Source organism: Phacochoerus africanus, chromosome X (assembly GCF_016906955.1).
Source record: "Phacochoerus africanus isolate WHEZ1 chromosome X, ROS_Pafr_v1, whole genome shotgun sequence".
Taxonomy (NCBI): domain Eukaryota; kingdom Metazoa; phylum Chordata; class Mammalia; order Artiodactyla; family Suidae; genus Phacochoerus; species Phacochoerus africanus.
The window spans coordinates 44,400,428-44,471,453 of NC_062560.1; the positions used below are offsets into that span (position 1 = coordinate 44,400,428).

Genomic DNA, 71,026 nt, shown 5'->3' on the forward strand with positions numbered 1-71,026 from the left:
TAACCACTGAGCCACGACGGGAGCTCCTCAGGCCATCCTTTTCTCATATACACCAAGGATCAGTGATTTACAGCCACTGCTAGTCTCTCCAGAAGCTGCTCACGCACACAGAAATGACTCTCTCCCACCTCTTCACACTCAATCCTGTTTCACACACCCCAAGTCCCTGAGTATGCTAAGTGTGTCACACACATACACAACCAGTGTCTTTCTTAGATGCTTAGTCCCCTTGCCTCTTATTTCTTCCCAAGCAGCTTCCAGTACGCTTGGTCCTTGCTTTACACATACCCTCTAATAAAGTCTCACCATACTCATGTGGTCACTAATTCACAGTCACTACTAGGCTCCCACACACTCAGTCTCTCACGGCCCATCTTAGTGGCTTCGCCATCATTTGCTGGATGCAGGCAGCACATCATGTACTCACAAACACAACTGCAGCCTCGCCAGCTTCCTCGCACGATCTCTCTGTGTCTCATCCACTCAGTTTCGTTTTCTCTGTTTTTCACCAGCATGTAGTTTCTGGTTTCGGTCTCTCGTAAATTGGTTTGCAGACCCACACATTCGCACACGCTGCTTGGTAGCTGATTTTCTCTCACTCCGCACTTGTTTTTAGTTTAACTTCTTTAATCATCATACAGTAAGACTGACCTTTTTGGTGTCCACTTCTATGATATTTCGGGGCAGGGCAGGGGGAGGCATAGCGTGTGGTGGCTTCATGTGGGCTCTCAGTTCCCAGACCAGGGATGGAACCCAGGGCACAGCAGTCAAAGTGCTGAGTCCTCATTACTTAGACCACCAGGGAACTCCCTAGGCTATCTTCTCTGTAGTCACTGACTCGTACTCCCAGTGAGGTGAGGTCTCGCACGGTCACACCATCCGATCAAACACGTTCATGATCCCTGAACCTATGGGCTAAGACTGGAGTTGTGCCTGCAAATCAATTTGCCACTAGGCTCAGGTATGTACACCCACACCCACACAATATTACCACCTCTCCCTCCCCTAGTTGCAACCATCTTTTCTGTTTCTCATACAGGCTTTGATAACTGGGCATGAACCGTTTCCATACACGTGACCATGCATTCTGGTATCTCAAGTCTCAGGCACCCATCTGGCCTTGCAGCCACTTTCTGTCACACAATCAACCTCTCACACATCCGCTGCCGTATTCCTTCAGTTGATCCAACAGCCTCGAGGGAACGGTGGCACACACAACCCAGCTCCCAAACACTGAGTCACCTGCTTGCTTCCTGGGAAGTTTCTCACCTACGCACGGTCCCCGACAATCTCCACCACACTTTCGTGCCCATACGGGCTCTCGCACGTTGTTTGGGTTACTCAGCCTGCCTTGCTCACCATCGGCCTGTCAAAACAGTGGCTGACATGCAGTCCCCACTTCCTTCTCAGCGACACACCCCGCCAGGTTTCTGCTACGGTCCCTTCCTCGCTTATTCGGTCTTACGGTGGTTTTCTGCCGCTCGGCCGCAGTTTCTCACACAGGCGCGGTGTCAGGTTTGTGGTTACATCTTGCACTCTCTCAATGCGTGGCATCACCTTGGTGACCACTCTGCAGCCTCTACTACTGTTTCTGACACACACCACCCTGTGCACGCGCTCGCTCTCTCTCTCGCAAGATCAGCCTCACACCCTCACTGCTTTACACGCAAAGTCATGCCTTTGCACCTGGATCCCCCCCGACAGCTTCGAGGGGGGGAAAAAATGCCAGCAGCCTCCGGCGTCACCTTTAAAAATATATATTTACAGGAACAATTCCCCATTCTCTGGGACACTTAGAAAAAAAAAAGATCCATTTTTTGGGGAAGTAAAACAAACAGCGGAGACAGGTGTAGCACCGTCCCCCAAATCACCCCAGGTCCCCAGGCCCCGGGCTGGGCCGGTGCTGTCGGGAGGTGAACCCAGGAGTCCTTGGAACTCACCCTTCTCCAGCCTGGAATTCTGATAGGACAGGCTTTATGTTCCTCGGTCCTCCCTCCCAACTCCAGGGACGCTTAAAGGGTCCTTTGTACCCGCCCGCAGGAAATTGGGGGGCTGGGAGGGAGGGAGCTGAAAATACACGTTTGGTATCAAAAATAAACACTTGGGGGCGGAGGGAAGATTCCCCCTCCCCCGCCCCCAAATCCCTTCCTTCCCACCCACCCCATCTCAGATAATAGGAAGCGTTGCCTCCTTCTCCCCTATTGAAAAGCCCTGTTTAAAAATAGATTATACTATCAAAATGGCAGGGGGTGGGGGACAGGGAGACCTGGAGTACTGGCTGGGGGGGCCCCCCAGACGGGGACCGCTCCCCCCGAAAAAAACAACCCTCCATTGGGAGGTAACAGGCCGGACCCCAGGAGTTTGGCAGACACAGGAATGGCTTCTCAGGGGGGAGTAGAACGAAAACAGCATCCCGCCCTGGCTGAAAAAGGTGTTTGGAAGAGGACCAGCTGTCTGAGAAAGGCTGGGGAGGTGGAAAGTCCCATTTCCAAGGGTGTGAGCCTTGCTTGGCCAAGACTCCCAGACCGTTACACGGCATGCTCTCTTCCTGGACCCTGGGGTCGGGCCGGGAATAATAAACTACCACAAGCGAGCGCTTCTACCCATACCTCCAAACGGAGACGGGGCTCCCCTCCGCTCCCCAGGGGGCAGGCTGAGAAATAAATAAAGAAAGGTCCTTCTCTAGCCAGACCCCGATTGTCTCATCTTGGGGGGGGGGGAAAAATAAATGTGGAGATGGAGGAGATGCCCTCACCACCCCCCCCTCCCGCCCCCAACCCGAAAAGAGTTGGGCCAGGCTCCTCCCAGTGGCCTTCAAAAAATAAATAAATAAACCGCCCCTACCACTGCAGTAGGTGACGTGTGAGGGCGGCCACTGGGGGACTGACCAAGAAGAGAGAAGTTGAATGTTTTTTTTCTGTTGTTTTTTTTTTCCTATGTGTGTTTTTTTTGTGTTTTTTTGTTTTTTTTTTTGTTTTTTTTTTTTGGTGGATGGGTTATTGAGAGATCCTTTTTCCTAAGAATCGCCCACCCAACCACGACTAGAGCACGAGTCTGTCAGCTGAACTGCTTCTCCTTGAGACGGCTGGCTGGAGAGAAGTTCAGAGCATGGATGGAGTGACCCCAGAAAGGGGGTGGGGTGGGGGTGGGGGTGGTGACAGTCATGGCTTCTGGGGCCCTGGGGAGAGCACCACGGGGGTTGAGAGGCCATCCACGCTGATGGAAGGGATGTGCACCTGGGCGCTGCCACTGGACGGAAACTGGGGACAGAAACAGGGAGAGGTCACGGGTGGGGGCCGTGCTAGGGCCTCTCACCCTTTCCGATCGGGAGTGGGGGTGGGGTAGCCGATCCTACCTGGAAGGAGAGCTTGGCCGGGCTACGGGGTGCAATGGGACTCAGGGTGCTCCAGAAGTGAATGCTGGGGGGCAGCGAGCTGGGCGTCAGCAGCACCGGGGTCTGCGGGGAAGGGGTGGTAGGAGGGCAAGTGAGAGAAAACGAAAGGTACTTGGTTCCAGCCCCATCAGATTTCCCACTCATACTTCCGATGTCACTCCTCGAAAGCGCACAGGCCCAGATCCCAAGTACTAAGGCCAAGCCTGTGACAGCTCTTCAACTTTACACAGACAACCCCCTCGTATGGCCTGAGGGCCCACCCCCAGCCGCACGGGGCAAGATCATCCACATGCCGCTTTTACACTTCACCATCCCACTAGCCCAGGGTTAATCTCCAACTCTATGGCCCGCCTGGATGTCTACTTTCCAGGAAACCCGCTAGGCAAATCCCAGACCAAAAAGCCCCACTCAGGTTCCTCAAGCCATGCCCCAACTCAGAAAGACCCAGAACCAGTTTCTGCAGAAAGCCTCTGGGGCGGGGGGGAGGGGGGGGCGCGGGTTCTCGGTCCCTGCCCACAAAACTCCCCACACCTCATTCCGGTACCGGATCCCTCAGCATTGTAGACTCGCTTGCAACAAACAAGCCCCGTCCCTCCCCGTAGCCAATCCCACTCGAGGCTCCACCCTCCCGTTCACTCAGAGGTAACCGCATTGGCCATCGCAGTCAGCCTAGCCCCTCCCTCCACAGGTTCTCACCAATGTGTGCGTAGGTAGCAGGGACGGCGTCAGCGCTGGGCCTGGCGCCTGCAGCCCGGAGCCGGTTCCCGATCCTGGAGTCCGTTCGGGTCCCGGCCCACCCAGCAGGCTCGGGCTGAGTGGAAGCTCCAGGTCCCGGGGCTTCCGGCCCTTCTGAGGCTGGGCGATCTCTGTGCTGGAAGTGGTGGAAGCCGCAAGGCCGCCCACCTGCGCTGCGGTTTCCATAAGGACCGCAGGCAGCCGGGCTGGCACGCCCTCTGCGGGCGGGATTTCTGGCTCTGCCTTGGGCTCAAAGGGCTCGGCCTTGACGGCTTCCAGCACAAATCCTGCATCCCCACTGGCTGCAGCTTCTAACTCTTCCTTGGGCTCTTCCACTTTCACTTCAGGGGGCAGTGGCCGGCCCAACCCAGGCTCCATATTTGGCTCTTCGGATTTAAGGTTTGGGGCCTCGGGCGGGGTCAGGATGACCTGGGAGAGCAACAAGTACAGAAGGGGTGTGTAAGGACTACTGTTGGGATGTCAACTATTTCCCTTGGAAAGCAGGACTTGGTTGTGGGGCCAAGTCTTCCAACAGGAATGGGGGACTTTGCCAAGGAAGTGGGGCTTCTGGAGTAGGTCGTCCTATCTGGGGGTAAGAGACCTGGGGTGAGACACTTGACGGTGACAGAGCTGCGTTTAGGGGTGGGACCCCAGGGGATACCACCCCCATTCAGGAAAGCAGTGGTTCTCAAAAATCTGCTTTATGGGGAGTTCCCTGGTGGCTCAGCGGTTAAGGACCTAGTGTCACTGCTGTGGCTCAGGTTCGACCCCTGGCCCTGGGAACTTCCGCGGACCACAGGTGTGGCCAAAAAAAAAATTTTGTATTGTTTTATGGACCAATGGCATATGCCCCATCTGGAAAACTAGTTAAAAATGCACACTCTCAGGCCCCTCCTCAGACCCGCATAATCAGAAACTCTGGGGGTGCCCCCTCCGGCAATCTGGGGTTTCAAAAGCCCTTCAGGTGCTTTCTGATGCATGCTCAAAGTGTGAGAACCAGTGCATTAAGCAAATACTCAGGGCACCTATTACATGCTGGGTGTACCGCTACTTGTAAGCACACTTAATTTCTTCCTTCCTTCCCAGGATCTGCATAGCTTTCCTCCCCATGCCTTTCTCCAAGGAGCCTTTTCCTTCCACCACATCTCTTGTTTTTTTTTTTTTTTTGGTCTTTCAGGGCTGCACCCGCGGCATATGGAGGTTCCCAGTCCAGGGGTTGAATTGGAGCTGTAGCTGCCGGCCTACACCACAGCCACAGCAACGGGGGATCTGAGCTGTATCGGCGACCTACACCACAGCTCACGGCAATGCCGGATCCTTAACCCACTGAACGAGGCCAGGGATCGAACCCATGTCCTCGTGGATGCTAGTCGGGTTTGTTAACCGCTGAGCCACGACAGGAACTAACTCCCACATCTCCTTTAATAGGACGTTTATGTCCCTTCTTCTCCCGACCCCCACCCCCCTGCCCCAGCCTCATTTGGGAAGTGTACATCCCTCCTCTTACTGAATTTCCATGTGCCAGCCCTTACCTGCAGAGGCAGGCTGGCCTCCTCAGCCTCCAGACAGGCCTCCAAGGGGCTTGGACTGGTGCTCCTGCTCCCTGAGGGGGGCACTGCTGCTCCCGCTGGGGTGGCGTTGGGGAGCACGGTGGAAGGCCGCGGGTGAGAGGCTGGCGGCTGTGGCTGCGGCTGCAGGGACTGGATGGTGAAGGTGGAGTAGAGGCCTGAGCGCATGTAGTCGTTCCGGCTGCTGCGTGCCAAGCCGCCCGGGCCTGCCATTCCGGCACCCTTGGGTGTGCCTGGCTTTCCGGAGGCAGTGTCCCCGGGAACGGCGTGGACAGCGGCGGGGCCTGCACTTGCCACCGCGGAGGTGACAGCCACCTCGGGCTGGGCTGGGCAGTCCTCCGCGGAGCACCCTGCGACCTCGGGGTAGGACACGAACTTGTAGACAAACTTCTGGCCGCTCACTTTGCGGATGATGTTCTGGGAAGGGGGAGACAGGACAGAGGGTCTTAGAAGAAAGGGCCAGGGAGGGTGTGGCTGGTGAGAGGGTGAAGGCATGTCTCCAGGGTCTTTCTTGCCTTGTGCGTTTCACATATAACTCCTGTCCTTTTTCATGTAACTGTCCTGCCTCAGTGTCTGCTGCCCCACGGGTCCCCCTCCCACCCCAGCCCCACCATCCCAGCTCCTTTCACGTCTCGCCCATCTCTCAATCTGAGGGCTCCTTTCTCCTCCAGTTTCTACCTCTCTTCCCCCACCTGATCCCCCTCTCTGCGTTCTCCCCCAGCTTCTCCCCCTCCACGTCTCCTTCCCATCCGTCCCCCTCCAAGTCTCTCTCTGCCACACTCTCTTCATCTCTGTCTGATCCCCCCCACCCCCCCATGCCTCCACCCCAGATACATACAGCCACACCCACTGGCTCCTCTCCACACTGGGGCCCACCTAGGGATGGAGGACCAGGAGCAGGCTCTCCTCCTGGTTTCAGGGACCAGGGGTGTCTGTGGGCTAGGGCCAGGCCATAGAGGCGGGGCGGGGGGGGGGGGGGGGGCTGCCAGGACATGGTTTTGGAGTCTAGCAAATGCAGCAAGACAGGGAAGCGAAGCCACTGATGTAAAGGTTGGAAGAGACTGAATGTAGACGAATGTGATGATGATTTTTTTTTTGTCTTTTTGCCTTTTCTTGAGTTGCTCCTGCGGCATATGGAGGTTCCCAGCCTAGGGGTTGAATCGGAGCCATAGCCACTGGCCTACGCCACAGCCACAGCAACTCGGGATCCGAGCCGCATCTGCGACTCACACCACAGCTCACGGCAACGCCGGATCCGTAACCCACTGAGCGAGGCCAGGGATCGAACCCGCAACCTCATGGTTCCCAGTTGGATTCGTTAACCACTGCACCATGACGGGAACTCCGATGAATTGTTAATAAAAGAGTTATTAGAGGATTATTTAAAGCTCCTGAGGCAGACGTGGAAAAGGGCAAGGTCACCAGGGAGGACAGGATGAAGAGCCTCAGTCTTGCTATGGTTGTGGAGGTTTGGGCTGAGGCAATTGGAAAATAAAGTAACTAATAGCAACTAGTGAGCATTTAAAATACTGGTAGAGGGAGTTCCTGTTGTGGTGCAGCAGAAACGAATCCGACCAGCATCCATGATTCGGGTTCTATCCCTGGCCTTGCTCAGTGGGTTGGGGATCTGGTGTTGCCATGAGCTGTGGCTGTGGTGTAGGCCACAGCCTGGGAACTTCCATATCCTGCGAGTGAGGCCCTAAAAAGCAAAATGAAATAAAATACTGGAGGCTTCCAGGATAGGGGTCGAATCAGAGCTACAGCTGCTGGCCTACACCACAGCCACAGTAACATGGGATCTGAGCTGCGTCTGTGACCTACACCACAGCCCATGGCAACGCTGGATCCTTAACCCACGGAGCAAGGCCAGGGACCGAACCTGCAACCTCATGGTTCCTAGTGGGATTTGTTTCCGCTGCGCCACGATGGGAACTCCCTAATATCGGGGAATCTTAAGGCTGGCTTAGGTGGGTCACATGGCATGTTTAGGGTACTTGAGGATATGTCTGGAGGGTCTCAGGGACATTCTGGTGGTCTCAGAGCAGAGTGAGGCAGCCTTGTTACTAGTATTGTTTAGGAGGTTTGAGCTAAAGGATTAAAATATAAAAATGGAAGAAATGCTACACGTGATTCAGGCTGTGCGATTCAGGCTGTGCAGTACAGGTCCAGGGCTGTTCTGGAGGATAAGAGGCGTCGGGGGTGGGGGTGGGGGGGACTAGGGCACCCTGGGGACGTGGTTTCCATGTTCTTTTTTGGCCGCCCCGTGGCATATGGAGTTCCCAGGCCAGGGATCAGATCTGAGCGGAAGGTGTGAGCTACTCTGCGGCAATGACGGATCCTTAAGCCACTGTGCCGGGCTGGGGGACTGAACCTGCGTCCTGGGGCTGCAGACACTGCCGATCCTGTTGCGCTACCGCAGGAGCTCCCCCTGGGCACGTCTTAGTGTTGGTCATGTGTGCCATGGGATGGCTGTATGTTTCTCAGAAAAGGACTGAAAAGGGATGTTCGTTAACACTGTTGGGGACGTTTCAGCACGGGGTGAGAGAAAGAGGACCCGAGCCAAGGCAAAAGGGACACATTTCCCATGATAAGATAAGGAAGTGCTAGACAGGTAACATCCAACACAATAAATACAATTAACGCTGCTGTATGTTACACGTGAAAGTTGTTACAAGAATAAATCCTGAGAGTTCTCAGCACCAGGAAAGAGTTTTTTCCTTTTTCTTTCCTTTCGCATCTATATGAAGACGATGGATGCTCACCAAACTTACTGGGGTAACCATTTCTTGATGTCTGTGAGTCAAATCATTCTGCCGTCACCTTAACCTTGCACCAGTGCTGTGTGGCAACTGTATCTCAATAGAATTGGAAGAAGAAAAATGGCTTTTGGAAGTTTCGGGTAAAGAAATAAGAAAATGAAATAACTGAAATAAACAGGCGGGAGGGGAGATCCCGTCGTGGCTCAGTGGTTAACGAATCTGACTAGGAACCATGAGGTTGCGGGTTCGATCCCTGGCCTTGCGCAGTGGGTGAAGGATCCAGCGTTGCCATGAGCTGTGGTGTAGGTCGAAGATGCAGCTCGGATCCTGCATTGCTGTGGCTGTGGCGTAGGCCGGCGGCGACAGCTCCGGTTCGACCCCTAGCCTGGGCACCTTCATGTGCTGCGGCTGTGGCCCTAAAAAGACAAAATAAATAAATAAATAGGCAGGAAGGATATCTAGCACTGGTTTGGAAGCCTGAGAGGATAAGGAAAATTTATAGTTTTAGGAGTTCTTGTTGTGGTTCAGCGGTAACGAACCCAGCTAGTATCCGTGCAGACGCAGGTTCGATCCCCGGCCGAACTCGGTGGGTTAAGGATCTGGTGTTGCCGTGAGCTGCGGTGTAGGTTGCAGACGCAGCTCAGACGTTACGCATGCTATTTTGGAGGCTGTAGCTAATGGAGTTAAGAGATGAAGAGAAGAGTTCCCACTGTGGATCAGGCACTGCCGCGGCTGTGGTGGAGATTCGAGCTGCAACTTGGATTAGATCCCTGGCCCAGGAACTTCCATATGCTGTGGGTGTGGCCAAAGGAAAAAAGAGAGATGAAAAGATTTGGTAAAAAATGTTGAGAGTCTTGGAGGACGAGGTAAGGAAAGGTTAGTATGAAACTGACATGGAGGCTTTGCTTCTGAGAAGGATATTCTAGAATTCTCATTTGGGGATGAAAACAGATTATGAAATAACTGCGGGAGCCCAGGATTGGTCCAGGTTGAGGAAGAATCATGAGTAATGGTGTTTTCAAGTACTGGCTAGAGGAGTAAGGCAAGAAAAGGAAATGCTGGAGCTCCCGTCGTGGCGCAGTGGAAACGAATCTGACTAGTAACCATGAGGATGCAGGTTCAAACCCTGGCCTCGCTCAGGGGGTTAAGGATCCGGCATTGCGGTGAGCTGTGGTGTAGGTGGCAGATGCGGCTCAGATCTGGCATGGCTGTGGCTGTGGTGTAGGCCGGCGGCTACAGCTCTGATTCAACACCTAGGCTGGGAACCTCCATATGCCGCAGGTGTGGCCCTAAGGAAAAAAAAAAAAAAGAAAAAGGAATGTTGTATGGGGCCTGGTGGGACATCAGCACTTTGGGGATCTCGGAGAGTGGAGTGAGTAGGGATCAATATTGATGCAGCTATGAAGCTTTTAGCCAAAGCGAAAGTAAAATAACTGAGATAAGTGGTTGGGGTCCCAACATGGGTCTGAGAGTACTGGAGGATGGGGTAAGAAATGGTATATTTTTCTTTTTAGGGCCGCACCCGAGGCACATGGAGGTTCCCAGGCTAGGGGTCGAATGGGAGCTGTAGCTGCCAGCCTACACCACAGCCACAGCCATGCCAGATCCGAGCCGCATCTGCCACCTACACCACAGCTCACCACAATGCCGGATCCTTAACCCACTGAGAGAGGCCAGGGTTTGAACCTGTGTCCTCAGGGATGCTAGTCAGATTCGTTTCCGCCGAGCCACGATGAGAACTCCTAAATGGTACATTTTAACACTGTTTTCAAAGTTAGAGCTATTATCACTTAAGACGACGAAATATATAAATGTTGGGGGTGGGGTGGTTCCCAGCCCTGGTCTCAGACACCTTACCTTGTCATAGTAGTACCGCAAGGCCCGGCTGAGCTTGTCATAATTCATGTTGGTCTTATTCTTGCGCAGCCCCCACAGCCGGGCCACCTCCTCGGCATCCACCAGCTTGAACTCACCGCCATCCCGTGAGGTCCAGGAGATGATGTGGCCGTTGCCTTGCTCTCTCAGCAGCTGCAGCAGAAACTGCCACAGCGTCACAGAAGGGTCCATCGCGGGGGCGGGGGGGGGGGGCGGGCGCTCACGCCATCCCAGGGGTACCTGGAAGGCAGACGGCGGCAGTGGAGAGCTGAGAGGGTGAGGGCACAGGAAGGAGGTAGTGGTGGTGGTGGGGGATCAGCAGCAGGAGGAGGAGTCCTCTCTTGCCTCCACCTCTGTCCCCCAGCCCCGGCATCATTCCCCGAAGGCCCTCAGACTAAAGCTCCTCGGCCTGGCTTTGGATGAGCCCTGTAATGGGACGAGGCTGTGGGGGATGTGTTCTGCATAGGGGACAAAAGTGAACCTCTGGGGGCCGGGGTTTGGGGGGGGGGCGCAGACTGCGAGAGGCAGAATAACGCCCACCACCCAAAGATGCCCACATCCTCATTTCTGGAACCTGTATGTGGCTGTATGTTCTATGACACGGCAAAAGGATCTTTGTAGCTGAATTTCAGGTTATGGACCTTAACCTAGGGAGGCTATCTGGCTGAGTGCAATCTAATCACATGAACCTTTTTTTTTTTTTTTTTGGTATAATATATTCTTGTTGTTTTATCTTATTTTTATTGTCTTTTCGTCCTTTGTTAAGGGCCGCAACCGCGGCACATGGAGGTTCCCAGGCTAGGGGTCTAATCGGAGCTGTTGCCGCCAGCCTACATACACCACAGCCACAGCAAGGCCGGATCCTTAACCTGCTGAGCGGGGCCAGGGATCGATCCCACAATCTGACTGTTCCTAGTCGGATTTGTTTCTGCTGCACCACGACAGGAACTTCCTTATTATCATTTTCTTTATTAATTTTTTTTCTTTCTAGGGCTGCACCCATGGCACATGGAAGTTCCTGGGCTAGGGATTAAACTGGAGCTGCAGCTGCCAGCCTACACCACAGCCACAGCAATGTGGGATCTGAGCCCTACCTGCAACCTACACCACAGCTCATGGCAACGGTGGATCCTTAACCCACTGAACGAGGCCAGGGACTGAACCCACATCCTCGAGGATACTACATCAGGTCCTTAACCCATTGAGCTACAGTGGGAACTCTGCTTATTTATTTTATACAAATCATACAACCTCAGGGAATTGAATTCTGTCAGCCACCTACATAAGCAGGAAACGGATCATCCCCTGGAGCTTCTAGAAAGGAATGCAGCCCGGCTGACACCTGGATTTCAGCCTGGTAAGACCTGTGCTGGCTATCTGACCTCCGGAACTCCAAGAGCATGATGTGTTGGTTTAAGCAGTTAAAAGTTTGCCATGATTTGTTACAGCCTGAATTGAAAACTGGTATAATGCCCGTCACCTGAACATTTTCATGTGCATCTTCTACCACATTAAATATCAAGTTTTCCAGGCGGTTCCTTCTGCCGGCTCCTTGGTAAGGTTGTTCACTCCATGCTGGGTTCCCCTTCCTCTGCCTGGAAGTCTGCCTTACTGCTCAAGTCTCAGCCCCAAGGGGACCTGCCTTTGTGAAAATCTCTGAATCTGAATGTCTGCTCTCTTCTGTCTGTCTGCCTCTCTCTCTCTATCTTTTTTTTTTTTTTTTTTTTGGCTATGGCATGCAGTCACTTCATGTGAGCTCTCACTTCCCAGACCCGGGAAATGAGACTGAACCGAGGCTGCAGTGGTGAAAGCACCAAGCCCCTTACCACTAGACCACCAGGGAACTCGCTGTGTTCTCCTTCTGGGGGACAGCAATGATTTTGTGTCTGTGTCTTTTTAAGGCCATACCCGCGGCATATGGAAGTTCCCAGGCTAGGGGTTGAACCGGAGCTACAGCTGCCGGCCTACACCAGAGCCACAGCAATACGGGATCCGAGCTGCGTCTGTGACCTACACCACAGCTCACGGCAACACCAGATCCTTAACCCACTGAGCGAGGCCAGGGATCAAACGCTCGTCCTCGTGGATCCTAGTAGGGTTTGTTAACCACTGGGCCACGAGAGGAACTCCAGCAATGATTAACATTTATTGAGCACTAAATACGTGCCAGGCAGTGTTACCAATCAGAGGCAGTATGGCCTCCCACTGGTCGATCACCCAGGCTCTAGAGCTAGATGCCCAGGGCTGGAATTCTGCTTCTGCTACTTCTTAGAAGTGTGACCTTGGGCATATTCTTCAACCTCTTTGTACCTCAACTTTCTCATCCATAAAATAGGGAGAGAATAATACCAGCTAGTTCAGAGAGTTATGGTACTGAGGTATGATGAGCTCTTATAAAATATTAGTTTCTCATCTGTTCATGATTTCTTTCTTTTTTTTTTTTTATTTTATGGCCGCACCCATGGCATACGGAAGTTCCTGGACCAGGGACTGAATCTGAACCGCAGCCGTGGCAACTCCAGATCCTTTAACCCACTGCGCCGGGCCGGGGATTGCACCCATAGCTCGGCAGCAAATCTGAGCTGCTGCAGTCGGATGCTTAACCCACTGCGCCACCATGGGAACTCCCGTAATTTCTTAGCCACTGCTCGCAAACCTGATCTGAAACAAAATTAAGCCCTGCCTGGTCTTTATCGATCCCCACCGGCTGCGGCTGTTCATCCCTCTTGCTGCAGAAATCTCAACCGTGGCTGATGACAGAGCCCATTATGTAACATCGTGTCTATCTACCTTGTTACCTCTCGGGGAAAATCGGGAAAATTGGAAAAATGCAACATTGTGAAACACGTCTGGCCCCAAGGGTTTTAGATAAGGGCATGCAGACCTGCCCTGCTGTTTTTGTAGCTATTGATTCATGCCTCCCCTCATCACGGCTCTGGGCAACAGGTAGTCTTATTATCTCTAACTTACAGAGGAGGATGCTGAGGCACAAAAGGTCTAAATGACACGGACCACACAGCTCCAAATGGCAGAGCCAGGATTCGGACCCAGGCAGTCAAGGTCCAGGTGGCGAAGCTCCTCAACCGCGAGACTCAACTGCCCCTCACAGGGACTGGGCCCTCAGCAGGTCCCGTGGAAAAGGACCTCCCCCTGCCCCCCAACCCTGCTCCGTATCTACGCTCCTTGCCGAGTGCAAACTGGAAATGGACACAGGCTGCCTGCGCCTTACGGAATGAACTTTCTCTGTCGACCGGTCGACCGTTCCCCTGGCTGGGGTGGCTGGGTTAAGTGAGAATGAGACCTTCCGAAGTTTGCAAAGTTTCAAAGACCCTCCCTCTGTTATTTGATTGACAGCTTGATTCCTCAAGCTGCCCTGAGATACGGTCTGATCCTCTTAAGGCCAGAGCTGTTTTGAAGTGCCTTCAGCAGATGCAATTTTTACGCCATTCTTTTAAGTCACGAGGCCACTCGGAGGGTCCGGATTAGAGTGTGTTGTCAGAGACCCTTGCTGGATTTCTGTGGAAGGCCTGTGTGTGTCAGAGGCACACGGAGGCCAGTGTGACTCCTGGTGGCGACGACAGGCAATTCTACCAGCTCCACTTTCAGCTGCAACAGCAGCTACCCCGTCAAGGTGAAATCGGATGGCTGGCTGGCTTCAAGCCTCTGGGGGCAGACGGGGGTTTTTGGGTTTTATTGTCACATCGCCCGTGTGTGTTGACCCCCTAATAAGAGCTCTCATCACAAGTGTCTCCTGCTCTTTATTTCGTTCGTTGAGCCCGCGTTTATGGGGTGCCTGCTGCGGGCCAGGTGCTGGGGTTACGGCAGTGAAGAAAACTAAGATCCCTGCTCTGGCGGAATTTATGCTCTGGGGGTGGGGGGGGAGACAGACAAGAAACACGATAAACCAGAACGTGTCCGACGGTGACAAGGGTGCTGGGGGCAAAAAATGAAGCAGGGAAGAGGTTGTTATTTTTGAAAGGGTTGTCCCTGAGGAGGTGCTATAAGGGAGGTGACGGGGTCGGGTGGGGGACGACCCCAGGGAGTAGCCACCCGGGCAGAGGGGATAGGCAGGGTGAAAGGCCCCGAGGCCGGGGCATGGCTGGAGGGAAGGCCACGAGGGGAAAGTGGTAGGAGATGAGTGAGACTTGAGGGGGCAACGGGGGGGGGGGTGGGAGGGTGGCGGGGGGGGGGGCAGGCAGACTGAGTTGAGGCTTTTTCGGACCCTGAAAGGGCTTTTGGCTTTGACTCGGAGGGAGAAGGGAGTCAGGAGAGGGCTGTGAATACAGAAGTGATGACAGGCTGCGACTTGGATTCTAACAGGGTCCCTCTGGCTGCCGTGAGGAAGACTGTCCGGAGGGGCTCAAGAGTACCCATCAGAGATGGTGGTGGTAGCAGCAGAGCTGGGGAGAAGTGGCCGAGTTCTGGAGAAAATCTGAAGACCGATAGGATGGCGGGGGGGGGGGGCGGCTGCAGGAAAGCAGGTGTTGAAGGGAGATGGGGAGGTCACTTTCGGAGATGGTCCGTCTCCGAGGCCTGTGACACACCTACATGCATGCTATGCATAATCCTACCAGTTAAACAAATAGGGACCAGTCATCCGGCCCTTACTGTGTCCTGCAGACCACGGCTGTCACTTAATGCACTCAATCCTCAAACCAACACTGCGGGGCGGGCATTATTAATACCCTTCCGTTTCCCAGAGGAGGCCAATGGAGGCACAGAGAAGTGAAGAAACGCGCTCGAGGGTGCACAGCGGGAAGTTAGCAGAGGCTGGGGTGGGTCAAACCCAGGCGGTTTGGCCCTAGGCACCTTACTCCGCCAGCTCTCCAACGAGGAACACAGAAGGGCGAGATCCCAGAGGGTGAGCGGGGAGGGCGTCCCTGAGGAAGTGACATTTGAGCCGGAGACCTGGAGGAGGCGAGGTGGCAAGCTGGGCTGACATCCGCGGGAAGGGCGCGGCCAGCACGATGGCTCTGAGGGGGGGCCCAAGCTTGGCCTGCTACCTCACGGGCACCCTGAGCTCACCTGGTTCCCATCTCGGGAGGACATGGCGGTGCTGTTCTCCCTGCCAGGGGTGCCCTGCCCGCTTCCTGCCCCTTATTACACACACGGGCAAGTGCCGGTATCTCCCAGGAAGAATGACCTCTTCCTCGGTGTGATCCCCGCGTGTGCCCAACAACCTGTCCGCCCTTGCAGATCCGCCCGGGGTCTCCGGCCTCATACTCCTCGGTGCTGTTCTAGCTGTGTGACCTCGAGCAAGTGACTCAACCTCTCTAGGTCTGTTTCTGTATCTGTAACACGGGGGCTGTGGCACTCTCAATGAAAAGCATCAAGATACACCTCCTCTCAAAGGCTCTGGGGAGGGCTCAATGGCTGGGGACTGTACGTACCTCTGGGCCACGGGAGACCCTCAATGAGTGTTACCCTTTCGGGTTGTGACACCCTTTTCTCTCTGCCAACTCCGCCCCTCAACCTTGGGTGTCAGCCTGGCCTCACCATCTGGTGCCCCCCCCCCCCCCCGCCCTAGCATCTTTCTGACCTTGGCTCCCCTCTCTCCCTCCACTCTGCTCCAGCCACACTGGCCTCCTTCATGGCCCTTGAACTCGCCAGGCACAATCCTACCTCAGGGCCTTTGCACTGACTGTTCCTTCCACCCAGTACACTCTTCCCCTAGACATTAAGGCTCCCTTCCTCAACTCCTTGGAGCCTTAATTCAAGAGTCACCTTCGAAGTGAGGCCTGCCCTGTGCCTAAGATTTCGATCATCGCGAGACTCCACTCTGACCTTCCCTACTTCCCTTGTCTAACAGACAATCTAATCTGACTTCTTTATTTATATAGTCTGTCGCCCCCACTCTGAGCAAACGTCTGCTCCCCAAAGGCACGAATTTCTGCCTAGTCTGTTCCCTCCCATATCCCCGGCGTCTAGAAGGGTCCCTGGTACTCAGTACATGCTCAGTCAGTGTTGGCCGAATGAACTTAACTAGGTCCCTTATGCCCTTTTCATCTTCATCTGCTCCCTCCCCCCACCCGAATTTGTCTGAAATTATATTCTTTTCCTCGTGCATGTGTGCCATAACATCTTAGTGAGTACCTGCTACATAGGAGGCGTATTTCTGGGTGCTGGAGACTTGGGGGTAAATCCGCAGATAAAAAAACACTCCCTCAGGGAGACTCCCATTTTAATGGGCAAAGACAATAAATGTGATAAAGTGGGAAACTCTACAGCGTGTCTGGCAGAGACGGGGCCTGGGTTCTGCTCGATGTGCAGGTTCAGACAGTCAGGGACGGGCTGACATTTGAACAAAGCCCTGAAAAGAACCACGCAGAGACGGGGATAGAGTGTTCCTGGCAGAAAAAAAATAGCCAACGCAAAGGCTGGATCTCACCTGGCATGTGTGAGGATGAGTGAGGAGGTCAGTGTGACTGGAACGGAATGGGGGGGGGCTGTGTGGGTGGGTAGGAGGTAAGGCCAGAGAGCTTACTGGCAGGCATGCAAAACGCTGGAGGGGGTTCTAGCTCTGAGTCCCCCATTTTACAAATGAGGGAACAAGTGAGGACAGACCGTGGTTAAACCATTTAAGGTCGTGTAGCTGCTAGGATTGGGGGTGGATGGGTTTTGAGACAAGGTGTGGGGTGGAGACAGCTCGGCAAGCCAAGGGCACAGCAAAAACCAAAGGCTTGGAGATGGGAGTGATTTAGCTTTTAAGGAGAGGGGCCTTGGGGGGGCGGGGGTAGGATGAAGTGTGAGAGGAAAGTCTCAAAAATGCTCTGAGGGGCAACCTAACCTGGTACCTATGGCATCACCTTTGAGTAAGGAATTAAACCTCCCTGTGCCAAACGTTCCTCGGTCCCTATCTCACGGGGTGGATGAAATGAGCTAACATTAAGCATTCAGCCTGGTACCCAGTAGGAGGTCAATAACCGGTAGCGTCTATTGGCATTATCGCTACTGCTAGTGTATTCATTTCCTGGAGTGAGGCGGGATGTTTTAGTGGTTAACAGTGTGTAAGAGGGGGGTGTGTTCTAGAGTAAAAAAAGACCTCGGTTCAACAAGCACACAGGCTGATCCACTATTAAGAAGGAGGGAGAGTGGCAGGGAAGGCCACAGACTGACCCACCCCAAGGGCCAACCCTCCTGGAGGGACTGCATAGCACTGGACTCACACGAGGGTGTACCCAACGGGTGTAAAGGCAAGCACATGGGTGGCAGGAAGTCCAATAAACAGATCCACTGCAAAGGGGTGGGTGGGTGGGTGTGTGTAAAGGCTCATCTTATTTACTAGGGGCAAGGAGAGCAGAGAAACACACTGATTCCTGCACGATAATGGAAGGGAGAAAAACCATCACACAGACTGATTATAAGGAGAAGGGGACAAGGCCAGGGACTGGGCTACTGAAATGGGGAGATATAAAGGTCTAAACTAACCCATTATTCAAAGCAAGGGAGAAGCCCAGGCACTGGAGTGACAGTCTACAAAAAAGGGAGGATAGGGTGATGGGATGATATGCAGGGGGACATGAATACAAGCATGTAGACTGATCCACTGTAAAAATGGGGTGTGTGTGTGTGTGTGTGTGTATTAAAGCCATGGATTGATGCACTGGGGGACTGGAGGCAGGAATACAAATTCACAGGTTAACTCCCTGTTAAGGGGGGGGGGGTACAACGCCACGGAGTGACTCACAAGGAAGAGTAGGGATGGGAAAAACAAGGCCACAGACGGGGGCCGCTGAAACTTGAGGACCTGAGAAATACAAACACTCAGACGGACCTACTGTCAAAGAGTTAGACGCTGCCAGAGAACGGCACCCTCCAAGCCGGGGTTGGGGGTCAAGACCACGGACGAGTCTACTGTAAGGGGGGGGTGGGTGGGGAGAAATACAAGCACTAAGACCGATCCATTTTAAAACAGGAAGGGGGGATTAGGCCACGGTCAGATCCACTACAAGGGGCGAAGGGACGGGACGATGCCACAGGCAGGTCCACCAGCCGTGGCGGTGGCAGTGAGGAGCCGAACACCAGAAGGCCATGGGCCAAGCCACATCCCCCGGCGCGGGGGCGAGAAGGATACGTGGGGTCATGGACCGGGCCCTCAACCCTCCAGGCCCCGGGCTCACCTGTGCGTAGCGCTGTGGTGGTGTTGGCAGCTCCGGGGGGCGGGGGCTCCATGCGCGGCCCCACCGCCCCCCAGGCCCGGGATCCGAGGCGGCGGTGGTGGCGGCGGTGACGGCGGCAGCGGCGGCGGCGGCAGCACCTAGAAGCCGCCCCTGCGTTTCCCCACCGCTCACGTGGGCCCGTGAAGGAGGAGCTGAGCTTTCAGCCGCTCGCTGATTGGTCAAAGCGCCACGGATCGACCGCGCGGCTTCCAGGGTTGGGGAGGCGGGCCCTGCCCCATAGGGCCTTCCTGGGATTGGCCCTAGGGGAACTGACGGAACGCAGCCGGCCTCCTGGGTTCCGAGGGGGCGTGCTCGGCCCCGCCGGCGCTCACCGCTGATTGGCTCAGGAGAGACTGCTAGGCCGTGGGCGATTGACAAGGTTCCGGGGGCGCCTGCCTCGCAGTGATTGGCCTATATGAGATTGATGGAAGACGGCCAGCCTCCGAGGATAGAAGTGGTTAGGCTCTGCTTCCTGCTGATTGGCGGGCGATGGACGCCTAGACAGCTGCCAAAACACCAATGGGCGGTGCCGAACTCCACGCAGCTCAGCGGAAGCAGGACTTGTATAGAAGTACACAGGCTAGCAGCCCCGCTGGGAGGAGGTCTGACCAGGGATCTGCGGAGGCGGGCAGGCTAACTCTGTGGCGATTGGCTAGAAAAGACGAATTTAGAACGAAGCAGAGGAAGGACGGCAGGACAGCTGCCAGACGTGCGAAGGAGTGTTGAGTGGTGGAAACGAAATGCCTACAAGGGCAGGGTCGAGCTGCAGCCAGTAATAAAGGGGTGGAACCTGGCTCTGTATCGATTGGCGGAAGCTGGATTCAGCCTAGAATGAGGACCGGACCAGGGAGGGCAGGCGAGATCGGCCCTGCGCCCATTGCTGGAGCTGTAACTATTTAGAAGCTGGGACAAGGCCAAAGTTGGGCCTAGACGGGCGTGGGTGTAATTTAAGTCACCTGAGGAACGATTGGAGTGTGGGAGAAGGGTAAACTTTAGGGCCAGGAGTGAAAGGTTGATTGCCTTAGGGAACAAACCGCCACCCTGAATCGGCCGTTCTCTATGGTTAATTCAAGGAGTAGTGCACAGGAAAGGAAATAGAAAGAAGGGTCAGGTGGGGGCCCAGGTTGCCAAGGCGACGGTAGAGGGGGCAGAGCGGAAAGTCAAGTGGCACATTCTGCCAGGAAACAGGCTGGAGGCGGCACTTCAGTGGTGCTTTAAAGATTCTACACAGACTGGATCTCTGGGCCTCCCAGTAACAGTGCTTTAGAAACGGCACTTTAGCCAACAGCAGAGGTTAATGGGGGAAAGAAGGGCCACGTGACTCAAAGACATTCAGGCTCTTTAATGTCAAGGGAGGTAGGAAGAAGTCAATGGCGAGGCTCGGGGAAATTCTGCAGACCTTGTAGTTCTCTAAGCCCCTGAAAAAGAGAACAGAAGAGATTGAACGGAGACTGGGTCCAGGCCCCACCTCAGGCTTGCTTGGAACTCCCTTCCCTCAGAGCCAGCCTGGTTCCTGTCTGACTCGTTTGGAGGGAAAGATGGCCCTTCCCATCTCTGGCTCTCTCCCTTCCTCAGGACACCACCCTAAATATTTGGAGATAGAGTCTGGGAGTGGGGTGAGCTGCTCTCACCTCTAGCAACATGTGGATATGGGCCTTGATATTCATGGAGTCCTTGGTGAGGCTGTCGCTGAGCCTGGAGAAAAGAAAGGAGAAAGGGCGAGGTGGGCCCCACTTAGGATCCGTGAGGATGATGTGCCCTCACCGCTTCAAGAACCGCCTAAGTCCTGGATGACTTCCACACGGCAGGTGGTGGGACCCCTACTACCTGGCCTGCTCCTAGGCAGACATGCCTGGCCGCCATCTGCACTACACTGATTCCAAGACCTTTACTGAATGCCTACTCTATGCCAGGTTGTTTTAGGTACTGGGGAGATAGCAGCAGACATAGCAAACGAAAATCTCGGCCTCTTGGAGCTCAGATTCTCATTAAGGGGGATAGATGATGGAGTAAAATATGGAGTATGTCAGATGGTTAAAATTGTAATGAAAAAAAATTAAATGAGAGAGGATATGGGAGTACAGGAGTGGGGGCTGGAATTCGAATTAGGGTGCTTAGGGATGGCCTCACTGAGAAGCATTTGAGTGGAGACTTAAAACAAAGAAGCGAGTCGTGTGAACATATGGAGGATGTGTGTTCCAGGCACAAGGGGTGGAGAGTGCAAAGGCTCTGAGGTGGGCGCGTACCTGGCATGTCTGAGGCCCAGCGAAGAGGCCAGTGTGGCTGGAGAAGAAAAAGTGAAGTGGGGAGGTAGAGGAGGCGAGGTCACGGAGGTAAGTGGGGGAGATAGTTCGTGTAAAATCTACCAGGCCATGGTGAGGACTCTGGCTTTGACTCTAAGTGGGATGGGAGCAAGGGGAGTATTGTGATCAGAGAAGGGAGGTCAAAAAGACTAGGGTTTCAGAGGATCCATCTGGCTGCTGTGTGGAGAACCGACTGGGGATAAGGACAGCTGGTGTGGAAGAGGAAGGCCACTGCAGAGGCTGTCGGAATCGTCTGGGTGAGAGATGAAGACTCAGACTGCAGTGGCAGCAGTTGAGGGGATGAGAAATGATTGGAGCTGGGATACTTCTTTGAAGATAGAGTCAATAGGATTTACCAAAGGAGGATGTTGGGTGCAAGAGAAGAGAGGACTCAAGGAAGACACCAAGGCTTAAAGCAACTGGAAAGCGGGACCACTCTGGCTCTGGGCTGTTGAGCTACGCCAACCAGCCCATTCCTACCTCCTGACATCTAAGCCAACTGCGACCAGGCTCACCCAAAAGAAGCCTAAGTGATGCAAAGGATAAAAGAAGGCCTTTCTGAAGAATGAGTAAGAGTTAAACAGGACAGTCTTCACAAGAAGTCCGAGAGGCCGGAAAGAGCTTCTAGAGGAGCTATCAGGAGGCCAGTGTTAGAAAGTAAGTGAGTGGTGGAAGGAAAGTGGCACAAGATCCAAGAGGTAGGCAAGGGCTAGCTCATGCACGGTCTTGATATCCTGATAAGGAAGGTGGATTCTATTGTGCCGAGTTATCCTGTCAACGTAAGAGTCAGTTCTGGGGAAACTAAATACTGTTAAGAAAAGTAGAAGGCAATGACATAGGATGTTAAATTGGAAAAAAAAAAGTGTAAACTCATTTATGTATCACTATCTCCCCCCAGTTTTTCTATTTTGGCTCCCCCGCAGCATATGGAGTTCTGGGTTAGGCATCAGATCCAAGCCACAGCTGCTATCTATGCTGCAGCTGCAGCAACACTGGATCCTTTAACCCACTGTGCCAGGCTGGGTATCGAACCTGCAGCCTGGTGCTGCAGAGATGTGGCCGATCCTGCTGTACCACAGCAGGAACTCCACTATCTCCCAAATTTATATTTTCTTCTTTGGCTGGGGTGGGGGCATGCAGAGGTTCCCCGGCCAGGGATAGAACCTGTGCCACAGTAGCAACCCGAGCCACAGTGGTGACAACACCAGGTCCTTAAATACCAGGCCGCCAGGGAACTCCCCAAATTTATATTTTCAGTCCAGCCCTCTCCCCCGAACTCCAGCCTTGGGAGTTTTAATTACATCTTCAGAAAATCTACTTCATTGTTTAATGAGCATCTTACACTTACTAGGTCCTAGACTGAACTCCTGATCTTGCCCTCCAAATCCGCTCTTTCACTGTCTTCTCCATCTCAGAAAACGGCAATTCCATTCTCCTAGCTGCTCAGCTCCAAACCTAGACTCCGCTTTTTTTTTTTCCTCACATCCCATATCCAATCAGGCATTCTGTTTAAAACTGCAACTGGGAGTTCCCTTTGTGGCTCAGCAGTTGACGAACCCAACTGGGATCCATGAGGATGCAGGTTCAATCCCTGGCCTTGCTCAGTGGGTTAAGGATCCGGCATTGCCGTGAGCTGTGGTGTAGGTTGCAGACGTGGCTCGGATCTGGCATGGCTGTGGCGTAGGCCGGCAGCTGTAGTTTTGATTTGACCCCAGCCTTGGAACTTCCATATACCTCGGGTGTGGCCCTAAAAAAAAAAAAAAAAAAGCAAAAAAACCCACAAAAAACTGCACTGTCCCATCAGGCAATGTGTCCAATCTCCAATCTGTGCTGTTCTCTGCAGCACCATCAACCTGTGACACACTACTGCCTTTACTGATTTGTTTATAGTCTGTCTCCCCTGACTAGAATGTAAGCTGTGTAAGGGGAGAGATTTGGTGTGCTTTGTTCCTGGCCTGTATCCTCAGGAACCAGAACAGTATGTGGCATATAGTAGGGACCCAATATATGTTGAATGAATAAGTGAATGACCACTTCACTCACAGGAACCTGAAGTCCTCAAAAGAAAATAAATGGAGCGGGCTGTTGTTGCCAGGCAGCAGGGATGCTTTCTTTTTTTTTTTTTTTTTTGGCCTTTTTAGGGCCACACATGCGGCACATGGAGGTTCCCAGGCTAGGGGTCAAATCGGAGTTGTAGCCGCCAGCCTACACGACAACCATAGCAACGCCAGATCCGAGCCGCATCTGCGACCTACACCACAGCTCACGGCAACACCAGATCCTTAACCCACTGAGCGAGGCCAGGGATCGAACCTGCAACCTCACAGATAATAGTCAGATTCGTTTCCACTGAGCCACGAAGCAAACTCCGAGGATGCTTTCAAAAATATCTGGATAGTGCTCCAAGAACAGAGGAATGAATGTGATCAGCTTTTAAGGGATCATCTGAACATTAAAAGAGAACAAAATTAAGTTATTGGTACAAGCTCAGTCTATGAAAGGCTACGGGTTCAACACTTTTAAAAAGAGAGAAACATGTAAAGTTCACCAAATGCCATTCATCACACAAAAGGGATAGGTTTAATTTATTGCTACTGATTTAATATGCAAGGCAGTGTTAACAGTCATATAGTCGTATCTGTTTATGGGTGTGGATGTGTACTCCTCTCTGTGTAATCAGAAAGAATACACACAGAGACCCGATCCTCCCATTCCCCAGACACACAAATATGCTAAGAACAAGAAGAACTGAGAGGCCGTTTGCATTACATAAAGTAATCTGAAAGAAAGGTGGTTTAAAGTGTGTCCCCAAATAACCAAGTTATTTTAAAGAAGAGAGCAAACTACAGACCCAAATCTCTATCTCCTAGAGGGATTCAATTTCTAGGGAGTCCTACTAATTATGATAAAGTAGTAAGAGGTTCACATTTCTCATCACACAGATCAGGTCAACAAATTAAAAAGACCGGACAAGGGGGCAGGCAATGACAAATACCTCATCCAGGGGAAAGACATCAAGTAGCACAGAATTAAAATCTATTCCAAAGGCATAACAAGGAAAGCTTTGTTATAAAAATGGACCTGAGGGAGTTCCCACTGTGGCTGAGTGGGTTAAGAACTTGATGGAGTCTCCGTGAGGATGCAGGTTCGATCCCTGGCCTTGCTCCGTGGGTTAAGGATCCAGCTTTGCCACAAGCTGCAGCGCAGGTTGCAGGTGCAACTTGGATCCAGCATTGCTGTGGCTGTGGCGCAGGCCAGCAGTTGCAGCTCTGATTTGACCCGTAGCCTGGGAACTTCCATATGCCTCAGGTGTGGCCATAAAAAGAAAAGAAGAAAAAAGCAATTAGAAAAAAAAAGGACTTGAGGGGTTCCCCTGTGGCACAGCGAGTTAAGGACCTGGCACTGTCACTTCTGTGGCTCAGGCTGCTGCTGTGGCATGGGTTCGATCCCTGGCTTCGAATCTTCCACAGGCCGTGATGGACTTGGTCTAAATGGGCACCAGTTCTTAATTGCACTGGCCCATGAAGGCAGGGCCCTCGACCAAATGATTCACCAACTCGTCTTATCACTAAGATTTCGATGTCTCAGCAGGTCTGAGGCTCACTTAGGTCTATGAACACTGAAACCCTGAAGGGGTTTGAAAAAAGAAGACTCACTGAAACCTAAGGGAGGCAACTCTGGAAGAAATGAATGTAGGAATAGAGAGAAATGTAACTGGGAAGGACTTTTAGAGCAGTAGTATTCACACCTGTGAGATGTTATCAGTCTAAGCGTATTGCTCAGCAGCCCCTCACTGTGAGCGAGTGAATGCTCACCAGTCTTGGCAGTTCCTCTGCCAAGGATGGCAGGCACACTGGTCGCCTGGCCAGGAATGCTCTTCCCCAGATAGCCCTATGGCTTGTTCACTCACATGTCAATTTCTCTGGGAGGCCTTCCCTAGCCACCTTTCAAACCTCCCATCCACACTCCCCTTCCTCGCACAGAACCCGCAACTCAACTGGAGCCCATCCTTGACCCCCACGTTACCTCCCCATCACTGCCAACAGAGTTCTGCTTCAGTCCCCACTGCAGTCTATTTCCAACATTCGCTTTTAAATTCATTCAACAAACAAAGTGCCTACTATATGCCATGTGTTATTCTAGTGATCGGGGGTATAGCGAAAATCTCTCCCTTTGCAAAGCTTATAACCTAATGGGAGGAGGCAATGGACCTTATAAAGAAGTAAATTACATGGTAAACATTAAGAGGTCATGAGTGCTCGGGGAGAAAAAGAAAAAGAACAAGGGAGGGGAATCGGGAGTGCCAAGGGGTTGCGATTTTAAAGTAGGGTTACAGAAAGCCTAGTAGAGGAAGTGACATTTAAGCAAGACTTAAATTGAATGAGGAAGCCATGCGGGTAGCTGGGGAAAGAGCGCTGTAGGCAGAGAACAGCCACTGCAATCGCCCTGAGGTGGGGTCATTCTGAGGGTGTTTAAGGACGCCTGTGAAGGTTAGTGTGGTGAGAGCACAGTGAACAAGCAGGAAAATTAACAGGAGGTGAAGTCAGAGGTGACCTGTTTTATTGTTACTGATCTATGGGCTGAGACCTCCAGGATCTGGTCGAAACTATGCTGTTGTGCAACAGTTATAGTCCTTCCAGACTATAAGCTTTCAAGGAACCCTTCTGTCTTGTTCACTGCTGCTTCCCCACCACCAAGCACAGAGCCTGGCCTACAGCAGACGCCCAGTGACTTTTTGTGGGAGTGAACAATACAGAGACCATGTATTGAGTGCTTATTGTGTGCTATGCTTGGGGCTAAGCTTTGCATCCCCCACTGTCCTCAGCCCTAGCCCTGAGGGGGAGGGGAGATGGGTCCCTAAGTATCATCCCAGGCAGCCATGGGGAAAGGGGGCAGAAGGGCCTGGCAAATGGTGGTGCTTGTAGACACTATCCTCATGCAATGGACTTACTCAGTGAGGAGATTGCTCTTACGATCAATGAACTTGAGAGCTTCTGCCAGTGTCAACTCCAGGAAGAAACCATATCCAAGGGCCACGTAGATCCGTGATGTGTCTGGGCTGAGGAAACAGTAGTTAGAGGAAGGGGGGAAGTCCTTATCACTGTTCAGCATACCACATGGTTTATTTAAGATCTAAAAAAAAAAATTCCCATCCCCCCACCTTCCCCAAATTTGAAGCTCTAGGAGGGCAGGGATTTTCTCCTATTTTATTCACTGTCACATCTCCAGCACCTAGTGTCTGGTCTGTAGCAAATACTCAAAAAATATTTGCTGAATGAAGGAAAGGGGAAACTGAACCCTGTGGGCTCAGAGGGGGTGGGTAGACACTCACACCACTGTGTCAACGAAGAAGTTACAGCCCAAATCCACCTGCATATATAACTCCGAGTGATTAGTCTCCTGTGGGGCCAGGGAAAAAGAGGTAGGGGTCAGTGGTCAACTTTTAGGTCAGGTGACGAGTTTTGGTCTGGGGTCTCTCCTCTCTTCCCCCTCCTTTGCCCACATAAAGAAGGTATACCTAACCCTGGCATCTTTACCTGGAGTCGCTCAATGACATTTCTCAGCTGAAGGTATTTGGCCAGCTGTTCATATACCTTGTCACGATGGTCCAGCACCTTTCTGATGGGACAAGAGTAAAATGGTGACCAAGAGGAGGCCTGTCCCTCTTGAAATACCTCATATCATGACTCTCTGACACTCTCCTGTCACCATGCCCTAAAGAAGCAGTTTAGGACTCTGGGTCAGACTGCTTTGGTTTGAATGCAGGCTTTCCTTTTTACTAGCTGGGTGACTTTGGCAAGTGAGTAACCTCTTTGGGTCTCAATTTCCCTGTCTAATAAAACAGGGATGACAAATATTACCTCATAGAGTCATTAGGAAGATTAAATGAATGTTTACTATAAAGCATTTAGAACAGTGTCTGCCAAACAGGAAGCTTTATAAATGTGTTAGCTATTATTTATTAGTATTATTATTACACTCCCAATGCCTTCCTCCAATCACACTCTCCCATTCTTACTCTAGAAATATCCTCCATCCCTTTTAGGATGCTCATAATCCTAGACCTGAACACTGTACTTCCTGCTCAGATTAATAATACCAGTAATTTTTCATACTCACTGACCCTCTAGTATCCAAGTTAAATCCTTTAGAACTGAACACATTGAAAACTCAAAACCATTGCATGACGAAGGTTCTGTTTATTTCCCCATTTCACAGATGAGGAAACTGAGGCACAGAAAGTCAAAGCGAGGTACAACGTATTCACATGGAAAGCGAAATGGCCAAGCCAGGATTCCAACCTGGAAACTCTGGCTTCAGAACTCTCGCTCTCAATCCTTAAGCGCCATCAGAGGCCGCGCATGCGCCAGCACACTCTCCACTAAGACCGCCCGGTCTCCACCCCCGTCGCACCCCGGACATCGCCCCTCCTTCCCGCTCGAATGGAGCGCGGGGCCGGGCTCCGAATGCCTGGCCCACCAATCAGAAGGCTAGGCCCTGACTTCGAACGCCCCGCTCACCACGTGGACCGCGGCAAGCACCCCGCCCCCCTGTTCTGTCACTCACTGCAGGTCCCGCTGCAGCACGTCAGAGATGAAAGCCTCGTAGCGCAGCACTTTCTCCGCCGTGGCTTCCACTGCCCGCCGTTTAGGGGGCGTCGCCATGATGGGCTCCTGAGGAATGGGGAGGGGGAAGTGCACGTTGACCACTCAGTTTGGCCTCCAGCACAGTACAATTGCACCCTCTCAACGGTGGGAGTAGGATCGTCCGGCTCGTGCTGGGGGAGGGGGGTGAGCTTTCTCCCCCTCCCAATTCAGGGTCTCCGTCACCCAGGGACACCCAAACGCGGCTGTTACCTGAGAGCCGCCGGCAAAAGGAGCGGCTGGTAAGAACCGCGGCTTCCGGGTGGCGCGGGTAAATGACGTCCGACGAAGGCGCTGGCCAACCAAACAACCAGGTGGGGTGGGGCAGTCTCGAGCGGAAGACAACACTGAGGAGAGGAGAAGGGCGGGGCTTTAAGGAATCCGAAGAGATTACTGAAGGCTGCAGAGCGTGGGAACCCGGACGGCACGAGGAGCCTATGGGGACCGTGCGTGGTTGGTAGGGGTAGGGTTTAATGGGATTTGGCGGTTTCTGGAGGAAGCGGGACGCACAGGTGGAGGTAGAGAGAGACCGAGTAAAGCGTTTAGTATTTAAGTCAGAGCTTTGGAAGCAGACCGGCAAGAATCGATTGCGGATCTGGTCTGTGAAAAGGAAAATACATCCCTGTATCCCCTTCGATTTGGACTTTCACACGGGAAGCTTGCGTTTGGCTCCCAGTAATGGGAATGAGTGTGAACATTAAAAAAAAGTTTTTAGGAGTTCCTCTTGTGGCTCAGCGCGTTAGGAACCCGACTGGTATCCATGAGGATGCGGGTTGATTGCTGGCCTCGCTCGGTGGGTTAAGGATCCCGCATTGCTCTGGCTATGGTGTAGGACGCAGACGCGGCTTGGATCTGGCATTGCTGTGGCTGTGGTGTAGGCCGACAGCTGCAGCTTAGGTTGGACCCCTAGCCTGGGAACTTTCATATCCCGCAGGTGCGGCCCTAAAAAAAAATAAAGAAAAAAAATTTTTAAACGGACACAAAGTTTTCTAAAGTACACCTTTGACGACTCCAGCTCTGTGGCCCGCAATTCTGTGGCTTGAATCCTAGGGTTCAAGCAAAGATTGACAACACATTACGTCTAAGCACATCATTTAATAGTGACGTCAAATGGAGGGTCGAAGCCCTCCGCCAGAGATAGGTAATCTTTGTTTTTTTTGTCTTTTTTAGGGCCGCATCCGCGGCATATGGAGGTTCCCAGCCTAGGGGTCCAATTAGAGCTGTTGCTGCCGGCCCAGAGCCACAGCAATGCCAGGTCGGAGCCGCGAATGCAACCTACACCACAGCTCAGAGCAACGCCTGATCCTTAACCCACTGAGCGAGGCCAGGGATTGAACCTGCAATCTCATGGTTCCTAGTCCAGTTCGTTTCCGCTGTGCCATGAGGGGACTTCCCTGAGATAGATAGGTAATCTTGTAGTTAGAAATAGTTCGTGTGTTTTTATTTAAATGTGTAGGCTTTTATTAATTTTTACATGCTCAAATTACTGGATAGATTTATTTCCCATGTTAGATGTTCAAATAATAGCATCTAACCCGGTAAGTCCAGGCCTGAGCCTGAAGGAGAACCCAGGTGCTGAATCCCCCAAATGTCATTCCCACCTGCACGGCCTAGAGTGCCCCCTCCAAATCAGGGAACTCTTCCCAGATAATTTGTGGATTTACTGTCTAGAAGCAAGTTTTGTTCCAAATGTTCAAAACCTGAGCAAGTCAAGCTTTTCTTTGTCCTTAGAACAAGATGTTTATAAAGGAAACATTGTGAGTTAAAAAGATTTTTTTTGGTAAACCTTATTATGTTGCATATGGTTGCAATTACATTTAGTATGATTGAAACAGACACTAGGTAGTTAGACGAATATCATGGAGTTAATATATACCATTTTCCTGTAAGAAAGGGGGTGTTAGTATTTATTAGCAGGGAGTTCTGATGAGGTGGAGATGGGTTCATTCAAGTCTATTAACTTACGTTTCACAAAACCATTTTTTTTTCTTTTTGAACACGTTTCTGACTTTATTTTTACATTTCAAACCTACAGAAAAGTGGGCACTGGAACCCCTACACCCCGCACTTAGATTCACCAAAAATGTTAATATTTGACCACATTTGCTTTCTCTCCTTTCATACCAAACAATAATTGTTGACATGGCTGCATAGCATGCCATCTTTTGGATGGCCTCAGATTTTTGTTTTGTTTTGTTTTTTTGACTGCGTCTGTGGTAGGCAGAAGTTCCCAGGCCAGGGATCGAACCTGTGCCACAGTAGTGACAGTGCCAGATCCTTAACCTGCTGAGCCATCAGGGAACTCCATAGATGGCCTCAGATTTTTTGAGCCACTCCTCTGTTTCTGAATGTTTGGGTGTGTTCTTTTTTTTTTTTTTTTTCTTTCATTATTCAGGATAAGAGAGCAGTCTTTGCTTTCAAAATTTTGGGTGCAATCATTATGTTCTTGTGAAAAAATTTCTGGAACTGTAATTTATTGATCTAAGGGAGGTCACTGCATTGTAAAGCAAGTGTCAAGTGACAATTGTACACTTACTCCCAATAACAAACTTCCTCATCCAAGTGTTACACTGGGGTCAGCACACTGTGGCCCCCAGTTGGCTGGCCCTTGTTGTTTCCCTATTGCCTGCAAGCTTTTGCCATTTCTAGGACCGATCCCACGGCATGTGGAGGTTCCCAGGCTAGGGGTCGAATCAGAGCTGTAGCCGCCGGCCTACACCAGAGCCACAGCAATGCCGGATCCGAGTTATGTCTGCAACCTACACCCCAGCTCACGGCAACAATGGATCCCCAACCCACTGAGCAAGGCTAGGGATCGAACCCGCAACCTCATGGTTCCTGGTCGGATTTGTTAACCACTGAGCCACAACAGGAACTCCCTATTTATATTTTTAAAGGTTTGAAAAAAGTAAAAAGACTATTTTGTGACATGTGGAAATTATATGAAATTCAAATTTCACTGTCCCATAATAAAGTTTTAAACATAGCCACACTCACTCATTTACTTTATTATTATTATTATTATTATTTGTCTTTTTGCCATTTCTTGGGCTGCTCTTGCAGCATATGGAGGTTCCCAGGCTAGGGGTTGAATCGGAGCTGTAGCCACCGGGCTACCCTAGAGCCACAGCCACGCAGGATCCGAGCCGCGTCTGCGGCCCACACCACAGCTCAGGGCAACGCTTAACCCACTGAGCAAGGCCCAGGGATCGAACCCGCAAACTCATGGTTCCTTAACCCACTGAGCAAGGCCCAGGGATCGAACCCGCAACCTCATGGTTCCTAGTCGGATTCGTTAACCACTGAGCCACGACGGAAACTCCCTCACTCATTTACTTTAATGAAAGAAATGTTCATATATTGAGGTGTGGGGAAGCCATTTTGGCTTATCCATGAGTTTACTAGAGTTTTATGCTGACTAAAACAGCCTGTTTGTGGCTTGTTAAACATAGATCGTACATACACTTTAATTTCTTTTCTTTTCTTTTTAGGGCCGCGCCTGTGGCATGTGGAAATTCCCAGGCTAAGGGTCAAATCACAGCTGCAGCTGCCAGCCTCCTCCACGGCCATAGCAACACAGGATCCAAGCTGCGTCTGTGACTTAACCCACTGAGCGAGACCAAGGGTTGAACCCACATCTTTATGGGTACTAGTCAGGTTCTTAACCTGCTGAGCCACAGCAGGAACTCCCAGATCCGCTTTAGTCATTAAAGGGCACATTGATGAAATAAAGACTGTCCATGTTAAAGATAAAGATTAAATGCCTCCCTTCCTGGGTTGCCAATCTGGTACTCTTTCGATGATGAGACCCGATTTCCAGGCATCGAGGCCATGCTGACTTGCTGTGTGCATGCTGATCTGTTAAACCTTGAAGGAATATATCCCTGATTTGTTTGATGGTCTTTGTTCTGACGAGATAGAAAACTGGGCTGAAAACCCTGCTTCTCTGGAGCAGTTCCTCGGTTATCTAGGAGGCTGTCTTCCAGCAAGAGTCCTCAGTTTGGCTCAGTTTTACTCTTTTCTCTTCTTATTCCTATTGTAGATTGTTTATTGATTATTTCTGTCGATGCTTTCCTGTCTGTGGCTGCTCACAGACTATGTTAACTGAGAATTCTAAGAATGGAGGCCTGGTTGAAATAACGAGACATTTATTTGGTAAGAGTAGTCTGGGAGACACAGTTGCAAGAAGCACTCGAATTGTGTTCTGCAGGACTACAAAATGAGGGAGCTTTTATGGAAGCAAAAAACAAAACAAAACAAACAAAAAAACCCAACAACCCCCCAAAACAAAACCCACCACGTAGTTACATAAATTGCCAAGAATTAAGATTAGAGCTGCCAAGAAGTAAGGGTGTTTTTTTCTTCTTCTTCTTCTTCTTTTTGCATTTTTTATGGCCACCCCTGCAGCATATGGAAGTTCCCAGGCTAGGAGTCGAGTTGGAGCTGCAGCTGCCAGCCTACACCACAGCCACAACAACATAGGATCTGAGTCGCATCTGCGACCTACACCACAGCTCACAGCAATACTGGATCCTTAACCCACTGAGTGAGGCTAGGGATTGAACCTGCATCCTCATGGATACTAGTCAGGTTTGTTTCCGCTGAGCCACAACAGGAACTCCAAAGGGCGCTTGTTAAGCAAGCATTGGTTAAGGTTCAAAATAGTTGCCAAGGGAGGACTTTGAAACCCCAAGGTTGCAACTAGCAGCAGGTATCAGGTATTGTTTTGGAAAGGGCTGCTGGTGTCCTTGAGTTTGATACCGTTCAGAGGAAATTCAAGTTCTCAGTGGTGCAAGGAGGTGTGTGAGACCAGATTCTCAATAACTGCCCGACTCCATTTTTGTAAGCCTGAACTATGATGACTCCATTATAATTTTTTTTTTGACTTTTGTCTTTTCTGGGGCCGCACCCGCGGCATATGGAGGTTCCACAGGCTAGGGGTCCAATCAGAGCTGTAGCCGCCAGCCTACACCACAGCCCCAGCCACGCCAGATCCGAGCCGAGTCTGCGACCTACACCACAGCTCATGGCAACGCCACATCCTTAACCCACTGAGCAAGGCCAGGAATCGAACCCGCAACCCCGTGGTTCCCAGTCGGGTTCATTAACCACTGAGGCACGACAGGAACTCCCTCCATTATAATTTCCATTTGTCATCACTACGATGACAGAATCGAGTAGCTGCCAAAGAGACCATATGGCCTGAAAAATCCTAAGGTATTTACTCTGTGGCCCTTTATAGAAAATGTTTGCTAACCCCAGCCCTACACAATCATGTCAGTCACCAGTATATTGGTTGGGGCTCTAAGCACATGAGCTGTCCTGGCCTCCACTGAAACGGCTTACCTAGCTTATGGGTGGGCGTTTTCAGGTTTCTGAAACAGGAGGCTCTCGTATCTCCACTTGTTTCCTCTTCCTTCCATCCAACCCCCTAACCTCCCCCAACTCTGACTTCTGCTTTTGCCTTTACCCAAGAAGTACAAGACAAGACATGACTGAGGGCCAGAGGAGTTATAGCTCATTCGTTCATTCACTGCCTGCTTTATTTTCCACTGGATATTTGGAACCTGATAGAAAAGACATCCCATTAAGGAGACGAGTAAGGTTGGACCACAGAAAATATAAAGCAAGTGAAAGATTAACATCAGAGAAGATTGCGATGGAGGTATGAAAGCCGCATCCGTGTTCTGCTGTGCATTTTCCTCTGCTCTTCCTACAGCCATAGAAAAGGGGAAATCGAGTCCCTTATGTCGATGAAAATAATCAGTCTCTCATAGGAATGGAAAAAGTTTTATTTGAGCCAACCTGCGGACTATAGCCCAGGAGACAATCTCCGGTAGTTCTGAGGAGCTGCTTTGAGAAGCAGGGTGTTCAGCCCAGTTTTTATATCTTGTCAGAACAAAGAGCATCACACAAGTAAACCAATCAGAGGTACAGTCCTTCAAGGTTAAAAAAAAAAAAACAACAGATCAGCATGGTACCCAGCGAGTCAGTATGGCCTTGGCATCTGGAAAGTGGATTTTATCATTGAAAGAGCACCGGGACAGGTGTCTAAGGAAGGGAGACATGTAATCTTTATCTTCAATGTGGACATTGTTTACCTCCGGTCACTGTGCCCTTGTCTTTAATACTTAAAGCAGATGTACAATATATGTTCCATAGGCCACCCAGAGGCTGTTTTAGTTAGCGCAAAATTCAAGTTAACTCATGGATAAGCCAGAATGACTTCCCCGCACCTCAATATGTGAAAATTTCTTTCATCAATTATGTGATGTGTATTGTCCATGAGGGAAAAGCATACCAGTTCACCAGGAGAAGGACATATTTCTTTTTTCTTTTTCTTTTTGTCTTTTTTGTCTTTTGAGGGCCGCACCTGCGGCACATAGAGGTTCCCAGGCTAGGGGTGGAATCGGAGCTGTAGCCGCTGGCCTATGCCAGAGCCACAGCAATGCCAGATCGGAGTTGCGTCTGCAACCTACACCGCAGCTCACAGGAACGCCAGATCCTTAAGCCACTGAGCGAGGCCAGGGATCGAACCTGCAACCTCATGGTTCCCAGTCGGATTTTTTTTTTGCTGCGCCATGATGGGAACTCCAATTTTCTTTATTTAAATTTTTTTTTGTGTGTGTCTTTTTTAGGGCCATATCCATGGCATATGGAGGTTCCCAGGCGAGGGGGTGAATTGGAGCTGCAGCTGCCAGCCTAAACCACAGCCACAGCAACTTGGGATCCTTAACCCACTGAGCAAGGCCAGGGATTGAACCTGCATACTTAATCGGTGCTAGTCAGATTCGTTTGTGCTGAGCCATGACTGGAACTCCAGAAGGAAATATTTCATGGCACAAAGCAGGAAGCTATAAAATTAGAACTCTCCTTCACTTCCTACACTAAAATGAATTCCAGATGGATTAAAAATTTAAATGTAAAATTTAATAAAACTAGGACTGTGCTAGAAGAAAAAAATGGGAGAATCTTTTTTTACTATTCTTTTAGAATGAAGTCTTTTTTGGGGGGAAGGAGGGCTGCAGCATGTCTTGATGTGGCATCTTAGTTCCCAGACCAGGGATCGAACCTCGGCCCCAATGTTGGAAGTGCCAAGTTCTAATCACTAGGCCACCAGGGAACTCCACAGTGAAGTCCTTTCTAATCATGACATAAAATTCTCAAGTCACGAGAGAATATATTGATATGTTGTGTACATAAAATTAATGTATGGAGTTCCCGTCGTGGCGCAGTGGTTAATGAATCCGACTAGGAACCAGGAGGTTGCGGGTTCGGTCCCTGCCCTTGCTCAGTGGGTTAACGATCCGGCGTTGCCGTGAGCTGTGGTGTAGGTTGCAGACGCGGCTCGGATCCCGCGTTGCTGTGGCTCTGGTGTAGGCCGGTGGCTACAGCTCCGATTCGACTCCTAGCCTGGGAACCTCCATATGCCGCGGGAGCGGCCCAAGAAATAGCAACAACAACAACAACAAAAAGACAAAAAAGACAAAAAAAAAATTAATGTATGCGTCATTAACGTAAAAAGGCTTAAAGCCAAAAGACAAATTGCAAAGAAAAATTGGCAGCAGACACAATCAATGGCTAGTTTGCTTAATATATAAAGCTCTTACAAATCAATAAAAGGCCAGTAATGTATGTATGTATTTATTTATTTATTTGTTTGTTTATTTATTTATTGTCTTTTGTCTTTTTTCTTTTTTAGGGCTGCACCCGCAGCATATAGAAGTTACTGGGCTAGGGGTCTGATCGGGGCTGTAGCCACCAGCCTACACCACAGCTCACGGCAATGCTGGATCCCTAACCCACTGAGTGAGGCCAGGGATTGAACCCGCAACCTCATGGATGCTAGTCGGGTTTGTTAACCTCTGAGCCATGACGGGAACTCCAAAAGGCCAATAATTTGAAAGAAACTAGACAGAGGCAATTTATAGGTATACAAATCACTTTTACATACATGAAAATGTGTTCATCCTGCATCATAACAGGATGCATAATGCAAAATAAAGATACAAAATTCTGTTTTTCATCTATCAGGCTAGAACAGACCAGAAAAATTTGAAATACAGTTGACCCTTGAACAACAGGGGTTTGAACTTCATGGGCCCAATACATATATTAGAAGAAATTTTGGAGATGAGAGATACTTTGAAAAAACTGGCAGACGAAATACGTAGCCTAGACACCTTGAAAATATTAAGAAAAAAGTATGTCACGAATGTGGCATATAGATATAACTACTAGTCTATCATTACATAGGAATAAGGAGCGATATTGATACAAATTCATGGTGTTCGTTTTCTTACTGTTTTATAACTGCTTTCAAAGAACATTACACTACAGTCTGCCCCGCCTCTCCATAGTTGGAGAAATTGAGCATCAGCCCATCAGCATCACTTACCATCACCAGGTGAGTGGTTTTTTGAAAAGCAACAACACTGCCAATACTGTATTATGAACATAACTTTAATATGTATATGGTAAAGATTTTACTTTTTTTTTTTTTTTTTAGGGCCGCCTCTGTGGCGCATGGCGGTTCCCAGGCTAGGGGTCCAATCGGAGCTACAGCTGCCAGTCTACACCACAGCCACAGCAATGCTGGATCTGAGCCTCATCTTCGACTTCCACCACAGCTCATAGCAACGCCAGATCCTTAACCCACTGAGCGAGACCAGAGATGGAACCTGCCGCCTCATGAATCCTAGTCGGATTCATTTCCGATGTGCCATCACGGGAGCTCCCATGTGTGGTAAAAATTTTATAATGATTCATTTATTAGTATACGGTGTAGACTACTGCGAAACAATCTTATGGATTACACTAGGCTACCATGAAGCGATCATAATGCTGCTTCTTCCTGAACGAAGCATGAATCCTTATAACTAAATATGAATTTCTTTTTTCATGTTGTCTTTTCGTTTTTGATGTCTCGTGTCAGTAATATGGATAATATCTACAGTGTTTTGTATCATGTAAGACAATATTTGTATCATACTAACAGACGATTCAGCTTATAAACAGATGCCTTAAACTTATATCAATAAATTCAGTACTGTACTATAAATGCATTTTCCTTGTGATTTTATTAATAACACTTTCTTTTTCGCTTCCTTTCTTGTAAGGCTACAGTATATAATGCATATAACATACAGAATATGTTAATCGACTATTTGCATGATCACAAAGGCTTCTGGTCAATAGTAGCTAAGTTTTGAGGGAGTCAAAAGTCATACATGGATTCTTATGGGCAATCAACACCCCACATCCCTGCATTCTTCAAGGGTCAGCTGTATGCTGTTGGTGTCACAGCTAAAGTTCTCAGGGCAGCAGATACCAAGAGAGAGTTAGAAGTGAAGTGTTTTTGGAGTTTGTCCGTTTGTTTGTTTTGCTTTTTAAGGGCCTCACCCGTGGCATATGGAAGCTCCCAGGATAATGGTCCAATTGGAGCTTCAGCTCCCAGCCTTTACCACAGCCACAGCAACTCGGGATCCAAGCCTCATCTTCGACCTATGCCACAGCTCCTGACAATGCCGGATCCCCAACCCACTGCGCAAGGCCAGGGATCGAACCTGCATCCTCAGGGATGCTAGTTGGGTTCGTTACTGCTCAGCCATGACGGGAACTCCACGAGTGAAGATTTATGGGGCAGTAACACCCATGAAAGAAAACGCGGGGGACGTAGGATTGGGCAGGATTGGGATCTGGCAGACCACGCTGCCAGCCTGACAAAGTCACAGCTAGCCCAATGAGGAGCTCCAGAGCAAAGATGGCCTGTTAGTAGAGACCCGCCTCACACTTCGAACCACCCCATTGCTCAGTCATTGGCTGGAGAGAGTGGGACCTTGGTGCTAAAGGTGAGGTGAACCCCAGGAGAGCCAACACCTGGAGACTTCTCAAGTAACCACACGTCTTGAAGCTGGGCATTGAGTCCTTTCTTGAAGAGGAGTTTGACAGGCTCATTGCCATGTTGGCTGCAATTGACAGGTATGTGGGGAAGCCAATACTGTTACATGCTGTTTGCGAAGTAGACATGGGCATGTTTTTTAAAAATTGTAATGTTTTATTTTGTTTATTGTGGTAAGATAAACATAAGATAAAATCTACCATTTTAACTGTTAAATGTTTTTTTATTATAGTTGATTTACAATGTTCTGTCAATTTCTACTGTACAGCAAAATGACCAAGTCATACACACACACACACACACACATTCTTTTTCTCACATTATGTTCCATCACAAGTGACTAGATATAGTTCCCTGTGCATCACAGCAGGATCTCATTGCCTATCCACCCCATATGCAATAGTTTGCATCTACTAAACATTTTAACCATTTTTTTTGGCTTTTTAGGGCTACACCTGTGGCATATGGAAGTTCCCAGACTAGGGATGGAATAGGAGCTACAGCCACTGGCCTATGCCACAGCCATGGCAACACGGGATCCGAGCCGCATCTGTGACCTACACCACAGCTCATGGAAATACCGGATCCTTGACCCACTGAACGAGGCCAGGGATCAAACACGCATCCTCATGGATCCTAGTCAGGTTCATTAACCACTGAGCCATGAAGGAAACTCCCATTTTAAGCATTTTTAAGTGTGCTTCAGTGGCATTAAGTATGTTCACATAGTTGTGCATCCATCCCCACCGTCCATCTGCAGAACTTTTTCATCTAGGCTATTTTTTACAAGTTTAAAGTACACCTAACTCTGACCCAGAAATTCCAGGGGATTCTGGAATTCAGAATTCCTAACTCTGACCCAGAAATTCCAGGGAATCTCTGACCCAGAAATTTCTAAGAATTTATCCTACATATTAGCACCATTATGTATTGACGTATGACCAGAACATGCATGGCAGCATTGTGTGTATTAGCAAAATATTAGAAACAACCTAAATATCTCAATGATGGCTGGGTCTAATTAAGGTACATTATACAACCGAATTCAATTCACTGGAAGGTTATAATCTGGGTCCAGCAACAGAGCTTCAAAATAATGAAGTTTAAAAATAAAATTCTGAAACTTCTTTTACAATATCTTATATGCCAGACCACCCAGCAAAGAATTCTCTTAGCCTTTATTTTGCTAGAAATGCATTTTGTCTTCGTTAAAATTTTTTATATTAAAATAGCCAAGACATGGAAACAACCTAAATATCCATCAACAGATGAATGGATTAGGAAGATATGCCTATATACAAGGGACTATTACTCAGCCATAAAAAAGAACAGATAATGCCAATTTTGTCAAAAAATCGAATCAGGTGTCAATACAGACGTACTTCATTTCATTGCACTTTGCTTTATTGCGTCTCATAGATAGAGTGATTTTGTTTTGTTTTGTTTTACAAATTGAAAGTCTGTGGCAGCTGTATTGAGCAAGCCTACTGACACCATTTTTCCATCAGCATCTGCTCACTTTGTGTCTCTGTCACATTTTGGTAATTCTTGCAATATTTCACACTTTTTCGTTATTATTATACGTGTCATGGTGATCTGTGACGAGTGAATCGTCAGTGTTATGACTGTGACTTGCTGAAGGCTCAGATGATTAGCATTTTTAGCAGTCAAGTCTTTTAAAATTAAGATATGTGCATTTTAATTATTTATTTATTTATTTATTTTGTCTTTTTTAGGGCTGCACCCGCGGCATGTGGAGGTTCCCAGGCTAGGGGTTGAATCGGAGCTGTAGCCGGCAGCCTACACCAGAGCCACAGCAATGCTAGATCCAAGCCACGTCTTCAACCTACACCACGTCTCTCAGCAACACCAGATCCTTAACCCACTGAGCAAGGCCAGGGATCAAACCTGCAACCTCATGGTTCCTAGTCAGATTTGTGTCTGCTGCACCACAACGGGAACTCCAAGATATGTGCATTTTAAGATGATACTGTTACATGTTTACTACTTAACAGTATAGTGTCAACATAACTTTCTCTTTTTGTCTTTTTAAGGCCACACCCACAGCATATGGAAGTTCCCGGACTAGGGGTCGAATCTGAGCTGCAGCTGCCAGCCTATGCCACAGCCACTGCAACGCCAGATCTGAGCCTCATCTTCGACCTGCACCACAGTTCACAGAAACGCCGGATCCTTAACCCACTGAGCGAGGCCAGGGATCAAACCCTCATCCTTATGGATACTAGTCAGATTCATTACCACTGAGCCACAATGGGAACTCCCCAACATAACTTTTAGATGCTCTGGGAAACCAAAAAATTCAGGTGACTTGCTTTGTGGCAATATTCCCTTTATTGTCGTGGTCCAGAACGGAACTCGTGATATATCTAAGATATGACTTTAGATCTAGCAACTAATTTGCCAGAAATACAGCGAAAAGAGGAACACGTAAATTAACACCCTGGAGTGCATTTGGAAATTCATTCGAAAGACATTCATTTGGAACTTCTTCAAAACTCTTTTCAAAAAATATATAAAGGAGGGACAAAAGATGTGAATGGGGGACATATAGATTAAGAAATTTAAGAAATACATCAACCAGTGATACTCTGTGAGCCTTATTTGCATTCTGATTCAAACAATTCATGTTTAAAACGTATGAGCCAACTGGGGAAATTTGAACACTGGGCACTTGCTGTTAATCTGGAATTGTTCAATTTTAAGACGGGGTAATGCTATTACAGTAATTATTTTCAAAGGTGTTCTTATTTGGGGAAGTAACGTTTAAAATATTTAAGAAGAGGGAGTTCCCGTCATGGCTCAGTGGTTAATGAACCTGACTAGTATCCATGGGACGAGGGTTCAATCCCTGGCCTCGCTCAATGGGTTAAGGATCCCGTGTTGCCCTGAGCTGTGGTGTAGGTTGCAGATGCGGCCTGGATCCTGAGTTGCTGTGGCTGTGGTATAGGCCGGCAGCTACAGCTCTGATTCGATCCCTGGCCTGGGAACCTCCATATGCTGCTGGTGTGGCACTAAAAAGACTAAAATAAAATAAAATAAAATATTTAAGAGGAAGTAATAGGATGTCGGGGATTTGCTTCAAAAATAATTCAGGGGGAAGGAGGCAGGGGCAGAGAAGAAGGTTCCTACCTTGTATTTGGCTGTTATGTCTCAAGTCATAACAGTCCTCTCACTTTTTAAATGAAATTGAATTGGAGAATTTTGATCATGTGCCTCGAACAATGTTCCACAACCTGCATTCAGCTGACTTTTTCCATCATAATGTCTTTTAATTATTCTCCCGTTTGTGGTAGTAGTTCTTGTAAATATGAGCTAGATCTAGATGCTGGATTAGACTTGGTTTTGTTTTTGGTTTTGTTTTTTTGTTTTTTTTTGGCTGCACCTGCAGCAGGCAAAAGTTCCTGGGCCAGGGATTAAACCCATGCCTCAGCAGCAGCCCAAGCCACAGCAGTGACAACGCCAGATCCTTAACCCACTGGACCACCAAGGAACTCCTAGGATCAATTTTTTTGGTCATGCTTCACAGGTGGTGGTGTGTACTTTCTATTGCCCTGTATTCCTGTTGACTGTCAGTGTCTGTCATCCCACCTTTAGTGATGCTAAGATTGATATGCAGATTCAGGTCATATCAACTAGGTTTTGAATTAATGTGTAGTTGTTTGCCATATTCCGTATGTCTTTTAAAGTAACTGTTGTCTTTGTTTCTCCCTTTTCATTCTACTTTTGGGATGCCCTTTCTCTCCTTTTTTTCTTCATTAGTTTTGCTACCTGTTTATGATATACTTCAAAGAATCTGAATGAGCTCTTTATTTCTTTAAGATGTCATATGAGGAGTTCCCATTGTGGCTCAGTGGAAATGAATCTGACTAGGAACCATGAGGTGGCGGGTTCCATCCCTGGCCTCGCTCAATGGGTTAAGGATCTGGCGTTGCCGTCAGCTGTGGTGTGGGTCGCAGACTCGGCTCGGCTCCTGCGTTGCTGTGGCTGTGGGGTAGGCTGGCGGCTACAGCTCCGATTCGACCCCTAGCCTGGGGACCTCCATATGCCATGGGAGCAGCCCTAAAACACACACACAAAAAGATGTCATATGAGATCACTAATATGTAGAATCTAATAGAAATGATACAATAGAATTTAGAAAATAGAAACAGACTCAAAGACCAAACTTATGTTTACTAAAGGGGAACCGTTGGGGGAGGGATAAATTATGGGTTTGGTGTTGATATGTACACACTATTGTATATAAAATAGATGGGTAATGGGAACCTACTGTATAGCACAGGGAAATTTACTTAGTACTATGTGGTAACTTATATGGGAAAAGAATCTGAAAAGGAATGGATATATGTATATGTGTAACTGATTTACTTTGTTGTATGCTTGAAATTAACACAAATTTGTAAATCAGTTATACTCCAATAAAAGTTTTTAAAAACATTGGAAAGCTAGCAAAAATATTCGTATTATGGATATTTTCTTTTTCTTTTTCTTTTTGGTCTTTTTAGGGCCACACCTGCAGCATGTGGAGATTCCCAAGCTAGGGGTCAAATCTGAGCTGTAGCTGCTGGCCTACACCACAGCCACAGCAACTTGGGCTCTGAGCTGCATCTGTGACCTACACCACAGCTCATGGCAACACCACATCCTTAACCCACCGAGGGAGCCGGGGGATCGAACCTGCGTCCTCATGGATGCTAATCAGATTCATTTCCTCTGAGCCACAACAGGAACTCCTATTATGGATATTTTCAAACATACATTGAAGTGGAGAAAACGGTATAATGACTACATCTTGTATCAACCTTGGCCAATCTTTGAGCTAAGGTGTTTTTTTAAATTTCAATTTGGTATAAATTTCGATCTATAGAATAGCTGCAAAGATAGTATGAAGAATTTCTGTATCCCCCTCACCCAATTTTCCCCATTATCAAGATTTTACATTTTCATGATTTATTTGTCAAAAACAGAGAAACGAGAGTTCCCCTTCGTGGCTCAGTGGTAACGAATCTGACTAGCATCCATGAGGACGTAGGTTTGATCCCTGGCCTTGCTCAGTGGGTTAAGGATCTGGCGTTGCCATGAACTGTGGTGTGGGTTGCAGATGCAGCTTGGATCCTGCGTTGCTGTGGCTGTGGTGTAGGCCGGGAGCTGCAGCTCCAATTTGACCCCTAGCCTGGGAACCTCCATATCCCACAGGTGGGGCCTTAAAAAGACAAAACAAAACAAATAAAAACAGAGAAACCAACAGTGATACGGTGCTATAAAGTAAAACTCCAAACTTTTTTTTTAAATTTCCCCAGTCATGTCTATTAATGTCCTTTTTCTCCTCTAGAATCCAATCCAGGCATCTTCCATTGCGTTTAGTTGTCGTGTTTCCTCAATCTCCTCTAGTCTATGACAGTTTCTCACTCCCTCCATGTTTTTCATGACCTCAACAGTCTTGAGGAGTATTGGCCAGGTATCCTGGAGAATGTCCCCCAATTTGGATGTGTCTAATGTTTTTCTCTTGATTAGACTGGAGTAAGGGTATGGGGGGCATGATAGTACAACGTATTTTTGGCGTGGGTTCTCTTTAGAACCCTCATTGCCCCGCCTCTTTCCATCTTGGGAGGAGACCTAAGTTTTGCCCTCTGCAGGTGAAGAGGCCCAAGAGCTATTTGACACTAGCACCTCCTGGTTAGGGTAAGTTGAAGTAGAACAACATCAGAAATCTCTCCCGAGGAGTTCCCATCATGGCTCAGTGGTTAACAAACCCGACTAGCCTCCACGAGGACATGGGTTCGATCCCTGGCCTCACTCAGTGGGTTAAGGATCTGGCATTGCCATAAGCTGTGGTGTAGGATGCAAATGCGGCTCGGATCCCCCGTGGCTGTGGCTCTGGCATAGGCCGGTGGCTATAGCTCCCATTGGACCCCTACCCTGGGAACATCCATATGCCGCAGGTGCAGCCCTAAAAAGGCAAAAAGACAAAAAAACTCTCCTGAAATTTTGCAAAATCATAACATTCTAGTCCTTTCTAAGACTTTGCTTTATTTTTTTATTTTTTAAATTATGGTTGATTTACAATGTCCTGTCAGTTTCTGCTGTACAGCAGTGACCCAGTTATATATAGATACATTCTTTTTCTCACAGTATCCTCCAGCCTGTTCCATCACAAGTGATTGAATATAGTTCCCTGTGCTATACAGCAGGATCTCATTGCTTATCTATTGCAAATGCAATAGTTTGTGTCTACTAACCCCAGACTCACAATCCATCCCACTCCCCCCCCACCATACCTTGGCAAATATCAGTCTGTCCTCCATGTCCATGATCTGTTTCTGTTTTATAGATGGATCATTTAGTAACTTTTTTTTTTTTGAGCAAGCTAGGTCTCAATTTCTAGTGCTGCATGAAATAGTTATTTATCTTTCTCCTCAGAAAGATAATGATTTATTTATCTTATCTGCCTCAAAACCAGTCTTGCCTCTCCATACAAATACTCTTGGCGTGTGCATGTCTTTGGCACCTCATACTCCCTCAGCTTGCTTTGTTTTTCCCGCTGAACTTAATGCCACCCAATATGTTATTTATTCTTCGTTTAATTTCTGCCTTCCAGCAGTAGAATGTAAGTCCCCCATATGTGCTGCTGTTTGTGATTGTTCCCTGATGAATCCTCAGTGCCTCAAGGCAACGAGTTCTAAATAAAGAGCTGGATGGATTTAATAAATGAGCAAGTCAAGGTAAGAACCTGGTTGCAGGCAGTGGTGGCCTGAAACACAAATGTTTTGCCAGCAGGAGGCGCTCCAGGATATCAGAATGGAATTGATCATTTTATTTGCCAGTGCTTTACCGTTCCCAGCCGAGCTCTAGCCTAGAGCTTCTTCAATTCTACCATGTGACCTGGTCCAGGATAATGCTCATATTTATTCAGAAGGTCTGAGTTGGGGCTCAAACTTCTTCATTTCTAACACGTTCCCAGGTCATGCTGCCAATTTACACATGACACATGAATTTACTCATTGTATGGCCATCTCCTAGGTCTGTTAAGGAATCACAACATTCCCAATAATTCCAAAATTTTATTTCTTTTTATAGACATGTAGTGATCAGAAGAGTTTAACCTTTGGAGACAGACAGACAGACCTACATTCAAATCCTAACTCAACCACTTTCCCACTGGGCGTGTTAATAACCCTGGCTGTCTTAGGTTAATCATCATCTCTGTGCTTAAATTACCTCAGCTACTAACTGGGATGAATAATATGTACTTGGCAGAATTATGAGTTAAAGGGACACAGGCGGGTAAAGGTCTCAGGATGATCTCCAGTACAGAGTAAGTCCTCAGTAAATGTCATTTAAAATTTAATGTGACTATAGTAGAGCACTTTACATTTTAAAAGGCTTTACCATGTGTAGCCTGGACCACCATGAGATAGGTAATGATTTAGGTCGCATTACTATTGATTGATGATTGGTGATGAAATAGGACTTCAGATTCCACTGGATCAGGGGGGAATGAAGTTGACCTGGCCAGCTGTAATCTCAAGCTGGAACTGTTAGTATCTTCCTTTTGGGCAGCAAGTCCCAGAATCCTATTTGCTTTTATTGAAGTGTAGTTGATTTACAAAGTTGTGTTAGTTTCAGGTACAGCAAGGTGATTCAGTTATATATATATATATATTTTTTCCAGATCCTTTTCTATTACAGGTTATTATAAAATACTGATTATAGTTCCCTGTGCTATACAGTAAATTGTTGTTTATCCATCTGCTAACTCCAAACTCCCATTCCATTCCTCCCCCACCCATCTCCCCCTTGGCAACTGCAAGTCTGTTAGCTATGTCTGAATCTCTTTCTGTTTTGTAAAAAGTTCATTTGTATCATTTTTTAGATCACATATATAAGTGATATAGTACGATATTTGTCTTTCTCTTTCTGCCTTACTTCACTAAGTATGATAATCTCTGTGTCCATCCATGTTGCTGCAAATAACATATCATTCTTTTTTATGACTGTGTAATATTCCATTGTATATGTGTACCACATCTTCTTTATCCATTCATTTGTTGATGGACATTTAGGTTTTGTTCATGTCTTGACTATCATGAACAGTGCTGCTATGAACATTGGGGTGCAGGTATCTTTAGTTTTTGTTTTTTGGCTGTGCCCATGGCATATGGAAGTCCCTGGGCCAGGAATTGAACCTGAGCCACAGCAATGACAATGCCAAATTCCTAACCACTAGCCCATCAGAGAACTCCCTGCATTTTTTTTTTTTTTAGGGCTGCAGGTGTGGCAAGTGGAAGTTCCCTGGCTAGGGGTTGAATCAGAGCTTCAGTCACAGCAATGCGGGATCCAAGCCACAACTGCAATCTACACCACAGCTCACAGCAACACCAGATCCTTGACCCACTGAGTGAGGCGAGGGATCGAACCCGTGTCCTCATGGATACTAGTCGGGTTTATTTCCACTGAGCCACAATGGAAATTCCCTGTATGGATCTTTCTGAATTAGAGTTTTTGTTTTTTCCAGATATATGCCCAGGAGTGGGATCACTGGATCATATGGCAACTCTATTTTTGGTTTTCTAAGGAAACTCCATACTGTTTTCCATAGTGGCTGCACCAATTTACATTCCCATCAACAGTGTAGGATAGTTCCCTTTTCTCCATGTCCTCCCAGCATTTGTTATTTGTAAACTTTTTGGTGATGGCATTTCTGTGAGGTAATATCTCATTGTAGTTTTGATTTGCATTTATGTAATAATTAGCAATGTTGAGCATTTTCTCACGTGCCTGTTGGCCATCTGTATGTCTTCTTTGGAGAAATGTCTATTTAGGTCTCCTGCCCATTTTTTGATTGTGTCGTTTGTTTTTTGATATTGAGCAGTATGAGCTGTGTGTGTATTCTGGAAATGAATCCCTTGTCAGTCTCATCATTTGTAAGTATTTTCTCCCGTTCTATGGCTTGTCCTTTTCTTTTGTTTATGGATTCCTTTGATATAAAAGTGCTTTTAGGGTGAATTAAGTCTTGTTTGTTTACTTTTGCTTTTATTTCCATTACTGTAGAGATGGATGCAAAAAAATATAGCTGCCATTGTAATCAAGTTAGTGAATATCATCTCATATAGATACAAAATAAAAAAAAAGAAAAAAAAGTTTTCCTTGTGATAACTCAGGATTTACCCTCTTAACAACTTTCATATATATGTATGGCGGTGTTAATTATATTAATAATGTTGTGCATTTCTTCTCTAGGATTTATCATACAGTTGGAAGTTTGTACCTTTTGACGACCTTCATCAAGGTTCCCCCTCCCCCTGCCCCTGATCGGAGTGCTCTTTTCTTTTCTTTTCTTTTGGCAAAGCCCATGGCATGCAGATGTTCTTGCACCAGGGATGGAACCTGCGCCACAGCAGCAACAACACCAGATCCTTAACCCACTGAGCTACCAGGGAACTCTTGGAGTCCTCTTTTCTTTTTCTTTTTCTTTTCTTTTCTTTTCTTTTCATATGGAAGTTACCAGGCTAGGCTAGGGGTTGAATCAGAGCTGCTACAGCTGCTGGCCTATGCTACAGCCACAGCAGTGTGGGATCTGAGCCACCTCTGTGACATACACCACAGCTCACAGCAATGCCGGATCCTTAACCCACTGAGCGAGTCCAGGGATCGAACCCGTATCCTCATGGATCCTAGTTGGATTCGTTACCAGTGAGCCATGACAGGAACTCCCTGGAGTCCTCTTTTCTGATGCTGGGTGAGACCTGGCTACCCTGCATTCTTATGACAGCAGTGTGTGAATGTGTAGAGAGAGGGAGGAGGAGGAGCTCAAAATTGGTGTATGTGGAAGCATCCAGGCTTGTGACCATGAAATGTGAGAAGCCTGTATTTCCTTGGCTCCTCTGTCTCAGTAGCCTGCCTGTCTCCTGAAAGAGACACAAGGGGCGGAAATAATGGATTCTGGATTGATGACAAATTTATCACAGGTGAGTAGGAATTGGATCCTTTTCCAAAAAGTAGATACTAAGTAGACATTTCTTCTATGCTTGGCTAGGAGTTTCCTAAAACAGACTGCCGCAAACACTGCCTGGATTCCTGATCATGTTATGTCAGGTCTCTGGGCTGCTTGTGGGTAGGGAGGGATTACACAGAAATTCCCCCATTCAACTTCTCACCCACGCTGACTGCCCTCCCCTGGGCATCACATTCTGCTGAGTGCCATGGTGGACACTGCACAAGGAGATAAAGAGCTTCATGTTCTCACAGGGGAAATCATTTTTCAGTTGTTGAGTGTTTTGCTCATGCTTCTCTTGTTCTTGGGACTGTGCTCAGTGTTGGAGAAAGAGAGGGATCAGTCTGGAAGAACCCTAGTGTTGGAAACATAAACTAAAGCCTGTGTTAGAGGTGCTATGAGAGTTAGGATACTGGACATGGTAGGTTGCCTTGGGAGTGAGGGTGGACACAGAACCTTAGGGTGGAAGACCCATCTAAATTTCCTATGAATATGATTTCCATACCACAGGGCTGTCACATCATTTATCCTTCTATGAACATTAAAGGAGATGGTATCTCACTGATACAGAATCTGTGTGATTATACTGGGATCAGCAGTCTTCAGGTATGTGGCTATGGACTTTTCCTGAGGAGTGAGGTCTGTTGGAACTTATAGATGTGACACTGAAGAACTATAGCAATATGGTGATGAGATGTGCAAATGGCATCATTCTTTTGCTTAAGTCATTCATGAGGCAAATGTTTCTATTCTGCCCCTGAAGGTGGGCTGGGGACTGGAAGTACACTGGGTCATGAGACAAACATGATCCCTTGCCATCGTGGGGCTCATTTTCTGATGACTTCCTGATGAAAATGAAGACCTGTATTTTTCACTGAAGTTTTGTTTCCTCCTTGGTTAAAAGGCTTGGGGTTCTTTAAATATGTCTAGGCTTGGGCATGAGTTTCAGGTCAGAGATGCTCAGAATATGTAGTCACAGTATGGGTATTTGGGTATTTGAGTTTGGGATCCTTTAAAAAGCCTTTTCTTTTTTCTTTTTAGGGCCACACCTGTGGCATATGGAAGTTCCTGGGCTAGGAGTTGAATATACGCCACAGCCACAGCAATACTGGATCCGAGATGCATCTGTGACCTACGCTTCAGCTTGTGGCAATGCCAGATCCTTAACCCCCTGAGTGAAGCCAGGGATCAAACCAACATCACCACAGATACTCGTTGGGTTCTCAACCCACTGAGCCACAATGGGAACTTCGGGAAAGACTTTTGGTTGATGAGAACTTGAGTGTTCTCATTTCCTGCTCTCGTAGTCACACTTGCCTATCTTTACAACCCATGAGGGTGAAAGTGTTGGCAGCTGTTTCATGGGAGGTCTTATTTTCTGATAATTGATGGGTTGTGCAATTATCCCACATCATGTACTCTTTCCCGTGACTAGGACATTAACCATCAGAATACAAATCCCAGAGAAAGACCTATTTATCGTCTTTAAAGTTAACATTTTAATGCAGGCTCTTAATTTCTCCCCACTGGGGATTTCTGATCATAACTTGTTTTTGTCAACAACAGTCTCAATTGTCATAGAATCATTGTCAGTAAATTACCTAAAACATATACACCTTATCCCTGTAATTGCCAACATGTTTATACAGCCAAGGTTCGCGAAGTCTGTCTTTGCTCATAATTGTGCTCTTTTCCAATTATGGGTCTGCATTTTGAATTCAGAAGAAATCTGTATTGGTTGTACTGGGTTTTTTGTACATTGTATCCTCATGACTTATTTATTTTATGAGTGAAAGGTTGTACCTCTTGACCCTCCTGTATTGCCTTTTTGGACCTTTATTCTGGCATTTCTTTCTCCACATTTTTTTTTTTTTTTGCTTTTTAGGGCCACACCAGTGGCATATGGAAGTTCCCAGGCTAGGGGTCGAATCAGAGCTACAGCTGCCAGCCACAGCCACAGCCACAGCCACAGCAAAGCAGGATCTGAGCCGAGTCTGCGACCTACACACCTACAGCTGTCTGAGCTCACAGCAACGCTGGATCCTTAACCCACTAACCGAGGCCAGGGATTGAATCTGCATCCTCATGGATACTAGTCGGATTCATTTCCACTGCGCCACAATAGGAACTCCTCCACATTTTAAATATTTGTCAAGTTTGTTTCAGATTGGGAGTTTGAACCTTTCAGCACGACATATTTGGGGTCACAGCCGTGCAATGACCTGAGCTGTTATGTTAAGGGTCACATGGGGTGATACTTTGTCCTTAACATTAAGAGAATATTGGAAAGACCCTTAATTAGAAAAGCCTACTCTGGTGCAACAGGATCGGCAGTGTCTCTGCAGCACCAGGACGCAGGTTCAATCCCTGGCCTGGCACAGTGGCTTAAGGATCCAGCATTGCTGCAACTGTGGCTTGGATCTGATTCCTGGCCCAGGAACTCCATATATGACAGGATGGCCAAAAAAAAAAAGAAAAGAAAAGAAAAGAAAAGCCAAGTGTGAGGTAGGCTAAATAATAGCCCCCCAAAATATTGAGATTCTAATCCCTGGAGCCTGTGAATGTTTCTTTTTTTAAAAAAAATTTTAATTTAATTTAATTTTATTTTCCCACTGTATAGCAAGGGGATCAAGTTGAATGTTTCCTTATATGGCAAAGACTTTGCAGATGTGGTTAAGTTAAGGGTCTTGAGATGGGGTGACCATGCTGGGTTATCTAGGTGGGCCCTAAATGTAATCACAAGTGTCGTTACACAAGGGAAGCTGAGGGAGATTTGACTACAGAAGAGAAGGTGGTGTGATGACAGAATCAGGCTTTTTTTTTTTTTTTTTTTTGCTTTTTAGGGCTGCACCTGCAGCATATGGAAGTTCCCAGGCTAGGGGGTCCAGTTGGAGCTACAGTTGCTGGCCTATACCATAGCCACAGCAACAGCAACGCAGAATCTGAGCTATATCTGCAACCTACACAACAGCTCATGGCAATGCCGGATCCTTAGCCCACTAAGCGAGGCCCGGGATCGAACCTGCAACCTCACGGTTCCTAGTCGGATTCGTTTCCACTGTGCCATGACGGGAACTCCAGAATCAGGTTTTGAAGCTGGAGAAAGGGCCCAGACTCAAGGAATACAGGCAACCACTACAAGCTGAAAAAAAGTAAGGAAACAGATTCTTCCCTCACAGCTTTCAGAAAGAACCAGCTCTGCCAACACCTTGACATTAACCCAGTGAATCTGACTTAGACTCTGATCTCCAGAACTGTGAGATATAATATTTGTATTGTTTTAAGACACAAAGTTTGTAGTAACTTGTTGAAGAGGCAGCAGGAAACTAATACACCATCTAAGAACTGGCAAAGTCGTTTAGGCAAGTGGAATTCACTCAGAAGAAACCAGTGTCTCAGGAATGACCCTGTGAATATTTTTAACTTAGCTCAAGACATGGTTTTTCCACTATGAGTTCATAATACATATTTCCATTAATTTGACCCAGATATTGAGTGTTTATAAAATAATCCAGTCTTAAATATCAGATAATCTCCCTATGAAAATAATGAGCACAATAGAACCTTATTGCAGAATAGTCACCCTTTCAACTTGAGGGAAAAACAAAACACCTTGGAGTTTCCTTCGTGGCTCCACGGCTAATGAACTGCATTCAGTGGGTGAAAGATTTGGCATTGCCGTGAACTGTGGTGTAGGTTGCAGATGCGGCTTGGATCTGGCATGGCTGTGGCATAGGCCGGCAGCTATAGCTCCAATTGGACCCCTAGCCTGGGAACTTCCATATGCTGTAGGCGCAGCCCTAAAAAGCAAAAAAAAAAAAAGCTGATTCTGTCATCACACCATGTGCGGCCCCAAAAAAACAACACCTTAAGGTAGGAAACATATGCACAGGAAATCATTACAAATATGTAATGTCTACTGTAAACATAAGAGGAGGAGAATTCCAATGAGGGTAATGAATAGAAGAATTTCTTCAGTCATAGGCTCATCTCTTCATCAGCAGGACGAGTCTATTCTGGAGAGAAAACCAATGAATGTAATATTTCTTTTGGAATTTTCAACATGAGGGGTAACCTTAGTACAAGAGAATACACACCAGGGTGAAGATCTATGAATACAATGACTTTGGGAAAGTCTTCAGTGATCTCCCTTCTCTTAGAAAACATGTGAAAACTTCACACTAGAGAGAAACCCTTTGGATGCATTTTACGTGGAAAGTTCTTCCATGTAAGCATATCCATTAAGGCATATAGAGAATTCACAATAGAGCATATGCTATGAGTGAAATCATTGTGGAAAGCCTCCATCACAAACTCTTACCTTAAAAAGCAGAGACGTGGAGTTCCCGTCATGGCACAGTGGTTTATGAACCTGACTAGGAACCATGAGGTTGTGGGTTCGGTCCCTGCCCTTGCTCAGTGGGTTAAGAATCCGGTATTGACGTGAGCTGTGGTGTAGGTCGCAGACGTGGCTCGGATCCCAAGTTGCTGTGGCTGTGGTGTAGGCCGGTGGCTACAGCTCCAATTAGACCCCTAGCCTGGGAACCTCCATATGCCGTGGGAGCGGCCCTAGAAAAGACAAAAAAAAAAAAAAAAAAGCGGAGACAATATATAATGAGGAGGAAATCTGTGAAAGTTAGCCTGAAAATGCCTCGTGTTATTCTACATCCCTTAGGAGTCACAGGAAGACTGCACTGGAGAAAAATCTTATGAGTATAATCAATGTAGAAAAGACTTCAGTCTGAGAGCTTAGGATAATACATATTAGGGAGAAATGTTATGAATGCAAGTGATGGAAGAAATTTTCGGATTTTGAGGTATGAGAAAGTCATTCTGTCTTATACATGATTCAACTTAAACTGATGCTAACTATTATAGCCTGTTTTGTGGCCTATCAAATGTACATTGTACATCTGTTTTAACCATTAAAGAAAAGAATGCATTTAAAAATAAAAATGGGAGTGCCCATTGTAGCTCAGCGGGTTAAGGATCCAACAAAGTCTCTGTGAGGATGCAGGTTGGATCCCTGGCCTTGCTCAGTGGGTTAAGCACCCAGCATTGCTGCAAGCTGTGGCATAGGTTGCAGATGCAGCTTGGATCTGGTGTTGCTGTGCCTGTAGCATACGCCTCAACTGCAGCTCCTATTTGACCCCTAGCCTGGGAACTTCCATATGCCACAGGTGTGGCTTTAAAAGAAAAAAAAAAAAAAAGAAAGCTGATTCAGTAGTGATAGAGGCAACATCTTTTAAAATAATTTTATTGACGTATAGTTGATTTACAATGTTGTGTTAATTTCTCCTGTATAGCAAACCAATTTAGTTATACATGTACACACAGCCATTCCTTTTTAGATTCTTTTCCCATATAGGGTATCACAGGATACTGAGCAGAATTTCCTGTGCTATACAGCAGATCCCCATTGACCATCCATTCCACGATAGTGTGCATATGCCAAGCCCAAACTCCCAATCCATCCCTCCAGTAATGAAATAAAAACAAAAATAAACAAATGGGATCCAATTAAAAGCTTTTGCACAGCAAAAGAAACCATAAACAAAATGAAAAGACAACCCACAGAATGGGAGAAAATATTTGCAAGCAAAGCAACTTGACAAAGGATCAATTTCTAAAAATATACAAACAACCCATGTAGCACAATATAAAAAAAAAACAAACCCAATCAAAAAATGGGCAGGAGTTCCCGTCCTGGCTCAGCAGTTAATGAACCGGACTAGGATCCATGAGGATGCGCAGGTTCGATCCCTGGCCTAGCTCAGTGGGTTAAGGATCTGGCGTTGCCGTGAGCTGTGGTGTAGGTCACAGACATGGCTCGGATCTTGCTTGCTGTGGCTGTGGTGTAGGTTGGCAGCTGCAGCTCCAATTTGACCCCTAGCCTGGGAACCTCCATATGCCGCCAGTACGGCCCTAAAAAGACAAAAGACCAAAAAAAAAAAAAGCCACCAAAAAACCCCAAAATGGGCAGAAGATCTAAATAAATGCTTCTCCAGAGAAGACAGACAGATGGCCAAAAAGCACATGAAAATATATTCAACGTCCCTAATTATCAGAGAAATGCAAATCATAACTACAGAGGGGAAAATCGTGATTGCAGTGTGTTAGAGAGAAAGTGGAAGGACAGGAATTAGACGCAGTCAAGACAGTATTTATTTTTGCTCTTAAAGTCTGTATTGTCTAGTATCAATATAACCATATCAGCTTTTTGTTATAATATATTTGATATATCTTTTTTTCTCAGTCTTTTTTTATTGTGATAAAATATACGTAGCATAAAATTTGCCACTTTAACTGTGTTTACTTTTTCCGTTCTTTTACTTTCAATCTTTCTGGGAATTTAGGCTTTTGTTGTGCCTTTTGTAAAAAGGTGAAAAGTCACGCCGGATTAAAAATTGTGCTTTGTCCTAGTTTGAGATGGGTAAAAATATTCACAAGCATTTATGTGGTTGCAGATGCTTAACAGCTCAAACAGCCTTGAGAAGAATAGACATAGAGTCAACAACTTACAAATCAGACCCAGGAAAATGGAATGAGAGAAAATTGAGGGGAAAAAAATTTTGGTCTTAAAAAAGGGCTAGAAAGCAAGAAAAATAAACCAACAAAAATAGGAAAAAAAATAGGACAAATAAAAAGCATGCAATAAGATGGTAGAAATAAATCTATGTTAATAATCACAGTAGATGTAATAGAAGAAATTCACCAGTCAAAAGATAAATATTGTCACTGGGATAAAAAAATGCAAGTTACCACCTGTTTATAGGTGATGTATAAAACATGAGGACAGGAGTTCCCATCGTGCAGCAGAAACGAATCTGGCCAGGAACCATGAGGTTTCGGGTTCGATCCCAGGCCTTGCTCAGTGGGTTAAGGATCTGGCGTTGCCGTGAGCTGTGGCATAGGTCATAGACGCGGCTTGGATCTGGTGTTGCTGTGGCTGTGCTGTAGGCCAGCCGCAACAGCTCCGATTTGACCCCTAGCCTGGGAACCTCCATATGCCGCTGGTGTGGCCCTAAAAAGACAAAAAGATAAAAAAAAAGACATCTACTGTGATACACATTATTGCTCTCAACTATTACTTGTACTTGGCTAGGATGTCTGGGGACAACTCAGACTAGATGTCTCTACTGCCACCCCAGCACTTACAGATATTTGGTTGTACCACAGAGTTTATGTGAATTCATGTATGTTAACCTAAAGTCTCTAAGCTATAGTTTTCTCATCAGTAAAACAGCAATAAACATCTCTATCCCTTGGGGATATAGTGGGGAATTAACTATATGGTGTACATTTTGGAAAGCTTTTCCCTTTTTTTTTTCTTTTTACAGCTGCACCTGCAGCATATGGAAGTTCCCAGGCTAGGGGTCAAATTGGAGCTGCAGCTGGAGCCTCCACCACAGCCACAGCAACAAAGGATCCAAGCCACATATGCAACCTATGCCACAGCTTGTAGCAATAGCCACGCTGGATCCTTAACCCATGGAGTGAGGCCAGGGATCAAAACCATATCCTCATAGAGACAACATTGGGCCCTTAATCCACTGAGCCACAATAGGAAATCCTTGGAAAACTTTTTCTGCCCATCACTTCCCTAGCCGGTTCTGGCTGGACAAAATGCCAACGTTCAGTGGGCTTTCCCTTCCAAAGTGCCATTACCCTCTAAACACTCAGCAGACCACTGTTCTTCTATGGAGGACTTATGAGTGTCATGGGCCAGGAAAATAGAGTTGTCACATGACATTTTCATAATATGTGCAAGAGGGATGACAAATTTATCATAGCAGAATGTGGACACTATGCTCACTTGTGGTCAATTACGTAGGATGAAGCCAAGTGTTTTATCTCCTCCTCATTGCCACCACCAGGAGCTAGGCACCAGAAACCAAGGAAAAGATGAAACATAATCATGCTCTAATCAGGACCTGGCGTGCTCATGCCCAAGTCCTCTGCCCCCTTTTCAGTTCCTAACATTATCTATTCTCATCAGCTGAACAAGAAACTAGACCTAGGAATTCTCCCTATCCAACCTACCCATAATATATCACACAAAAAAGCCCTGATTTGTGGGGTGCATAAATCATTTTGCTTTGGTACCTTGTTTTGGGGACATGTTCTGCAAAGTTCTCACTCTGCTTTCCTGAAGTTGGTAAAAAATTTAAAACAAACCCTGTCGAACCTTGTTTATGTGTTTGGTTATTTTGCTAACTCCTCTGTATTTTCCAAGAGGGCTGTGACCGGCTTCACAACTACATTCCTTTCCAGGTTGCACATTTCTTTCTCTTTCAGTGACTTCGGGATTTCTGTTTTCCCTCCTTGACCATCTATAACACAAGAAAGAACCCAAGGGTGGAGTTATAATGTATATGATAAAGCTTAGAATTCATTCATGATATGGAAAAACAGGAAACAGTCCAAATATCCATTCACTTGTGAATGGATAAACAAATTGTGGTACGTCCATACAATGGAATATTACTCGGCAATAAAAAGAAACAAAAGTGCTGACATACAACCTGGATGAATTTCAAAAGCATTATGTTGAGTGAAAGAAGCCAGACACAAGGGCCATACTGTGTGACCCCATATAGCTGGACTCCATATGATTCTATGACTCCATATGTACGCCTCTGTACTGTATGATTACCTGAAAGTCTAGAATAGGCAAATCTAGTCCATGGTGACATAAAGAAGGTCAGTGGTTGCCTCAGGTTGGAGGTGGTGTATAGGCCAGAAGTATGATGAGGGAGACTTATGAGGACTATTCTATATTCTGATTTGAGTGGGTTGTCAAAACTCATCAAATTGTACACTTAATTTGAGCACACTAAATACCTTACTTACTGTGTATATTATCCCCTCGATGAAAGAAAATTTTTTTTCCTTTGTCTTTTTAGAGCCACACCCATGGCATATGGAGGTTCCCAGGCTAGGGGTTGAATCAGAGCTGCAGCTACGAGCCTACGCCACAGCCACAGGAACATGGGATCCAAGCCACATCTGCAACTTACACCACAGCTCACAGCAATGCCAGATCCTAAATCCACTGAGTGAGGCCAGGGATTGAACTCACGTCCTCATGGATGCTAGTCAGGTTCGCTAACCACAGCTACAATGGGAACTCCAGAATTAAAAACAACAACAACAACAAAACAGAACACAGGATTTACCTTAGAATAATACCAGCCTGCACCTTTTCAATGAGACATAGGTTTTTTTTTTTTTTCCCCAAGCGTATTGATGCTTTCACAGACTTTGATTGTCTAACCTTTGCTCCCACGGGATCTTCCAACGTGGTGCTCTCCCTGCCTGAAGTCTCATCTGGAGGCATTGAGGACAGAGTGACAGCAGCCAGAGTAGAGGGGATAAATCCATTTTGTTTGATGCTGTCTTCCTGCCACCACCAGGGTTAGTGCCATAAATATGTGCTGAAAAAATATTAGAAAGTCTCCTGTGGTAAATGAGAGGTCATTTCATCTCATGAACTATTTAAGGTACACAGTTCCCTCTTACCTGGTTTGTGTGTGAGAAAAATCCTCTCAGTGAAGAAGGAAGAGATGCAATAGGGTGGAGCAGTGGGAGCTAATTGTCAATCTCTTTCTATTATCTCCATCTCCATCAGGTTTCCCAGCAGATCTTTCCAAAGAGTGGATTTTACAAAGACATGCATGTAAGAAGCTATCTTGCTGGTACAAACAGATCCAAAATGCACATTCTCACAGGATTTTTTTTCCCTTTCCTTTCCTTTCCTTTCCTTTCCTTTCCTTTCCTTTCCTTTCCTTTCCTTTCCTTTCCTTTCCTTTCCTTCCCTTCCTTCCTTCCTTCCTTCCCGCCCTCCTTCCTTCCTTCTTTCCTTTTTTGCTTTTTAGGGCCGCACCAGTGGCATATGGAAGTTCCCAGGCTAGAGGTCCAATCAGAGCTAAAGCTGCCAGCCTACACCACAGCCACAGCAATGTGGCAGCCAAGCTGCATCTGCGACCTATACTACAGCTCATGGCAACGCTGGATCCTTAACCCACTGAGCGAGGCCAGGGATCAAACCTGCATCCTCATGGATCCTAGTCAGGTTCGTTAACTGCTGATCGACAAAGGGAACTCCCTCCACTGTATTTCTGATTGTTTTCTTTATTGGGGTATAATTTACATGCAATAAGATGCTACCATCTTTGGGTATACAAATGTTGAGTTTTCACAAATATCTAGATCCATGTAACCTTCACCCCATCAAGATATTTCTTAACACTCCATAACGTTTCATCACAGTCTCTTCTCAGTCCATCTGTCCCACCCAGTGGTGACCATTATTCTGAATTCTATCACAATAGATTAGTTTTGCTTTTCTAAAACTTCAAGTAAATGGCACCATACAGAATGTACTCTTTTCTTGGTGGCTTCTTTGACACAGCATATTGCTTTTGAGATTCCTCCAAGCTATTGCACCTATCAGTTTTTTGTTCCTTTTTATTGCTGAATCTTATTTCGTTGTATGGATGTACCACAGGTTTGTTAACCTAGTCACCTGTAGTTGGATTGTTTGCTATGAACATTCATGAAGAGCACTGAATTAGTTTCTGGAATGAACCATAACATCGTTCAGGAATGGTCACTGTTTGGTCTCTCCATAAGTCAGTTTAAGAAACGATGTGGGTCAGTAATTGTCAGTGTGGGAAGATGGATGATTTCAGACCTGCTGGGGCTGTGGCACTGGTGTGCCTGTATTGGGCATTATTCAAAGTTCCTGTGTTCTTCACTGTGGATGAATGATGTGAGGAGCCTGAGCCATGCCAGTGACTGGAGGACTTCTTTTGTTTGTTTGTTTGTCTTTTGGCGGTGCCTGCCAAAGTTCTGGAGCCAGAGATCAATCCCACACCTCGGCAGTGACAACACCAGATCCTTAACCTGCCGAGCCACCAGGGAACTCCTGATTGGGGGACTTTGAAGAGTCCTCAGGCAGTCCCTGTATTCCAGCCATGGTGGCTTCTGCTGGTGAGTGAGTGATTGGCAGCTAGAGGAATCAGGGGCATGGTCCCAGGGATTTGGGAGCTCAGGGGACCAGACATCCACTTTCCTGAGTTGGTCAGCCACTGGGGGACCTGACGCACACCTGGTTTTCAGTGTCTAAGAAAAGAGTGAGGAGGGTGAGTTTGAGTTTTCATCTCTGTCCGAAGAGGGAGGGCTGGGTAAGTTGTCCTGGATGTGCCCTGAAATATGCGGAGGCTTAGTTTATGCACACAAGGTGTTGTCCCCCCTCAGCCTGAGCATTTTGAAGACAATGGAAAGGAGGAATATTGTTTATTGGGAGCTGACCCCGTCTGGGGTTGTGAATCCCAGAGTGGCTGAGTGTGGGCAGCTTTGGTTTGGAGTCAGCTGACTTTGCCTTAAGTATTTCCCTGTCGTACTTGCCAGCAGTGTGACTTTGGGGGCAGATGACTTCGCCTCACTGTGCTTCAGCTGCTTCCTCTGCCAAATGGACCTAATGATAATCATTGCCACGTAGCTGGCTGGCAAGGCTGCAGTGAAAATTAAGTGAGGTACCTGGTATTGGTCACCAGGGCCTCTGGGCAGAGGCAGGTGTGTCACAGGAGGGGCAGATTCCAGACTCGCTGTCCCTGAGACGGATCACCCTCCTCCTGCTGTGTGAGCACCGCATGGCTGGTGTCCCGCATCCAGAGCCTCGTGCATTTCAGTGGAAAGCGTGATGCGGCTGGTGGAGGAAAAGTGGGGCTCGTCCTATATCCTTGGGTGGGGGAGGGGAGGCAGCTTCCTGCAGGGTGGGAGGTCCAAGTGGGGGTGAGCACCATCCCCAGCCAGAGAGAGGCTACTCCATGACGCCCAGCACAGGCCCTTCATGCTCCTCTGGCTCTGTGCTTGCACTCAGCTGATCTCCACCAGAGCCTACTTTCCCCCAGCGTAATACTATTAAATAAACTATATACTTAATTAAAATTGTACCATTTCCCCCCACTAATATTTTTTGTTTCAAGATTTCCTCCAACCTTTAACAATTCTTCTGTCTGTCCTTGTCTTTAATGACCTTGACACTTTTAAACAGTACAGTTGAGGTATTTTGGAGAATATCTCTCAATTTATGTTTGTCTGATGTTTTCTCCTGATTAGGTTGAAGTTATGCATTTCAGCAAGAATGCCGCAGAAATGTCTTTCTCAGTGCACTTTATTAGGAGGTCTGTGATGTTGATGTTAACATCAAATGATCAAGGTTATATCTGCTGGTTTCTCCATTGTAAAGTCTCTATTTTTTCTCATTGAACTTCATAAATATCTTGGAGGGGATAAATGGAGCCTATGTAAATATTCTGCTTCTATTCAGTCTTTTCCCACTAATCTTAGCATCCATCAGTGGATCTTGCCTACAATGATTATTACTGTGCTATTTGCCTAATAGTGTTTTGTATTTCCCTCATTCCTTCTACATTTATTAATTGGGATTATTCTGGAAGAAAGAGCAGTCCCCTCCCCTCACTAACTTATTTATTTATTCACTTTTAAATTTATATCAGTGTGGACTCGTGGATATTTATTTTATTCTGTGGGTTATCCTCCAATACAGTAGTCCTTCCTTTTTTTGTTGTTTGTTTTGCTTTTTAGGGTTGCACCCACGGTATATGGATGTTCTCAGGCTAGGGGTCCAATAGGAGCTATAGCTGCTAGCCTACACCACAGCCACAGCAACATCAGATCCAAGCCGCATCTGCGACCTACTCCACAGCTCACGGCAACACCAGATCCTCAACCCACTGAGCAAGGCCAGGGATCGAATCTGCAACCTCATGGTTCCTAGTCAGATTCATTTCCACTGCTCCACGACGGGAACTCCACAGCAGTCCCTCCTTATCTGCAGTTTAGTTTTCCACAGTTGCATTTACCCACAGTCAAACATGATCCAAAAATATTAAATGGAATATTCTAGAAATAAACTATAAATTTTACATTGTGTTCCATTCTGAGTAGTGTGATTAATTCTCCTGCCCTCTTGCTCCATCCTGCCTGGGGCTGTGACTCCTTCCTTCATTCAGGGTATCCCACTCGTTTATCACAATATTGCAGTGATTGTGTTCAAGTAACCATTATTTTACTTAAAAAGGGCCCCAAAGTGCAAGAGTAGTGATGCTGACAGTTTGGATATTCCCTTCCTGTGACTAATTTATAAACTGAACTTTATCATAGGTATGTATGTATAGGGAAACAATAGTATGTGTAGGGTTCTGAACTATCTGTGGTTTCAGGCATCCTCTGCTGGTCTTGGAACACATCACCTGTGGATAAGGGGGACTACTGAACTATCACTATTTATTGTGTTGCTCAAATTTTTCTGGCTGTAGCCTTTGGGAGCTACTCCAGATTGGCTCCTGGGTCCTTTTTTATTGTTTAAATAAACTTAAAAAAACTCTACAATAGCTTAAGATTTATACAAAAGTCTCAAAGATAGTATGTAATGTTCCCATATACCCCTAACCCAGTTTTCCCTATTGTTAACATCCTACATTGTTAAGGGATGTTTGTCACAACTAAGGAACCAATATTAGTACATACTATTAACTAAACTACATACTTTATTCACCTTTCCCTGGTTTTAACTAATCCTTTTTCTGTTCCAGGATCTCATCCAGAACACCACATCACATTTATTCATCATATATCTGGCTTCCCCTAGACTGTGATAGTTCCTCAAATTTTCCTTGTTTGTGATGTCCCTGACAGTTTTGAAGAGTACTGGTCAGATGACTTGTAGAATATCCTTTGGTTGTTTTTTTCTGATATTTTTCTCATCACCAGACTAGAGTTTGAGATTTAGGGAAGAATGCTACAGAAATAGAATGCCATTCTCATCACTTCGTATCAGGGGTACATGCGATCCACGTGACTTATCACCAATAATGTTAACCTTGATCACTCCCTTGGCAGGTGTTTGCCGGATTTCCCCACTATAAAATTCCTCCCTACTCCTTTTCTTTTTTCTTTTTTGGCCGTGCCCACAGCATGCAGAAGTTCCTGAGCCAAGAGGGAACTCCACCCCACCCTCTACCCTTAGAGTATTGAAGTCACTAAGCACATGCCACCCTCCCACACAGGGGTGGGGAGAGGTTGTTAACCACCATCTCCTGGAAGGGGGCATAGTGTCCAAATTATTTGTCTTATCTCTCTCATTTATTAATATGTTCAATCATATATCAATGTGGACTTACGGATAGTTATTTTATTCTATGGGTTACAATCCAATAACTTTACTTAATTGCTCAAATTTCCAGCTTTGGCCATTAGGAGCTCCTCTGTGTTGACTCCTATATCTTTTGGACATGCCTGCCTTTTGTGAGTACATTCTTACTTTTTGGCACCACAAGATGTCTCAGGCTCATCTTGCAGTTTCCCTGCTCCAGCCCTGGACTCAACCTCTTCTCCAAGAAGCCTTCATTCCTTTTATTGGAGAATGATATTGAGAAACAAGGTCTGCACTAAGTGTGCTTACTGACTAGTCAGAATATTGTTTTCCAGTGCTACTTAGTGTTCTTGGAGTCCAATCAAGAGACAGAAACCACACAGTAGTTTGAAGGGAGCATGTTTAATATAAGCAATTAACTATAACAGGGAATTGAAGTAATGGGAAATTGGCTAGTAAGAGGTAAAGAGAACTCCAAAGAATAGCAGATAAAGGGAGTAGCCTTTATCCCTAGTGCTGACATAAAGCACCTGAGAAAGAGGCCACTCCCCATCTCTCCATCTTGGCTTAGAATCCAATCTCATTGGAAAAGGCATGGCCATAACCCATTTGATGGCAGAAAAGTTTGCTGAGCTGCTGTGTTAACAGGGCTTTATGGAAATCTGCCCTCTGGGATGCAAAGGAAGCTGTTTATGGGATGTACCACATGCTCATGGCTGCTCAGCACTGCTGTCCACCTACGGATGCATTGCAGAAGCCATGGGTACTTCAGGAGCCTGGTGAGAGCAGCACACCAGAACCAGAAAGAGAAGTCTCTTCCTCCCCCAGTGTATTTCTAGTGCCCTCTATTGATAACTGGAATACTTAGGCTAATTTTTTTTTCTTTCCTATCCTCTTCAGTAAAGTTTTAGATGGTAGGTTAGGTTATTTGAGATTTTCTTGAGTTTTTTTTTTTTGAGGGAGGACTGTATCACTCTGAACTGCTTTTGCTGCAGTCCATAGACTGAAAAGTTGTATTTTCATTATCCTTTGTCTTGAGATATTTGGTGATTTCCTCTTTGAATTCATCATTGATTTACTGTTTTTTAAATAGCATATTGTTTAGTCGCCACTTGTTTGTTCTTTTCTCGTTTTTCTTTAAATAGCATATTGTTTAGTCTCCACTTGTTTGTTCTTTTCTTGTTTTTCTTTCTCGTTATTTTCTAGCTTCATACCTTTGTTATCAGAAAAGATACTTGAAATAATGTCTATCCTCTTAAATTTGTTGAGGCTTGTTTTGTGACCTAGTATGTGATCTATCCTGGAGAATGTTCCATGTGCACTTGAAAAGAATGTGTATTCTGCCTTTTTTTTTTTTTTGATGTAGTGCTTGTTAATATCAACTAAGTCCCACTGGATTATTATGTCATTTAGGACCTCTCTTGCCTATTAATTTTCTGTCTGGATGATATGCCCATTGATGTCAATGGGGCATTAAAGTCTCCTACTATTTAGTGTTATTGTTAATTTCTCCCTTTATATCTGTTAGTATTTGCTTTATATATTTAGGTGCTGCTGAATTGAGCATGTATATGTTAATGAGTGTAAAATCCTCTTCTTGTGTTGATCCCTTTATCATGATATAATACCCTCTTTATCTTTCATTGTAGCCTTTTTTTTTTTCTTTTGGCCATGGCATATGGAAGTTCTTAGGCCAGTGATAAAACCCACACCACAGCTGTAACCAGAGCCACAGCAGTGGCAATGCCAGATCCTTAACTCACAAGCCATGAGGCAACTCTCATTATAGCCTTTTCAAAAACCATAATTTGATGAGTATTGCTACTTCCACTTTCTTGTCATTTCTTTTTCGTGAAATATCTTTTTCTATCCCCTCACTTTCATTCTTTGTGTATCTTTCATCCTGAAGTGAGTCTCTTGTCAGCAGCCCATTGAAGGGTCTTGGTTTTTTACCCAGTCAGCCACTCTATGTGTTTTGCTTGGAGCATTTAGTCCATTAACATTTAAATTATTAAATCTAAACTTAAATTATTTAAATCATTGATAGGTATGTACTTATTGCCATTTTATTCCTTGTTTTCCCATTTTTTTTTGTTTTTTGTTTTTTTAGGGCTGCACCTGCAGCATATGGAGGTTCCCAGGCTAGGGGTTGAATAAGATCTGTAGCTGCTGGCCTAAACCACAGCCACAGCAACGTGGGATCCAAGCCACATCTGTGACCTACACCACAGCTCACGGCAATGCTGGATCCTTAACCCACTGAGCAAGCCAGGGATTGATCCTGCAACCTCATGGTTCCTAGTTGGATTCGTTTCTGCTGTGCTATGACAGGAATTCCCCCATTGTTTTTGTAGTTCTTTGTTCGTTTCTTTTTCTTTTTGTGGTTTGATGATTTTCTTTTATGGTGTACTTGAGTTTTTTCTTTTGATTTTTGTGTATCTATTATAGGTTTTTGACTTGTGGATGCCATGGGGTTCATATATGTTGACCCATAATTATATCTACTTTCTATAAATTGATAACCATTTATGTTCAAACACATTCTAAAAGATCTACATTTTTACTCCCCTCCCCCACATTTCATGTTTCTGATGTTCTATTTTACATCTTCATGCTTATCCTTTTCCTGTTAATTGTAGTTATAATCACTTTCATAAATTTTTTCATTGTTTTTTAACCTATGTACTGACTTATTTAAGTGATCATCAATCCTTTTATAACTTTGCCTTTCCTATTGTGATTTTCCCTTTCCAATAGTTTCTTGCTTCTTCTCTTTTTAGAGAGAACACTTCAATATTTTTCCTAGGGTAGGTTTAATATTGCTGAATTCTTCTTAGCTTTTGCTTGTCTGAGAAATTCATTACCTCTCCTTCTATTTTAAATGATAATCTTTCTAGGAATATCTTACTTTGCCAGTTTTTCCCTTTCAGGACTTTGAATATATCATGCCACTCCCTTCTGGCCTACAAAGTTTCTTAAGAAAAATCAGCTGATAGCCTTATGGGAGTTCCCTTGTAACTGACTCCATTTTTCTTTACTGCCTTTAGAATCCTCTCTTTATTTTTAACTTTTGCCATTTTAATTATAATATTTCTTGGTGTAGTTTTGTTTGGATTTATCTGGTTTGGAACCCTCTGTGCTTCCTGGATATCTGTTTCCTTCTTTAGATTTGGGAATTTTTCAGCCATAATTCCTTCAAATATATTTTTGATCTCCTTTTCTCTCTCTTATTCTCTTGGAACCCCTATCATGCAGATGTTGGCATGTTTTATATTACCCCATGGGTCTTGTATGTTGCTTTTTAAAATTTGTCTTTCTGTCTACTATTCTGATTGAGAGATTTCCATTATTCTATCTTCCAGATCACTTATGTGTTCTTCTGTATCACCTAGTCTGGTGTTAATTCCTTCTAGTGTGTTTTTCATTTCAGTTATTGTATTCTAGTTCGACTGGTTCTTTTTTATATTTTCCAGTTCCTTGTTAAAATTCTCACTGTGGGACTTCCTGTATAAGTCACAACATAATTACTCAGTGTTGCTTCTATGGTGGCTGTGGCTCGACCCCTGACTCAGGAACTTACATATTCCACAGGTGTGGCCACTTTTTTTTTTTTTAATTCTCACTGTGTTTCATATATTCTTTGCCCTAATTCAGTTAGCATTTTATTAATAATGCTTTGAACGCTGTGGTAAATTATTTATTTATGTTTCATTAATTATTTTTTCAGGATTTTTCTCTTGTTCTTTCATTTGAAATAAATTCTCTGTCTTCTCCTTGTGCTTAACTTTCTCTGCCTCTATGAAAATAAGTGTAACAGTTACCTATAACAGTCTTGAAGGGGTGTCCTTGTGTGGAAGCATCCCAATATTGTCTGCATGTCCTCAGTGGCTTTGATGGGAGAGGTGGATCTGAAGTGAGCATGAATCACATCTTCCTCCAGAGTGCTGGCTGCTATCACCTTGGTAAGAGGTGGGACTCAAGATGGAGGGCCTAGAGCTAGGGCCAGGTAGTGACCAACACTACCCTACTGGGGGAGTGGGGTTGAGTCCTAAGTTGCTGGAGCTAAGCCCTAAATGTCTGGTCTGAGCTGGCTCCATTCCTTCCAAATGTGTGCTCTCCCCACTCCTAGCATTGGCATACTTGCCCCGAAGTAGAATAGGCCACAGATTACATCTCAATAGATTTTAAAATATATATATATATATATCATACAAAGTAACTTTTCTAGCAACAATGGGATGAAATTAGAAATTGATAACAGAAAGAAAACTGGAAAATTCAGAAATTTATGGAAACTAAATAACACACTTTTAAGCAACCAATGGACTAAGGAAGAAACCACAAAAGAAATTAAGAAATACTTAGAGATAAATACAAATGAAAACATAAGATATAAAGCCTTATGACACACTTGAAAGTAATGCAAAGGGGGGAAATTATAGCTATAAATACATTAGAAAACAAGAAAGATCTCAAGACAACATCTACCTTTACAACTTAAGGAACCTAAAAAAGAAAAAATTAAACTCAAGGCTAGCAAAAGGAAGGAAATAATAAAGATTAGAGTAGAGATAAAGCAAATAAAAAATAGAAAATCAATAAAAAAGCAACAAAACCAAAAATTTGATTCTTTGAAAAGATCAACAAGATTGACATTTAGTCAGATGGGCTAAGAAAGAACAGAGGACCCAAATTATTAAAATTATAAAGTGAAGTGAGTATATTACTAATAATTCTACAGAAATAAAAAGAATTAAAGAGAGTACTATGAGCAATTGTATGTAACCCACAGAATGGGAGAAAATATTTGCAAATCATACAGATGATAAGTGATTAATGTCCAGAGTATATAGAGAATTCCTAAAACTCAACAACAACAGAACAACCCAATTAAAGAATGAACAGGAGTTCCCATTTTGGCTCAGCGGGTTAAGAACCCAACAAATATCCATGCAGATGCAGGTTCCATCCCTCGCCTCACTCAGTGGGCTAAGGAGCCTGTGTTGCCACAAGCTGCAGCATAATTCACAGATGTGACTCAAATTTGGCATTGCTGTGACTGTGGAGTAGGCCAGCGGCTGCAGGTCTAATTCGACCCCTAGCCTGACAACTTCCATATGCCACGGGTATGGCCCTTAAGAAAAAAATGAACAGATGGATTTCTCACTGTGGTGCAACAGGCGGTGTCTCTGGAACACTGGGACACAGGTTCAATTCCTGTGGCCTGGCACAGTGAGTTAAAGGATCTGGCATTGCCACAGCTGAGATGTAGGTTGCAACTGCAGCTCAGATCTGATCCCTAGCCCGGGAACTCCATAAACTGTGGGGAGGCCAAAAAAGAAAAAAAAATGGACAGAGGACCTGACAGAGATGTTGTGGGAAACCCGAAGGAGGAGGAGCAAGGGGTTTGGGGAAGGCTTCTCAGTAGGGCAGGCATCTGAGCTTAGCCTAAGATATAAAGCCTTATGACACACTTGAAAGTAATGCAAGGTAAAACAGACAAGTACAGGCAGCCCTCCCCCATCCTTTATAATTCCACGGTTAAAATAAAAGGAACAATTATTACGACTATTCCCACAGGTGCAATCAGAAGAGGAGCAGGTCACTCAGTTAGAAAGGAAGCAGAGGGAACTTCTCAGACGGTGATGCCAAAGCTGAATTTTGAAGGCTGAGCACAAATTGGCTAAAGAGAAGAATAAGCCTGAGCAAAGGCCTGGAATGTGGAAGCCCATGCTGGATTGACAAGAGAGTGACTATCTGAAATATATTGAGTGTTTGACACCTGGAGGGCCTGACAAGAGGACTTGTCTGTCACTGGAAAGTGGGGCACTGTCATAGAGAACTTTGATGGGCGTGTCTTAGAGTGGAGAACTGATTCTGAACACCCTGGGAATACAAGAAAGATTCCAAAGGAGAATGGTGACATTTTTTCATCTGTGGCCCTTTAAGAAGACCCCGGAGGGGGAGTTCCTGTCATGGCATAGCGGAAACTAATCTGACTAGGAACCATGAGGTTGTGGGTTCAATCCATGATGGCCTTGCTTAGTGGATTAAGGATCCAGCGTTGCTGTGAGCTGTTGTGTAGGTTGCAGACGTGGCTTGGATCCCATGTCACTGTGGGTAGGCCAGCAGCTGTAGCTCCAATTAGACTCCTAGCCTGGGAATCTCCATATGCTGCGGGTGCAGCCCTAAAAATCAAAAAAAAAAAAGAAGAAGAAGAAGACCCTGGAGGCAGAATGGATTGAATGGATTGGCCATATCTCAGAGATGGGAGTTCATTATGATATAAAATACAGGAAACCTGAACTAGGACTGTAGAGTTGGGAATAAAAGAAAATAACAGTAAAGAGACAAGATATTTGAGATGTAGGTGTGAAGTCAGAAGTGAAGAAGAAGAAAAAGCTGTCCAAGATTCATTTGAGTGGGTCACAGTGATGAAAAATAATTCAAAGGAAAGTTAAAACCTTAGCTTAGACAAAGCAAATAATACTTATATACATTCATGGCCATGGAGGAGTAATACTTTCTTTAGGGCTTACAGACTGTTTTCAGTTCAGCTTGAATTTCTCACTTCCTACTCCAGTCCCTAAACTGGAGTTGATAACAACTTGAAGATTTAGCTGGGGGTACTACCATTAGATGCTAGGCTTGAACTGGGAAAATAGCTTTTTTTTTTTTGGTCTTTTTGCCTTTTCTAGGCCACTCCTGTGGCATATGGAGGTTCCCAGGCTAGGGGTCCAATCGGAGCTGTAGCCACCGGCCTACACCAGAGGCACAGCTACGCGGGATCCAAGCTGCATCTGCAAACTACACCACAGCTCACAGCAACACCGGATCCTTAACCCACCGAGCAAGGCCAGGGACCGAACCTGCAACCTCATGGTTCTTAGTCGGATTCGTTAACCACTGCACCACGACGGGAACTCCTGAAAATAGCTTCTTTTTATAACAGCATTATTTTATTTTTTAAAAATTAAAGTATAGTTGATTAACAATGTCAAATCAATTTCTGCTATACATCATAGTGACTGAGTCATACATATATACACATTCTTTTTCTCATACTATCTTCCATCATGTTCAATTCCAAGAGATTGAATATAGTTCCTTGTGCTGTACTTAACAGCAAAATCCTAACATTTTTTTGAACTTTGCTTTTCTTGTCGATGATTGGTTAAATATAACTCTAGTATAAATTACAGCATATATTTGCTTTTATCTTCAAGGAATAATATGGAGCCAGATAAATTGCAGTAACTTGCCACTTTGCAACAACAACAGCCAGGACAACTGATGCATTTTTTTTGATCATCAATGGTTACTTGACACTCTTATGTGTCAGGCATAAGCGGGGCACTGGGCAAACAGTAGTGACCAAGACCAACACTGTCCTTGACCTCTTTTCTAGTGAGGAAGACAGACACAAAACAGGTGTGAGGGGTTCAGGCAATGCCTCCATTTCCTTCTTAATTTCAAGATTAAAATACAAGAAACATTATTTCTAACAATTACATCCATAAATTAATTCAGAATAGAGGCTGTTCATCCAGATGGAAAAGAGCAGAAAGAGCTTTCCCAGATGGTGATGCCTAAGCTGAGCTCTGAAGGGTGAGCTGTGTGATCGTAATCTTCCACAATGAGAATTTTTTTCTATTTTACTTCTTTAAATTTAAAAAATTTTTGTCTTTTTAGGGCCACCCCCACAGCATATGGAAGTTCCCAGGCTAGGAGTTGAATCGGAGCTCCAGCTGCCAGCCTATGCCACAGCCACAGCAATGCGGGATCCCAGCAGCGACTGCGACCTACACCACGGCTCGTGGCAATACCTGATCCTTAACCCACTGAGCAAGGCCAAGGATTCGAACTGTGTCCTCATGGATGCTGGTCAGATTCATTTTTGCTGACCCACCACGAGAACTCCTCTATTTTACTTTTTTAATATATTTTTAATATTCATTTTATGCTATTTTAATCATGTATAAGGTTAAAATTTTTACATATTCATGGTGAATCAAGTCATTTTGGCATGAGCCTTTTAATCTCAACTAATACTTTTTGTCTTAGTGTTTTAGTCTGATAACAATATAATTGACCTTGCTTTATTTTGATTGGCATGCACCTGGCAAATTTTCTTCCATCCCTTTATTTCAAGTGTTTCTGTATCTTTATGATTTGCTAGATTTGGCATAAACAGCATAAGGCTAAATTTGTTAATTTTCATCCAAAATGACAATCTTTGACTTTAACTGAAGAGTTTACCCCATTGACAATTTTAAATTTGATTATGTAATATAAGCTATGAACTTCAGATGAGATTGTATGCATTCAGTGTGGTATGGCTGTAGACAAAACATGAACTTCAAATATGAACCTATTACACCTTCTTACATTTTGCTATTTTTCCTACCCTTTCTAGAAATCTTTTTCTATTTTCTCAACTTTAAAAAACTGATTTATGTGTTTTTTCTTTGTTTTTCTTATTGCCTACCTCATGACTACAGTAATGAGAGATAGTAAACTGGTAATAATATGAAATTTTTAAAATAATTGGAAATGATAAGGGGATCAATTTTCCTGCCAAATATAATAATGCAACAATCAATCACTCCAATATGTGAAAAAATGAGGTGCTGACATCAGAAGAGACAAGTGTATCCATTGAGGCCTGTGGCAGTGTGTGGCAGAATCTGTGCCCACGTAGCTATATGGTTTTTCTGTAACCATGTGCTTTGAACTTTGGGCTGTACAGCAGCTCCGCAGGGGGTCTTGAGCAAGTGCAAACTCTATACATTCAAGAAGGGGCGGGGCTAAGGTCGATACCGGAGCCGGAAGTAGCTCTACAAGCCTTTTTGCTACACCTGCCACGAGGCTCTCCGCCGTGTGGCGCCTGCTTGGCGCTGAGGTATTTTGTGAGGGCTTTGAAGAGGGACTGTCGTTTTTGTGATTGGAGGGGTGGGTGTGGGGTCATTGAAGGGGATTTGGGGGGTCGATTATGGCGATCTTTGGAGTCAGTGTGGGGACTTGTTCTAATTTGAGTTGAGTACTCAGGTAATTAATTTCTGTCTTTCTTCTTATATTGTCATCTTAAAGTTCCATCTAAGACCACAGTTCGGTATGTATTGTTTTAGTTTTTAAGTTCTAAGTATTTTCTAATTTTAGTTGTTTTTCTTTTTACCAAGAGTTTAGAAGTGCCTTTTCAATTTTCAAAAGTTAAGGCTTTTGTTTCTAGTGCAGCTTACTTGTGCTCTGTGTGAAATGCTTATTCATTGGCATGTGTTTAGATTTCCTCTAAGACTTAAGTCCAGGGTCAGTTTTTATTAATATTGAATCTCTCTCTGGAAAATAGTATGTGTTCTCCAGTTGATAATTGTCTTAATCAAAGTATGAATATTCTCTCTGTGCGTGTTCTTGCTCTTTTAATCTCTGAGGGTAGTGATTTGCGCGTGTGTGCATACACACACTTTTAAAAATTTTGTATATTTATGTAT

At 46.2% G+C, this 71,026-nt stretch overlaps 2 protein-coding genes and 1 pseudogene across 3 annotated transcripts; 1 reads left to right on the plus strand and 2 right to left on the minus strand.

The window, feature by feature from the left end:
• Positions 1 to 1,741: 1,741 nt before the first annotated feature.
• ELK1 (ETS transcription factor ELK1) lies at positions 1,742 to 18,621 on the minus strand. 2 transcript variants are annotated; one of them, XM_047765726.1, is made up of 6 exons: positions 18,452 to 18,621; positions 10,314 to 10,571; positions 5,662 to 6,114; positions 4,091 to 4,558; positions 3,356 to 3,457; positions 1,742 to 3,260 (listed from the first exon to the last, which is right to left on the minus strand). In XM_047765726.1, exons 2-6 carry the CDS (start codon positions 10,521 to 10,523, stop codon positions 3,162 to 3,164), a joined length of 1,332 nt encoding a protein of 443 aa, XP_047621682.1. In that variant the 5' UTR covers positions 10,524 to 10,571; positions 18,452 to 18,621; the 3' UTR covers positions 1,742 to 3,161. The 2 variants fall into 2 exon arrangements, with proteins under 2 accessions (XP_047621682.1, XP_047621683.1); XM_047765727.1 differs by having other exon boundaries at positions 10,314 to 10,484; positions 18,452 to 18,618.
• Positions 18,622 to 19,812: 1,191 nt separating this feature from the next.
• On the minus strand, positions 19,813 to 27,716 carry UXT (ubiquitously expressed prefoldin like chaperone). The gene is made up of 7 exons (XM_047765733.1): positions 27,651 to 27,716; positions 27,361 to 27,467; positions 26,331 to 26,412; positions 26,126 to 26,193; positions 25,745 to 25,852; positions 20,122 to 20,185; positions 19,813 to 19,908 (listed from the first exon to the last, which is right to left on the minus strand). Exons 2-7 carry the CDS (start codon positions 27,456 to 27,458, stop codon positions 19,858 to 19,860), a joined length of 471 nt encoding a protein of 156 aa, XP_047621689.1. The 5' UTR covers positions 27,459 to 27,467; positions 27,651 to 27,716; the 3' UTR covers positions 19,813 to 19,857.
• Positions 27,457 to 28,222, plus strand: LOC125118851 (uncharacterized; annotated as a pseudogene).
• Positions 28,223 to 71,026: the final 42,804 nt, after the last annotated feature.

Excerpts from the sequence above, each read along its gene's own strand:
- ELK1 (XM_047765726.1), bottom strand. The coding sequence starts at position 10,523 with ATGGACCCTTCTGTGACGCTGTGGCAGTTTCTGCTGCAGCTGCTGAGA. Across the intron at positions 3,458-4,090 it reads TGCTACCTACGCACACATTG|ACCCCGGTGCTGCTGACGCC; the intron begins GTGAGAACCTGT and ends CCTTCCCCGCAG. Across the intron at positions 3,261-3,355 it reads CGGCCAAGCTCTCCTTCCAG|TTTCCGTCCAGTGGCAGCGC; the intron begins GTAGGATCGGCT and ends TTCTGTCCCCAG.
- UXT (XM_047765733.1), bottom strand. The coding sequence starts at position 27,458 with ATGGCGACGCCCCCTAAACGGCGGGCAGTGGAAGCCACGGCGGAGAAA. Across the intron at positions 26,413-27,360 it reads GTGCTGCAGCGGGACCTGCA|AAAGGTGCTGGACCATCGTG; the intron begins GTGAGTGACAGA and ends TTGTCCCATCAG. Across the intron at positions 20,186-25,744 it reads AAGAGCAATCTCCTCACTGA|GCTCAGCGACAGCCTCACCA; the intron begins GTAAGTCCATTG and ends TCTTTTCTCCAG.